The sequence below is a fragment of the Mesocricetus auratus genome, unplaced genomic scaffold (genome assembly GCF_017639785.1).
Source record: "Mesocricetus auratus isolate SY011 unplaced genomic scaffold, BCM_Maur_2.0 Super-Scaffold_100029, whole genome shotgun sequence".
Taxonomy (NCBI): Eukaryota; Metazoa; Chordata; class Mammalia; order Rodentia; family Cricetidae; genus Mesocricetus; species Mesocricetus auratus.
Window position 1 is genome coordinate 10,434,690 of NW_024429210.1, and position 62,214 is coordinate 10,496,903.

The following is a 62,214-nucleotide window of genomic DNA, read 5'->3' on the forward strand; positions in this document are numbered from 1 at the left end:
GGGAGAGTAGCCTGCCCCTTGCCTGGGCAGCTCCCTTGAGCTGCCCAAGTGGTGTGGGGCAGTAGAACCGCCCCGAGGGTGGGAGAGAGGACGAGCTGGCCCTTTCCTGGTCAGCCGCTCCACTTGGGTGACCTGGCCTCGCCCCTTTCTGAGGCAGCACAGGAGAGCTGGCCCTGGTGGTGTGGGTGAGGGAGAGCAGGCCTGGATGGCGTGAGCGCCAGTGAGCCAGCCCTGCCCCTTGCTGGCTGCCATAGGTGGGAAATCTGTCTCCACCTCTCACCTGGGTAAAGCGGACAAGCTGTCCTTAGTGGCGGTGCCTGAGCAAGAGAGCAGCGGGTTGACCAACCAGCATCCACCCAAGCCCAGATCCGGGGCTGTGAGTTGGCCCACCCCACCGTCTACCTCATCTATGAACCGCTGGAGCGCAGACCCAATGCTGCAGGGTCCCCATGACCCAGAGCAACAACGGGATATCCTAGAGGAGTCCCAGTGAGGATCCAGAATTGATAGTGTATCAGAAACCTGAGGCCTCTAACCAGACCAGTGACTCATTACAGTGAACATTTGCAAGGAAAGCTGTTTGCACACACACACACACACACACACACACACACACACACACACACGCGCGCGCGCGCACGCACGCACACGCACACACACGCGCACACACGCACGCGGCTGTAGGTACCAATCAGGGCAATGAGAGATAGGCCTGGCTTCAAAGAGCCTGCTGGAGGCTGGGAGGTGCAAGGGCAGCTCATGGAGGGTGACTGGATTGTGGAGTGCTACGGAAGTGCCTCCCCCACCCCACTGTACACAGCATCGCCCTGTTGAAGGAGCAATTGCTACAGGTGACAGAGTGTTTACACGCGGTGTTGGACCCTGCCAGCATTTCTCTTTAGTGTCTGCTCAGCGGGTCACTTCTGAGACCAAGTGACATTTCTTTGGTACAGTGGGTTGCGGGACTTCATAACCCTGCACACACTTTGTAAACTTGTTTCATTTCCTCGATAATAGGCAGCTAACCTCTGAGGTGGCTATTTATTTATTTATTTATTTATTTATTTATTTATTTATTTTTACAGAATTAGAAAAGAATCTGCAGGGCGTGTACAAGACCAGAAGGAGCAAGGCTAGGGAATCGGCTCATATGGTCGTTCAGGGCACCTGTGAGATTCTGGGGACTTTATAGTTTGGGAAGGCATGAAAGGCACACAACAAGAAGAATGAGAGATACCCTCTAACAGCTGACTCCTGCCAACATTAAAACTACAGCTGAAAGGTGTTAGCGGAAGCGCCTTGTGCACACTGAAAAAGATGCCACTGGAAACCTTAAGGTTACTACATGGAAATCCCAAAGCTGGGTTCGTGTAACTCTATAGGAGTCGTTGGCCAGGGAGGTCCCAGGGCCTCCTAACGATGCTGGCTGTTATCACTGCTGTTGCTTGTGAGCCATGGATCCCGTGTGCTGTATGTCAGTCATGGATCCCGTGTGCTGTATGTCAGCCATGGATCCCGTGTGCTGTATGTCAGTCATGGATCCCGTGTGCTCTATGTCAGTCATGGATCCCGTGTGCTCTATGTCAGTCATGGATCCCGTGTGCTTTATGTCAGCCATGGACCCCGTGTGCTCTATGTCAGCCATGGATCCCGTGTGCTGTATGTCAGTCATGGACCCCGTGTGCTGTATGTCAGTCATGGATCCCGTGTGCTGTATGTCAGTCATGGATCCCGTGTGCTCTATGTCAGTCATGGATCCCGTGTGCTGTATGTCAGCCATGGACCCCGTGTGCTCTATGTCAGTCATGGATCCCGTGTGCTCTATGTCAGTCATGGACCCCGTGTGCTGTATGTCAGTCATGGACCCCGTGTGCTGTATGTCAGTCATGGATCCCGTGTGCTGTATGTCAGTCATGGATCCCGTGTGCTCTATGTCAGTCATGGATCCCGTGTGCTGTATGTCAGTCATGGACCCCGTGTGCTGTATGTCAGCCATGGACCCCGTGTGCTCTATGTCAGTCATGGATCCCGTGTGCTCTATGTCAGTCATGGATCCCGTGTGCTGTATGTCAGTCATGGATCCCGTGTGCTGTATGTCAGTCATGGATCCCGTGTGCTATATGCTACCAGTTGACTGTTTCAGTAGTGACATGATTTTTATGTAGCCAGCTGTTTTCTGGTTAGACTTAAGGCCTACTCTACACTAGGGAAGTCACATCTGGATGGAGGTTATACGATCAAGTGGGGGAGCTATTGCTGCTGCTTTGCTTACTGAATATAACCATCAAATTGCCTTCTAATTAATATTTATGCTTCTGTCCATAGATGAGCGTTGCCATCATCTCTAGACGGAGAAGCTTCTTTTTATGAAGGGTAGCAGTTACTGTAGAGACTTGTAAGTCATCAGAGTCCTGAGAGTGGGCGGCTGTTGAGTGCTCAGCCTTAAATGGGACATCTGTATCATTTCCAAGGCTCGGGGAACACCAGGGAAGAGGGGGTAGCAGGAATGGGAACTGGACAAGGGTGGAACGCTGTGGAGCACCGCCTTCTAGGTATGGCATGACCATTGTGTCAGCAGCTGCTTGTCTAATGGGGACCTACTCAAGATTGAACCTATTAACTTCCCATCTCAAAGGGGCAGGGGGAGAGCTCATAAGGCCATGCTCCAAGATTTACAGGCAGTTAATAGTTGTGGGGAAGGGAGGTATTTCTATCTTCTTGGGTGGTGTAGCTGTCCATAAGTTACCCATGATTCTGTATGTAACCCTGACTAAACTCATTGTTGCCCAAGTTTGACTTGAGTGGGATCATCTCTTTGGTCTGTTGTTGGCACCCCATCTGGGTAACCAGATGTTTGTCTCCTTACTGCCCCCCCCCCCCCGGCAATTTACCAAACATGGGCCCAGCCGCAAAGGGCCACACGCTGGTGAGGAACATCTCTGGCCACTGTTTAGTGTGAGGCTCAGGCTGCACACAATGCATTCTGTGTACCAGGTACTTTCCTGATGATTTAGCAGCCATGAAGCTCATCTGCTCTCCACAGTGGCCTGTTGCTACTGCAGGTGTGAGCCACACTTCAGTCTGAGGAGGCTGAGGCATTGGGGGGGGGGGCGACTGTGCCCAGCACCGCAGAGAAGCTAACAGCAGAGTCAAGAACTGACAGTTTATGCTCCTCCTGGCCATGTGTTCTAGGCCATGCATGGTGAATTTCCTCTGGGCAGGTGAGTTCTAAGAGACCTCTGCTCAATGACCCAGACAAAGGTGGCTTGAGCCACTGGGACAGCTGCTCCTGCTCTGGTTACCTGGCAAAGCTGAGTCACCAGGTGCAATCTCAAACTCAGAACACCCCAAGGCTCCAGGAAGCAGTCTAAATCGTTGTCACAGATCCCATCAGGCTTTTGATCTAGGCAAACTCTTCCATCCTTTGTGGTTGGCCTGAAATTAAAGCCAGCTTCCATGCTATATGGAGAGCTGGCGATACCCAGGCCAGAACAGGTCTGTCTCTCTAGAGCCGTAGGGTCTGGAAACCACACCTTCTGGTGCCAGCTTGCAGAGTAACCCTCTCCAGAGCCTCTAGAGTTCCTTGTTATGCAGGAATGGGATGTCCCTGGAAACCAGACGATGCAGGATGCTGGGTGCCTGAAACCCCAGTGGTCAGGAAGCTCTAGGTTAGAGTCTCTCTCACCAGTTCAAGGCCAACCTAGGCTACACTGTAATGCCCTATCTCAGAAAACAAAAACAGCTTTTTCTTTTTCAAAATACAAGACAAGAATAAGACAGGTGTGGCGGTGAGCCTAGTGCAAGCATGGGCAACTTTCCTAACAGGGATGTGCCCAGTAACGGATGACCTGGGGCTTGTTCTTGCTCCCATGCTTGGCTTAGCATGAATGTTAGCTAACTCCTGTCAACCTAGTTGATCCACAACACTTTAGAGGTTTGTAGCAGACACACACACATTTCTGCCAGAGCCCTAACGGTGTGGAGCAGGAAACCAACACATGGCTTGATAGTCATGAGTTGCAGGCGGGTGGCCACAGAGGACTAGTGACACCAGTTCTCAGAGAGGCTTCAGCATCCCCTCGCCCCAGGGACTCATGCTGGCTGGAAAGGGAAGGGAAACTGTATTCAGCTGTCCCAGGTTGTTGCCCCAGAAGACGGACAGCTCCATCACACCCAGGACTGAGGGACAGGCAGGAGCCAGTGAGAACACGGTACTCACTTCTGATGGCTGTGCTATATTTTAAGGCAAGTGTCACACATACACAAAACATCAAGAGATGAACAATGTTAGAAAGACAGCAAGGAGACATTTCAGACGGCTGCAGTGGGATCTTCCTCGTTACCCAACTCCGTCAACTCCTCCCGGAGCCAGAGCTCAGGGAGGCATGGCACTGGCCCCTCTTGTCCTCCAAGAGGACGGTGCAAGTTGGTCACAAAGAAGAACCTCCTCCAGACCATGGCAGCACTACTTACTGAGGGTCCAGTTTGGGACCCGAGTGTCTAACCAGTTCGCCGTCCAGGTCCAATCCCTGCGTAATAAGGTTCTTTAGAAACAGGAATATCGGGATGTCAACAACATAATATGTAGTTTAGTTTTCTATTACCCAAACTCAAACTTGCTTGGAGTTAAAACACACACACACACACACACACACACACACACACACACACACACACACACACACCCCATACATAAAATATATGTAAATACTTGAGGAAAAGATTCACTGAAACTTAAAAAATACCAAATGCTCATTCGTAATCAGCCCGTGGGACTGATATCCCATTAAAAACAGTGTTGGCAACAAGGTCTGGCCACTCTCTCCCTGGTATGTGGTCACTGCTGGCCCCACAGCAGAGTGGAGTGGCTCTGCTGGTTTAAAGAGCTGAGCCTTCACACTTTGGGCTCTGTTCCTCCTGGAAACGTCCCCAGCCCCTCACGGCCTGTCCCGAGTACGTGGGGCAGTACACACACCAGGGAAAGCAAGAGGACGGGGACCAATGGCTCAGGGGCTCAGTCTCCTGTTATAGGTGGGACTGTCACAATGGGTAGAGGGTGGGTAGCACCCCAGGGACGAGGCTGCATGGAATGTCACCCGACTCTTCAGAACGCAAGCTCTGAAGTGTGATGAGAACACAGTCCTGTTCAGGACAGCCACTCCTACCAACCAGCAGGCAGCCTCCACGGAGAAAGCTGTCTCCTGGGTACACTGGGCGCTTACAGATATTTGACTTGACTTTTTTGTTTGTTTGTTTGTTTGTTTTTCGAGACAGGGTTTCTCTGTAGTTTTGGAGGCTGTCCTGGAACTCACTCTTGTAGACCAGGCTGGTCTCGAACTCACAAAGATCCTCCTGCCTCTGCCTCCCGAGTTCTGGGATTAAAGGCGTGCGCCACACAGCCTGGCTGAATTTGACTTTCAAGAAGCAAAATGGTAGTTTCCACAGATTTACAGCTTGCCTTACCAGATCGCAATGAAGTAGGTAAGAGGCAGGTAGCATCAGACTCGGGAGATTTACCACAGGCCAGACACTTTGGGAACCGAAGCCAGGGCCTGTGCACAGAGCCCCCCCCCTCAGTTAGTGCACGCGTTCATTGGGGGAGTATATTATTTCGTTGCTCTGCAGTGCTTTAGGGAGGACCTAGTCAAACTGTAGTAATACACTGACCAGTCAATATGGGTCAGCAATGCAATGACTGCCCCCGCCCCCCAAGAGAAAGACATCTTAGGGCCTGTTGCCAAATCAGAATGGAAACAGACAGGAAGTGCTGACAGAGGCTCCAGCCTCGGAAGGAGGCAGAAGAGTGCCTTGGGTCTCGGATGGGAACAATCCCGTCTTGTCCTAATTAGGATGCTCCCTCATCTCTCCCCAACCTCAGAACTGGAAGGGGCTTGCTCAAGCTGGGACCCCAGCTGTGCTTACCCCCACCTGGAGTAAATCTTACTTGACACCCGGGCAGCACCTCCGGTCCCTTGGAAGTCACCCAGACAGGTGGAGTACAATTCCTTAACATGAGTGCTGGCTCATCAGATTCCAGCCCAGTCTAAGAATCTGGGGGCTTCTTCAATGCCTACTGTTGATGAGACAGTGTGAGTGACAATTATAAACCGCTCTGGTTTGCCCAGAAAGCACCAGACGCAGCGTTAGCTGGGGACAACGAAGAATACATCCGCATTCCCCTGACCTTTACCCCCAGGCCTCCAAGACCCTGGAATCCCCCCAGGCCTGGCAGCTCAGGGGTGGGGGTGCTTCCAAATAGATTGAAGATGTATCTACAGCTCCACTTAGGTCAAGACAAATGTCAGAGTGTTTTGTCCTCAGTCATCAGTCCTGGCCCAGGAGCCCAGTGCCTGTTCTGAGGGATCACCTCAAATTGGTGACTGGGCCAGAGCATTGCTTGGGAGACGAAAAGTCTCTGAGGGCCACGCCCATGTCTAAATGATGCGGTAGGCTACCAGGGTGGGTTGCTGGTAACTAGGAGGCTGGCCCGACACCCAGCCCCATCACAGCACCGACTCCTTGGATTCCAGTTCTGGAGCGACGGCCACAGCGCCTGCCTGGTTCTGGTGTGTCACCAGGGGCGACGTCTCCTCCTCAGATTTGCAATTGGGAAGGGCTTCCACCTTCACTTCCTGCAGCTCCTGCGCGCCCTTCTTCAGGGCCTTCTGATTCAGGTGGTTGAGGATGCCGGCCCCCAGGGCATCCCCTTCCACGTTCACCACAGTGGTCGTCCGGTCCCTGGTGGAGACAGGAAAGGAAGATGGCTGGTGTTAGACCCAGAGTCCCCATCACAAGCAGGCCGGTGGCCACAGGGACACTCATTGTCTTGTAGGGAATGAACGAAGTCCTGAGTGAATGCGTGTTGTCTTACATGGGCATGGCTACATCAAGGACACCAGTGACTCAGACCATGGGAATGGGAAAGCCTTCCCCACGTGAGGCCTCAGAAAGGCTGGCAAAGTCTTCCCCTGGTCCATGTGAGGGTGTTGACAGTATGTACAGAAAATATACACTGTACCTATCTCTCTGTCTCTCTCTCTTTCTCTGTCTCTCTCTCTCTCTCTCTCTCACACACACACACACACACTGTAGTGTAATACCCCCAACACTCCCATATATACACACTCATGGCCTGGCGTCTGTTCTTGTAGACTGTTCCTACTGAGATTAGTTAAACTTGCCTCCTTTCCAGCTCTGAGCCATGAACTCTGCGGCCTGATTCAGCAGTCTGCAACAACCTTGCCTCCCCGGTCAGCTGAATCTAACTGACAGCGCTGACTTCCTGGGTGTGTGGCTTCTCCACCCCAGCCTTTGCTGTGCCTGTCTGTCTGTCCTTTCTCCGTTTCCTCAGTGCCCTCATCAGGACACTCCTGGAGCCCTGCTGGAGGCTCACACTAACAGATCTGCTCTACATCGCCTTTCTTTGGGCAGTATCTGGGAAAGTAACAGATTCTTGCTGTAGAAAAAAAAAAATCGGAAAAAGAGAAGCTGAGGGCAGCAGACAAGTCGCTTGTGCGTATTACTCCACAGCTCTGGGAGTCGATCTGAGCAACGCAATCTAGTTGCTCCCAGCCATCTTCCCACACGGTCGTTACAGGTCACCCGGACCCCGCTACCGAGAACTCTGCTTGCATTTGGGAGAAGAGAGCAGACACGACTCTGTGCTGAGTTCTTCCCCACAGTGTTACAGAACACTAGAATGTCAATCCCGCTGCAACCCTTGGTGCCAGCAGTGTGTGCATTCCACAGCTGTGGGCAAGCGGTTCGTAGAAAACAACCCCGGCTTTCCCGCAGCCTACTTTGCACGTGTTAGCTCGACATCTACTCCAGTCAGGCCATCCTGACAACGGTGATCCTCCCCAAGGCACTGGAGGGCTGGCCCCGACTGCGCGTGGCTTGTGAACCCACAGGCCTCTGCGGGGCATCCAGCAGGTGCTACTTCCCTCCTCAGGTGAGCAGCTCTGACATACATTCCCCAGGCGCGGGAGGCAGCTGGAAGGACACGACCCCTACCATCGCTCTGCTCTTGCCCAGCCCAGGGGTGTCGCTTCCTCTGATGAGGTGTGTGGAACACAGGAGTCTCTATGGGACATTTCGCCCCATTTCTGTGAAGAGCCCTCAGAACTCAGCAGTGCTATTTTGAGTTGGAAAGATTACCATTTCCAAGCACCATTGCAGACCGAGTGCCAGGTACCTGAAATTAGCTTCTCTCAGGCTGGCTGTGGCCAGCCCAGCAGGACTGTCCTCCTCACTGGCATTTTCTGAATGCTGTCCCACCGGCCCCACTGGACACACGCTTGCTGATTTTAGCCCTCACCATGACTGGTGTGTCTTCTATTGTAATTACAAGAGCAGGTACGCAGAAAGGCCTGGGCTCAAGGCCTCAGCTTACCCTTGATCCTGTCTTTCAGTAACACCACCTTAGTCAACCTTTCTATAGAACAGGAGGTTTATACCTGCCAAAGGTGTCACAAGGCTCAAGCCATCAATATCCAGACACTCTGTCTGTAAGGAGCCCCGGGGTCAGCAGATTGGCCTTCTGCTTACCTAGCATCTCCTGAGTGCAAGCACAACGTGCTTTTGCATGCTCTCCTGGCATAGAAACCATTCCTTGGATATCTGCAGGCCAGGGCCAACCACTCCTCCGATCACTATGACTCCACTCTGCTATCACCTGCACAGCCCATGGCACCTACAGAATACTGCAAGCAAGTTCTGAATGGTCACGTCAAATGCCACTCATGGATGTTTACGGGCTCTTAACTATTATACTGTTGACTTCTTCTTCTTCTTCCTCTTCCCCTTCCTCCTCCTCCTCCTCCTCTTCTTCGTCTTCTTCTTCTTTGTCTTACCCTTCTTCCTTCTCCTCCTCCTCCTCCTCCTCCTCCTTCTTTTGAGACAGGGTTTCTCTGTGTAGCTTTGGAGCCTGTCCTGGAACTCGCTCTGTAATCTAGGTTGGCCTCGAACTCACAGCGATTTGCCTGTTTGTGCCTCCCAAGTGCTGGGATTAAAGACGTGTGCCACCAGCTCCTAGCAACTGCTGACTTCTTATAGTTCTAAATCTGGTTTTGCCAGCTTAACTATAGACTCTGTCCAAAACAGGGATGGTGCCTAAAGTGGGTGTGGTTAGCGGTGTGGTAAACTGCCCTTTTATTACCTCATCTGTATGCGCCTCTAATAAGTCACATGTTTAATGGCGGCATCAGACTTCCTCCTACAGGATGGTTTTAAGCTTCTGCGTGCTATAGGCCCAGTGAAGCATCAAGTACCCAGAGGCCTCGATAGACTTTTTTTTTTTATTCCCGGATCCTTGGTATCAGCTACTTACACAATCCAGTCCACAGCCAGGATCAGAGAGAGGTAATCTGTGGACAATCCAATGGCCTCTAGGATAATGGCAATGGTGAGGACTCCCCCAGCTGGCACACCTGCCGCTCCAACACTGGATGCCGTGGCAGTCACTCTAGGGTACAGAAAAGCAAAGTCATGAACACAGAGCGTGGAGGGGGCCCAGAGAATGACACAGCATTGCAGCCAGGACTTGTAACTAACAACCACACACTCTAGGTCAGTGGTTCTCAACCTTCCTAACGCTGTGACCCTTTGACACAGTTTCTCATGCTGTGGTGACCTCCAACTATAAAATTATTTTCGTTATTACTTCATAACTGTAATTTTGTCAGTGCCATGAATCATAATGTAAGTATCTGACATGCAGAATACTGGATAAGTGACTCCTGAGAAAGGGTCATTTGCGACCCACAGGTTAAAAACCACTGCTCTAGGCCTTAAAGAGACGATACATTTTTTCAAGTACACTCAGACCTCACATCTCGTGTTCACAAATTAAACCAAGCACAGATCAAAAACAGTGAAAACAAACTGCTGCTATTCAACATCTATAGATCATTTTCATTTTCTTCTTCTTCTTTTTGGTTTTTTCTTCCAGACAGCAGTCCTCTGTATTGTTTTGGAGGCTGTCCTGGAACTCACTCTGTAGACCAGGCTGGCCTCGAACTCACAGAGATCCGCCTGCCTCTGCCTCCCGAGTGCTGGGATTAAAGGCGTGCACCACCAACACCCGGCTGATTATTTTCTTATTTTCTTAATGATACACTATTAACAACCACTCATATAGCGCTTACATCATATTGAATATGTAAGTCATCTAGAAATTATGTGAAGTATAGAGGAAAACATGTACAAATTATAGACAAGACACTAGTGATATGGTCTGAACCTGAGATGTCCCCTACACGCTCATGTTTTAACACTTGTTTCCCAGCTGGTGGCTGTACTTTGAAGGTTGTGGAATCTTTGGGAGGTGGGGCTTGGCTGGCCAAAGTAGTTAACTAGGAATCAGCCTCAAAGGTTATACCTGCCCCCTGTGCTGACCTATATCCTGCCTGTCTGTCCGTCACCATGTAAACAAGTCCACCTCTACCACAACGGACTAAAATCTCTCTAAACCACGCCTTTTAAGTTTTAAGTGTCTTAAGTTATTTTTGACAAATATTTTTGTATAGCAATGCAAAAACCAACCACCACCACTACCCATTCTCTGTGGGGAAAAGGAGGTCCTGTGGCCAACACTCCTATGAGAGATGGTTTGGATGGTCAGTTTGCTTGGGTTGGGAGATGCCTAGAGCCTTAGTGAGGCACACTTCTGGGGGTGTTTGTGGGGACATTTATAGAAAGGGTTAACTGGGATGGGAAGGCTCATCCTAAAGTCGGGGAGCACCATCCGTAGACTGCATAAAAAAGGAAAGATGAAAATGCCAGCTGAATGGCAGTGATGGGGGAAGTCCTTCTGTGTGTACGCTGATAAGTAAATCACTGCTGGCCAATAGGGAAGCAAGATAGGCGGGACTAGGAGTCGAGGAGGATTCTGGGAAATGTAGTCAAGGGTGGAGAGTCGCCCTGTGATCCCCAGAGAGAACACAAGTCTGGCATTCTCAGTAAGATAAGACCTTATAGAAATATACTTATCAGTAGTCATGGGTTAATACCTGAGACAGAACTAGCCAATGATAAGCCCTGGACATTGACGGATAGCGCTGTAACTAATAGACGCTCCGTGTCTAGGGGACCCAGGCGGGAATCCCGGAGCACGGCAGCACACATCTCTCCCCATGTCCCTATTCAACCAGATGCGAGCAAACAGCCCCGCGCTCAGGCTTCCGGAGCGTCCCACAACAACAGACTGTCTTCCTTCAAACCATAAGCTGAAATGCAGCTTCCCTCCCTGAGGGTGCTTCCTGCTGGGCACTCTGTCCCAGCAGCAAGAAAACTAGTAATGAGGGATGACGGTGATGGGATTTTCTGCTGTCTTACAAAAGACATAGTGAATAATGGTGAGGTTGGTTTTCCATAGGAAATCACAAAATAGTTTGTTTTTGTTTTTTACATCGGAGTTAGGAATAGCGCTCACAGAATGGTGAAAATCTGTCCTGCGTTCAGGTCCACATTGTTGAGCTGGGCGATGAACACTGCCGCCACGCACTGGAAGATGGCTGCCCCATCCATGTTCACGGTGGCCCCAATGGGAAGGATGAACCTGCTGATCCGCTTGTCCACGCCGTTGTTCTCTTCGATGCACTTCATCATAGACGGAAGGGTTGCCGAGCTGGAGATGAGATGTAAAACAACCAGGCGTGAAAAACGGTCCTTCCCAGCCAGGGCCTGCCGTGAGCAACACCCAGTGAAGCAGAAATATTAAAGCTACACAAGTTTAGGGATGTCCCATATTTACTGAGAGAGAAATCACTTACGTGAAAAGCCATGAAAGCTGGGAACCAACGCTGCTCTCCAGGTCAGAAACCGAAACCCAAAGAGAAAGAGTCCCCTTCCCCTAGCTCTATTTACCACCATTCGTTCTACATACCCGTGAACACACCCACACGGGAGTGGTCAGCGCTTACGGATACGTAAAATCGCTCCCTACATCCTAGCAAGTTTCTGGCTCTCTTCCCTTGAAATAAGGAGGATAGCGGGCTTCTTCCAAAGTTTCCCAGTGTAACACAAGGCTTTATGGAGCCGCAAAGGATTCAGACATGACTTCCAGGATCCACTTATTCCACGATTCATGTGGATTCAACCAAGAGCCGTATCTTGCCTCAGTACAAAATGTCCCAGGAGAGCCAAGCTCTCCTGGCTCTGTGCCCATATGGTTCTGAGTAGCCAAGGTATCCCAAGCCCACTCACCTGGAACACGTAGCAAAGGCCGTTGTGAATGGCGTGAGGAGGCCCAGGAGGAATTTGAATGGGTTTTTTCGTGTAAAAGCAAAATAGACAAGAGGCAGGACAATCCCTCCGTGAATGACATGGCCTAAGATAGATGCGAAGATGTATTTCCCAAGGCCGGTCACAAGCGTGACGATATCCTTCATTTCCACAATCTTGCTTCCAATCAGGAAGGTGATGCCTATGGGTACGTACCTAGGTCATAAGCACAGACATTCATCAGGGAGGGGCTGGGTTATTTTCATCTCTGCATAGAGTTACTTTAAGAACAGAAAAAACCTATGGGCTGACTTTTTTTTTTAATAAGTAGGTTGTATGACTGAATGAAATGGAGATGGTCACTCAGCGGGTGAGTGCACTCATCACGTAGACTGTTTTCCTCCACACACACACACTGTCTTTCAGTGTTACACACACACACACACACACACACACACACACACACACACACACACAGTCTTTCAGTTTTCCCCTTCCCCTTTCGGCCCTTTCAGACAAGGTCTCACTGCACTGTCTGGGCTAGCCTGGAGCTTGACACCCTCCCGCCCCCACGAGCTGAGTTCACAGGCATGTGCCATTACAGCCGGCTCTACATAGGTTCCTGACCAATGGATGGCTACCAGCTACAGGGCAAATTAAAGGCCTTGAGACCGCAGATGACTTTCGGCTCTGCGCAGACCTGCCCTGGGAACTCAGAAAGACAAGAATTTCACAGAACTGCTGTGATACAAAATGGAACATAGCCCAGGGCTTCTGTGAGGCTTCACATTCTTTTTGGTTTTGAAGACATGATTCCGTGGGAAAAAGTCATTAACAATGATGTTCTGGGAACACTGCCAGATTGCGATTTTTTTTTTTGTGAGAAAAGGAATAAATTCTCGAAACTATAAAGAACAAAAGTCAGTTCTATAAATTTAATATCAATTCAGTACTAATCCTACAACTGTTTTAATCTATAAATTTTAATTTGTACTTAATAATGCCTCCCAGATTTCGAGGGGCACAGAACGGTGAGAGGTGTGACGTCTCTCACATCAGCCCCTGGGCACCAGGGGAGGGTGGCAGTGACTGGCTGCTTGAGTTTTCTTTCTACAGACATTCTAACAGTGTTGGGGATTTTAGGTCTCATCTTCGAGAAGAATGCTTCCCCTCGTGAGGGACCAGAACCATCCTCAAGTCAGCTACCTCCTCAGACAAGCACTCCACCTTCCTGTGTCCCTAGATGGGCAGGAATGCATTTAAATGTGAATTTACTTATGTACACTCCACAGTATGTTAACAAGGTATTTTCCTATCAGTATTTAGAAAGCTCCCTTTTCTTGTGATGAAATACACACCCAAATTAGCATTTAAGCCACCTTTATGAGTAGAGTTGATCACCACAAAGTACATTGGAATTGTGGGGCAGCCATCACCACCATTCAGACCAAGACTGCTTCCATCATTCAAGAGTGAAGCTCGGTTCTCAAGGAACTGCGGCTCCCACGCCCTCCACCCCAACCAGCCTGTGGCACACAAAAGCAGAACACACATTTTGTTCTTCTGGGACCTGTTTCATTAGACTAATGCCTTTAAGGCTCCTCCATGTTGTAGTGTATGTCAGAATATCATTTATGTAACACTCCATTTTGTTTATCTACCTGCCTGCTACCGATAAACATTCGGGTTGTTTCTGACCTTCGCCACACTTTTTTCTTTTTCAAAGGAGGGTTTGAGACAGGGTTACACAGGCAGCCACGGCTGTCCTTCAACTCCCGATCCCCTTCCCTCTACCTGTCACAGGCTGGGATTTCAGGCATCAGAGCTCATGGCCTTGCTTTTAGGATTCCCTCAGAACGGAAGCGTCTTGTTTTCTTCCAAGGATTTCATCTTTGAAAACACACCCGTCGGTGCCCATGTGCCTGCGTTCTCTAAGTCAAGACATCTGGGGGGGGGGCTCTGCTGACGCGGAAGTGTGCACATTTTAAACATTAGTAAATGGTGCTGAATTGTTCTCTGAAGTGTCTGTGTCAAAGACGGTTTCATTGTCATGACTTTTGAAGGCAGGCCCTTGAGGTCAAAAGTGCCTATTCTCACTCTCATCAATTCCTGACAAAGCCAACTCGCTATTACTTGATTTGAGCAGGGGTAGGCTCCCCTTAGGATGTGTCGTGAGCACACCTTTCCCGTGTGTGAACTGCCTGTTTGCACGGCTGCCCCTTCTCTCACAGTTTAAACACACTGTTCTCAGTAGTGGGAAAGCAGGTCTGCCAGTACCTGGGAGATTCAGACATGGGGATCGGGAGTTCTAGATCATCCTTGGCTGCACGGCAAGTTTGAGGCCAGCCTGGGCTACATGAGACCCTACCTCAAAAAACCAAACCACAGTTCTCCCCGCAGAACGAGAGTCAAGCGAAGTGGCGTGTTTACTGTGAGACTGGACTATGTGATTTTTACACTGGGCAGGAGAAACACCACTGATCCTGTCTGGGTTTGTTTCAGCTTCAAATGTCTGTCAGTCTTAAATTTCTCCTAAAACCAGCTCAGTTGGGACCTTAGTCATCAGAGAGAGAGAAAGAGAGACAAAGAGAGAGAGAGAGAGAGAGAGAGAGAGAGAGAGAGAGAGAGAGAGAGAGAGAGAGAGAGAGAGAGAGAGAGAGAGAGAGAGAGAGAGAGAGAGAGAGAGAAGAGAAGAGAAAAGTGCCGGGGATTATACTGTCGACAATAAGAAATATTGTTTATGTGAAAGCATAAACTAGTTTTTAACAACTAATGGATAGAGGCTAAAATCCAGAGGTCTGCTTAGGCCTGTGTTACCAGTTTTTAATGTCAACCTGACACAGTCTAGCTAAATCACTTGGGAGGAGGGAACATCAATTCAGAGTATGCCCCCACCTGACTGGCCTGTGGTATAGTATAATTTTAGATGGAAGAGTGACAGGGGAGGTCCCAGCTGACTTTGGGCAGGGCCACCACCCCAGGACAGGTGGTCCTGGATTCTAAAGGAAAGTAGCCTAAGCAAGCCACGGGGACAAGCCAGTCAGCAGCGCTGTCCATGACCTCTGCCTTAGCTCCTGCCCCCAGGTTCCCGCACTGCTTGAGTTCCTGCTGGGCCTTCCTTTCACATTGGGCTGGGATGTGAAACTGTAAGCCAAACAAACCTCTTCCTCCCCAAGCCGTTTATTTACGGCCGTGGTGTTTGAGGCAGGTGAAGTGCAGAAGAGCTTTGAAGACACTGGGGCTGGCCTGATTTCAGGGAAGTTGCTTTGAAGGAGAGGCTCAGATTATTATCCTCGAGCCAGGAATCAAGTAGGTGATTTTTTACTGAGCACTCCTCCTTCCGTTAATATGACACAGAGAAGTGCTCAGAAGTTAGAAGTTTTCATAAATGATCAATGCTGAGTTTTACCTAAGCAGGGAGAGATGAGTCTGTCCTCTTTGCTATAAAAGGTCACACTAACAAGTGTCCTCCAATCTTCACGTCTATCATTTGAAGATAAAAGAACCTCCTTTCGTGAGGCAGACTACAAACTGGACATGGCAAACATATGGGCCAACACGGGAACCCATACGTGGATGGTGGTGGCAGACAAGGACATCACACAGAAACTATGTGCACACCACTCCTCCAGGAGAGCCAGACAAGAGGAGAGATGACCGCCCTAGCATTAGTTTCTAAAATATCTAAATCATCATCATCATGACGGTGTGTGTGTGTGTGTGTGTGTTGAGAGAGAGAGAAGAGAGAGAGAGAGAGAGAGAGAGAGAGAGAGAGAGAGAGAGAGAGAGAGAGAGAGAGAGAGAGATGTTTTGGTACAGATGAAGGTTGGGAGACAACTCTGAGGTATCTATTTTCTCCTCCCACTGCGGGTTCCAAAGATCAAGCTCAGATTTTCTTAGCCAGTGAGCCATCTCATCGGTCCACCCATCACATCTTGTACCATGAGTGGCCTATGTTTCATCAACTACACACCGTGCATGAGGCCAGGTGTCACACAGGATAACCCGGATTACTGAAATCTTTCCTAGACTCGGTGGGACAGAGGGAGAGAGACGGCAGAGTGACACTCACCACATAATCCACGACACCAGCACCATCGTCGCCTCATTGAAGGAATTGAAGAACCGGATGAGCTCTTCTCCCTCGGGGCCTAGCTTCTTTAGAGCTACTCCCAATACCAGGGCAAAAAGGACCAGTCCTAAAATGTTCATTCCCTCAATATTGATGACAATGGGGACCTGGAGACCAGAAGAGAGACTCACGTTCAGCTTTAGAGTGGATCTGCTTGGTGTCTGAAGCGCTATGTGTAGAATAATCAAACACTCATATTTCCTTTAACCTTTAGTGAGTCAGAAACAAAGGCGTGGAAAACGAGATATAGTTGGAGGATAAATGAAGTCAACCAGTAGAAATCTTACCTACTAGCCAGGAATGAAAGCACACGCCTGTAATCACAGTACTCAGGAGACAGGAGTTTTGAGGCTAGCCTGGGCTACAAAGTAAAATCTTGTCTCAAAAAACAAAATAAGCCAGGTGGTGGTGGCTCATGCCTTTAATCCCAGCACTAGGGAGGCAGAGGCAGGGAGATCTCTGTGAGTTGGAGGCCAGCCTGGTCTACAGAGCGAGTGCTAGGACAGCCTCCAAAGCTACACAGAGAAACCCTGCCTCGAGAAACCAAAAATCAAACCAAAATAAACCCACCCACCAACCAACCACCTAAACAAACAAAATTCCAGTAACAACAAACCCCCAAACAAATGGGGGAAAAAAAAGCAAAGCAAAACAAAACAAAAAACCAAAACCTGGCTGTTAGACAGTTCCTCCAGAGACCCAAGGTCTGTCAGTGTCGTCTCCTGGTTGTCAGTCTGCTGTGTGGCTCTCACACTGACATCCTAGCTAATGAGTCTCGTGAGATTTTCAGGGTTCACATGGGCTTTTCCCAAAGGATGTTTGCTTAATCACTCACTACAATGGAGATGTGTAGGCAAGACACAGTACAGACAAGGAATGCACAGTAAAGGAAGACTTTTTTTTTTACTTTGTGACACAGGGTCTCATTGTTTAGCCAGTGCAGGCCTGGAATCCACAATTTTATTACCTCTGCCTCTCAAGGGATGGGACCATCAGTCTTATTATTATTTTAATGGATATCGACTTATTGATCATCCTGGAGTACGTTCTTAGAATGTTATTGTGATCCCCATAGATTTCTGGGTACTGCTGTTCTATCCTGGACTTGGCCCATTAAAGAAGAAATAAGGCTGAGAGCTATAGGAAAAAATGTGAACAGCAGTGCCATCTCTGTGGCCAGCTTCGGTGGACTGTGGAGACGCCAACACTACCAGGACCTGGGGGCTGCCTGGCAAGCACCTGGTACTGACTGGAGAGTACCAGCTCACTCATTTGTCCATGCCCAGAGCCTTAGCCAGGACTGAGGCTCAAGAATCACTGGAACCAGGGACTTCGTCTGCTGTGAAATGTTGGTTTCAGAACTGTCTGTAAGTCCAAGGTGTGGTATTGGAGATCAGGTCATTCCAGATAAAGAACGGACTTTCTGGCTTGGAGCAACCGATGAGCTGAGCCTTTCCCGTGGAGGAGGCTTGTGGCGAGTGAATGTGAAGTGTGCAGCGATGTAAGTCACCTTAGTGAATCTGGCTTTGACAGGTTAGGAAAGCCCAGACACAGTCAGCCACAGCCAGGCTGCTCCCCAAGCAGCGTTATGGCTTTGCATACTCTGTTCCCGCCACCTGAACCACTCTCTCCAGTGTCTTCTGTCTACCCCTTTAGCTTACGGAAAGGACTCCCGCTCCCAAGGCTAAGCTGCCACCACCATCTAGCACATACATGTACTTCCTCTGCCTGTTTGCGTGTTCTGTTCCTTCCTTCCTTCCTTCCTTCCTTCCTTCCTTCCTTCCTTCCTTTTCCTAAGTGGTGGATGAATTTGTTCTATGTTCCCCTTCACGAGAATGAGTTCTGCAACGGTCGGGCTTTGTCTAGGGTGAGCACCGCCTCTGACACCCAGTGGCTGCCAAATGTCACCGTTCACTGAATTCATGATTTATGAAAAGGACAGGTTTGTACCCATGGCAAGTTATCACAGGAGATGAAAGGCAGAGAGCCACAGGAGAGGGCTGGGGCCTTCTGTGTGTCCTCAGGCTCCTGGGTTCCGGGTTAATTCTGCCAGCAGCGTCCCACCCTTGGGGAACAAGGATGACTCTATTCTAGTCTTTAAAAAAGAAGCCTGTAACTGGCAAGGCCACACTGCTTCCCTGTTAAAGAGCTGCCATTCTTGAATTTACCACGTGAACAGGGGGACATCAGCAGGGGATACTGTGGTCACTAGCACCTCCATGGCAGAAATCAGAGCAGCCAGGGAAGCATGTTTGACAAAACTTGAAGGTGATACGGAGAGAGGTGGTGTCCTATGTCACCTGTGTCACTCAAGGCTCACGCAGTCCCAACGGGTCTAAGGATAGCATTTCAAGCCCTTTATGTGGGGATCAGGCTGTCCCGAGGTTCAGCTACCACGTCAAGGGAGAATGTTGGCTCTGGTGTTTTGTGACAGGATCTCACTATGTAGCCCTGACTGCCCTAGAACTCAGCTGTAGGCCAGGTTGGCCTCAAACTCACAGAGATGTGCCTGCCTCTGTCTTGCAAATGTTGAATTAAAAGTGTGCAACCACTACACCTGACTTGACTGTTTTATGTACGCAAAGAACTTGAATCTTCCAAAGACACCAGGTAGACGTAAAGTCAAGAAAAACTACTTTGTTTGAACTTTACGAAGTGTCATTTACCATTTTAGAAAGGTGCTTGGCTGGCATCACACACCAACCTGCAGATGCAGCTGTAGCACTCTGGGCTACTATATACAGGACGGATATGAAAGTATTTACTTAGCACTTTTTTTTAAAGTGCGCAAAAAAGTACTACCGATATTAGGCTGATTTCTGCCTTACTGTTTTTATTTATTACTTTTGTTACTCTGAGACGGGCACCTGAACTACGCAGCCCAGGCTGACTGACACTCCCGTCCCAGCCCCTTAGTTAGTGAGGGCTGAGACCTTAGGACCTACAGCAGACAAACTTTATTGTATTTATAGCGATGGGGTTTCACTATGTTGCCCTAGCCGGCCTGCACCATGGGGCCACTCGATCCTCTTGCCCAGTTCCTCAGGTAGCTGCAACTGCCGGCACAAGCCACCATGTTTATTACTATTATCATTATTACTTACTTTTATTTTGAGACAGAATCTTCATGTATAGCTTAGGTATCCTGGAGCTGACACTGATTCTCATGTGCTGGGATTACAATAGAGCCCTATCAGTACCGGGCCTCACTGTTTTTTAAATCCAAGCTCATTAATTCCAAATAGATGAAAATATACAAAAACTTGGTTATATCTTCTATGATTGTCCATTTATATGGTAAAATATCGATTGGGTTATTATGTTATTTAAATTTTTTTATTATTTCATTCTATATTCCAACCACGGTCTTCCCTCCCACCCCTCCTCCTACCCCACCTTGTCTCTCCTCCAGCCTACCCCCCCAACTCCTCCCAAAGGGCAAGGCCTCCCATGGGAAGTCAACAAAGTCTGGCACATCAAGTTGAGGCAGGACCGAGCCCCTCCCCCCTGCATTAGGGCTGAGCATGGCATCCCACTGTAGGGAATGGGCTCCAACGAGCCAGCTCATGCTCCAGGGATAGATCCTGGTCCCACTGCCAGGGACCCCTCAGATATTATGTTATTTTTATTTCCCCCTTAATCATGTTAGTTAGTTTTGTTTTTCTCCTCCAAGTTCTGAGCGAATGCTGTCACCTTTCCATTGCATTAGGAGAGAAGGGTACTATGAAATAGCTTACAGATCCCTGAAGATTCCCGTGCTCCAGACTCTGGCATTTGGCCATGGTGGTAAGGAGCAAACCTCACCTGGAGGTTTTAAATTCCATTCAGAAGCCCCAGTTTCCAACCCCTGTAAGTAAAAGGCACATTGCGGACATCCTTCATTGAGGAAGCTGGTTTGTTTCCCACACACTTTTGTGATCATCTGGGGAGTCTTACCTTCTCGTAGGTCACGTTCCCCAAGCTGGTGTTATGGGCCACCACCGTGTAGTTGGTTGCAGACTGACAAAGAGGAAGAGAACCCACCATCAGTGAGCACGTCTAAGGAGCCACCCAGAGGCACTGAAGGCACGGTGAGGTCTCATTCTACTGCTGCTACTCAGTGAGCGTGCCGGGCAGGCTACACTTGGCTGGCCTGGTACTGACCTCTGACACCTGCATTAACACCAAGGCAGCAAGCCTTTCAAGAAGCTTTGGAGTTATTTATGGAACCCAAGGAAAGAGAATTTCCATCTGTTCATTGGGCAATAGGCTAAAGAGGATGTACACAATTTCCTGCTGCCAGTTTGGTGCTCCAATGGCTCCTGCTTCAGATTATTTGAAGAAGCTTGGCACAAATTCCAGAAAGCCAAAGTCCATCATGGTTTTCCCCTCATTCATTTATTTATGCGCCACTGTGTTCCAGAATGACTCGAGTCTGGCTGCTCTTTGGCACCTGTTTCTAACCTGGCTTGATCTGTCATCTCCAGAGGAAGGGATACAAGGCAAAGCAATGTCTGCTGGCCAAGTCTCCCGGGACTCGGTCCTACTGTTGGTTGACGAGACAAATCTTTGCACGGTGTGCACTGCGTCTCTGTCCCTGATACTGAGTGGGCTCTGCTGGAGCCCATTCTTCAGGGGAGCCACTGGGGCCATGTGGTCCCAGAACTGTCAAGATGTCCCCACGGTGCAGGCACGAGTGCCCGCCCGTGCCCATGCTTCACGAGCTTTGGCTTCTCTCAACGTTATCGAAGGCAGATGCATTCAGCTGTCCCATGATTGGGGTGGCAGGGAAGCCAACCCCATCCCACCCCTTTTGTGACATGCACCAAAAGCTCTGTGCTTTTATTTTTCTCCCTACCTCATATTATATATTTAAGTCATGCCTGTGCTTACATTCAGGTTAAAAGATGCAGAACGGGTAGTTTTCTTTGTGAAAAAAAAAAAGGCAAAACAAAAACTGCTGTAATAAAGTTTTTTTTTCTCATAAAAAGCAATCAGATCAAAATGCCTAGACCTACCCACTCATTTTCTGCTCGAAGAAGGGCTACAGGTGCTTCTTTCCCACATTGTTTAAAAAAAGGGGACATCTATAAACAACCTGAAAATCCATCAACAGGGCCAGTTGGAAGAAAAGTCTGTTACGTTCTTATGGCCACCAACTTCTAACTGAGAGGAAATCTACCCACACGGAAAAATGTTTGGAAAATGCTGCCACAGGAAAAGCAGGTCAGAATGCATATCCATATATGTATTCATGGGAGCAATGCATTTGCATAACTATGTTTAAAAACTGCATTCCCGGGGCCAGAGAAATATCTAGAGCTGCTCTTCCAGAGGAGCCAGATGGCAGCTTGCAATGTCTGTAACTCCAAGGGATCCAACGCCCTCTCCTGGCCCTCAGAGGGCACCAGGCATGCAGAACCCTCATGCACACAGCATAAAGTAAATAAATACTGTCTATACACTTAGAGGGAAAAAAAAACACACCTGAATGCCATTCTATGTAGTTACTGTGGGAAGATTTTCCCCCACTTCTTTTTTGTTTGTTTTGTTTTTGGAATATGTACATCAGTACAAAAATATTATTTCTAAAAATTCTACAATGTTTAGGACAGTCTCCAAACAACATTTTTAGGGCATTTTCTAAATGCTGTAGAAAGATTTGAGCCCCTTTCTATATTTTAGGGTTTTGTCATAGTTTTTTTTAAATTTTGTTCCAAGTATCCATCTATAAAAACTGGCCCTCATGTTTGCTTATAACAAGACCCCTCTGGATTGCCCTGGAATGTCTATGAAGAGGCTCCTCTGGCCTCCCTGCTTATCTTCACGGCACCCCCATCTCTCTTACTCCCACTGCTAATGAAGTCCTCTCCGGGTTTCCCAGGGAGGCCTCTCCTCCCTTCATGGCCACACTTTTGATGCTAACATATCATGTGCCTTTTTTTTTCTCTCTCTCTCTCTCTCCTCCCCACTTCTCCTAACCAACCTCACTCCCGAAGGGTTTGGGGATGGACTACACTAGGACCTGTCCTTACTCCACGTTACCAAACCGTGGGGGCATTCATTTATATAGTTCTCCAATCAAAGTTTCATGTATCTGACAAAGCATCAAACCTTACCGTAGAGAACGCTGCAACCACAAGATTGGAAGGAAACAGGTTTCTGTTGAAAAAGAAAGCATTTGTCAGAGTTGTACATTTGTTTTGGTTTGTTGTTTGTTTTTGTGTTTTGTTTAGTACTGAGGCTTGATAATCAGGGCCTCTGCGTATAATAGCTAAGTGTCCTACCATTGAGATACACCCCAACTCATTCTTTAAAAATGTATAGTGTCTCACATAGCCAGGACAGCCTTGAACTCACTGTGGAGCAGAGATGGTGTTGGACTTCTGTGCACCACAAGCTCTAGTTTTTGTTGTTTTAAGGTTTACTTTTACTCTGGGTGGTGGTGGTGGCAGAAGCCACAGCGGCACACGCCTTTAGTCCCAGCATTCAGGAGGCAGAGGCAGGTGGATCTCTGTGAGTCCAAGGCCAGCCCGAGTGACTTCCAAGGACAGCCAGGGGCTACACACAAAAAAAAGAAGACTTGCTTTATTATTTAATACTGTGTGTCTGTGTGTTTTTGAGAGTACCTTCAGGCATGCGTGTATATGGTTAGGGACTCATGGCTCAAACAAGGGCGCGGGTTCCTGTGAAGCTCTAGTTAGCAGCTGAGTCATCCGATGTGGGCCTGGGAACTGAACACTAGTCCTCAGCAAAAGCAGCCAACACTCCTAACTGCTGAGCCATCTCTCCAGCCACAGGGATTTTTTTTTAATCTAATTTTGAAACGAAGTTTACTGTGTGGTCCAGGCTGACTTTAAACCCTCCTTCCTTCCTCGCCTCCGAAGTGCTGGAGTTACAGGTGTGTATCACCACACTTGCTCAAACAACGGATTTTGTTGTTGTTGCACTAACTGAGTTCCACTTACGGAAGTAGGAGATTCTGGAAGGGAGGGTACAAAGGTCCAGAAATTTGTCCTAGCAAGTACAACAAAATCCTCTATAATTAACTTTCTCAAAATCCTTAGTGCCCAGTGCTCAGCATGACAATAGTCTTATTTATAATTACCTGAGTCTGAACTAACTCCAACCAAGAGACTGTTTTTTCTTTTCCCAATTAGAACACACACTCAAATTTCCAGGAATATAACTACTATGTAAATTATGGGATAATGATTTGCTTTGTTTTGAAAGTTTCCAAGAATTATTCATCTTGCTAAGAAATTGCAGCACCAATGGCAAATTACAGGATACAAGTCCTTTCCTTAATGCTGAAACCCAAGCATCAGTCTGCATGTCTAGTTAGCAGTGACTCTAAATCAAATAGAAGGAACCAATCTCTGTTTTAGAGAATTTACACATCTTTTAAAGATTTGTTTACTCATTTGTATCTGTACATGCTCACTCGCATGTTTGTATGAATGTACACTGTGGTCATGCATGTGCTCACTCGGCATGTATGAATGTACACTGTGGTCATGCATGTGCTCACTTGGCATGTATGAATGTACACTGTGGTCATGCATCTGCTCACTCGTCATGCTTGTATGAATGTACATTGTGGTCATGCATCTGCTCACTCGGCATGGATGAATGTACACTGTGGTCATGCATGTGCTCACTCGGCATGTATGAATGTACACTGTGGTCATGCATCTGCTCACTGGTCATGCTTGTATGAATGTACATTGTGGTCATGCATGTGCTCACTCAGCATGTTTGTACGAATGTACACTGTGGTCATGCATGTTAACACCAGAGGCTGAAGTCAGGTGTCCCCCTCAATCATTCACCACCTTATTTTTGTAAGATAAGGCTTCCTGCTGAATCTGGAGCAGGTGAATCCCAGCAATCCTCTCTCTCCTCCTTCTCAGAGCTGGGGTTAAAGGCATATGTGGGGTGCCTGGTTTGTTCCATGGGTGCTGAGAATTGCATTTCAGTCCTCAGGATATGCAGCAATCACTTTACACACTGACCATCTCTCCAGCCCTGCATTTATATGGTGAACACATTTCTAGGTGGCTGGAGAGATGGCTTAGTGGTTAAGAGCACTAACTTCTCTTGCAGAGGGCCAGACTCTAATTCTCAGTGCCCACAAGGCAGTTCACAACTTTCTGTAACTCACAGTATGTTGTGCACAGATACAATGCAGGCAAAACACCAATACACATAAAATAAATATTTTTATTGTAGTTAGTTTCCTTTTATCTTTTTTTTAAATCAGTAAAGTGATTTTGATGTCTTGAAATATGTGTATAGGAATGGTTTTTATGTTTGGATGAAGGTTATAAAGCATTTGTTATTTTTTTTAAAGGCAGTAGGGGTTGGGGAATGGCTCAGTTAGCAAAGTACTTGTGGCTCAAGCATGAGGACCTGAATCACATCCCAGAGACCTACACAGAAGCCGGGGTTAGGTGGGGGTCCTGAGACTGGAGGAGCCAGGCATTGTAGCGCATGCCTTTGATCCCAGCACTTGAGGAGACGCAGGCAGGCGGATCTCTGTGAGTCTGAGGCTAGCCTGGTCTACAGGGCAAGTTTCAGGACAGCCAGGGCTACACTGAAGGACCCTGTCTCAAAATAAACAAGTAATCAAAAAAGTGGATCATGGCTGAGAAGGATGCCTGGCTTCGACAGCTGGTGTCCATGCCCGCGCATGCGCACGAACAGAATAAAAGAGTGAGCTTTCAAAACAAGCGAGTCCAAAATCTATTCAAGCAAATAAACTTTATTGATGTCTTCTTCTTCTTCTTTTAAAAGACATCTCACTATATAGACTAAGCTGGCCTTCAACTCACAGAGATCTGCCTGCTTCTGCCTCTCAAAGAGTACTGGGAATATCCTTTGTATAGTCAGGCTCTGTGTAGGAAGCTGGTTTTGATTTACAAGACTCTACATCCTGGCCATGACCTCCAGAGGTCGTCTGAAGGGAGAAAGGTTCAGGGTTATCACACATATCCCGGTGCTGGATTTTTCTACCAACTCTTGCTCCTGTGATGGTGTGAGTAGCATGGTTCCCAGGGACTCGAGAACTTGAATGCTTTAGTCCACAGGGAGTGCAACTATTAGAAGGTGTGGTCTGGTTGGAGTGGGCGTGGCCTTCTTGGAATAAGGGTGCCACTGTGGAGGAGGGCTTTGAGGTCTTTTTAATTAAATTAATTTTACATTCCAACCACAGTTTCCCCTCCCTTTCCCCCAACCCCCATCTGTGCCCTCCCCCCACAACCCACTCCTCCTCTGGGTATCAGCAAAGCATGGCATATCAAGTCACAGTAAACTAAACACCTCTCCATGTATCAAGGCTGAGCAAAGCAATCCAGTAGGAGGAATAGGGTCCCAAAAGCCTGCCAAGGCTTTGAGATCTCACATGCTCAAGCTATGCCCAGTGAGGCACACAGTCTCCTTTTACTGTCTGCAGATCAAGAGACAGAACTCTCAGCTCCTTCTCTGGCTCCAAGTCTGATGGGAGATGCCATTCTGTAAATCTGTCTCTTATTGGTTGTTGAATAAAGCACTGTTGGCCAATAGGGAAGTAAGATAGGTGGGACTAGAAGTCGAGCAGGACTCTGGGAAAGAGCCACCATGTAGCCGCCATAGGGGTAAGAAGTCTGGACCCTATCTCGGGTAAGAGAAATACTTAGATTAACTATTATGGAGTAAATACTTAAGTCAGAGATAGGCAGTAAGAAACAAGCAAGGCCAACAGCTTCATAATTAATACAGCGTCCTGTGTGTTATTTGGGGACTGCAACTGTGGAAGAGTCTAGGCAGATGGCAGGGAAGACTGCTTGAATGCCAATTCTTCCTGCCATGATGATAATGGAGTAAACCTCTGAACTGTAAGCCAGTCCCAATTAAGTGTTTTCCTTTAGAAGATTTGCAGTGGCCATGGTGTCCCTTCACAGCAACAGAAGCCCTAAGATACTCCCCCGTAGTTGAGGTGAGAAGGTGAGTTAATTATCAACTTGGCAGAATCTAGGAGCTTGGGTGAGCTCCTTTGGTCATTCCTTTCAGGGATTATCTTAATTTGGCTAACTGGGGTGGGAAGAGACAGCCCAAAAGTGGGTAGAACCATTCCCTGGGCTTGGGTCCTGGATTAAAATAGAAAGAAAGCGAGCTTAACACACATGTTCACCATTCTGTTTCCTGATGTGGATGTAATGAGCCCCACCGCTTCAAGATCCTCCCATCTTGGGTGGACAGTCCCTTGAATTAATAGCCAAATAAACCCTGTCTCCTGTAAGTTGCTTTTGTTAGGGTATTTTATCACAGAAACAGGAAAAGAAACTAAGACAGGACGTTTAGCTAGCAAGAAAACACACAAACACACAAAATATACGGAGTTGGGTTGTGAGACAGGCAGGTATGGTGGCAATCCAGTGGTGGGCAACCTAAAGAGCCTGCTGATATTCAGTTTTGCGTAAATCCCCCTTCTTATGCGATGGGGCCGGTGACTTGCTTGCAATCGGTACAATGCTCCAAAAGTCGATGGGTCACTCCTGTCACAGTTTGGTTGCCCAGCACTGGAGCTTCTCATTTTGTTAGCCTGCTCTCCTGTCAGTCTGGGCTCACATACCTGGATAAAGAAAACAGCTATTCTGGAAAGGCCCACCTGATGAGGAACTGGGGGTGGCCTCCAGTCAATACCAAGTAGGAACCATGGCTCCAAGTCCAAACCTCAAAGAGCTAAATTCTGCCAAGAGCCTCCAAAGTAAGTCTCCCCTAGATGAGAGCCCAGCCCGGCTGATGCCTTGACTGCAGTCCTCTGACAGATGGACACTGAATGCCAGGACTCTTGCCTCCCAGATCTCCTTCAGTCTGGGGGCTGAAGCTGCTACCCTGCAACCATTTGTTACGTGGTACGAGACAGCTAACGCACAACCCAACGGTGTGAATGAGAGGAAAATCAAACCCGAAACGTCTTTAGAACTCTCACTGTGCTTCCAGAGGCCAGCCAGCATTTGCAGGCGCCGCACACCTGCTGGCCTACGAAACCCAAATTGCTTTCTGCGTCCTTAAGAGCAACCAGCAAGTACACACCTACATGGGAGCAGAAAAATGGCGACTCCAGGCTGAATTGTTGTTGAAAATTGTGATAAATTCTTATCACGGGCATGTTTTCTTTAAACAAGCAGATGTGGATTAGGGGCGTAGCTCAGCTGACAGCACGTATGAGCTGGATTTGGTCCCCAGCGCCATTTGAAACAGGCACGTACCTATAATCCAAGCCCTTGGAGGTGGAGGCAGGAGGATCAGAAGGCCAGAGTGAGTTTAAGACTGGCCTGGCTTACCTAAGACCCCATTTATTTATTTATTTATTTATTTATTTATTTATTTATTTATTTTGGGGGAAGAAACCAGCAACTTAAATTGGGTCGCCTTTGGTATATCTGTGAAGAGCAATGCATTTGCCTTCTTTCCACTACAAAACCATCCCATCCCATCTCCATCCTGTGACTGGGGCTGGCATCTGCTTCTGTTTGCTGGTCTCCTCAGGAGCAGTAAGAGAGCCTGTGCCAGCCTTCCCGTCTCTACCTACTATGTGCCAATTCTCAGTTCCCAGGCCCTGCTGGCCAGAGGTTCTTTGTGTGAGGGCAGGAAAGTTATGGAAACTGCCAGCATAGAAAAGCTAGTCCAGTGGTTCTCAACCTTTCACAGGGTCACCTAAGACCACTGGAAACCACAGGTATTTATGTTATGATTCATAACAGTGGCAAGATTACAGTTATGAAGCACCAGTAAAATATTTTTATGGTTGGGGGGTCATTACAACACGAGGAGCTGTATTAAAGGGTCTCAGCGTTAGGAGGGTTGAGAACCCCCGAGCTAGAGTCATCAAAAGGAGGAAATCTCAGTTGAGAAAACACTTTCCTAGGATCCTGCTATAGGGCATTTTCTTATTTAGTGGTTGATAGGGAAGGGCCTGGCCCATTGTGAGTGGTGCCAATCCTGGGCTGGTGGCCTAGGAAACTCTTCCATGGCCTCTGCCCCCAGGTTCCTGACTGTTTAGGCTCCTGCCCTGTTTGAGCTCCTGTCTCGATTTCCTTCAACGATGAACAGTGATTTGGACGTGTAAACCAAACAAACCCTTTTCTCCCCAAGTTGCTTTGGGCATGGTGTTTCCTAACTAGGAACATCTTTCCCACAGGGAGTAATTTGCCCTGCAAATGCTTCCTATCCGTCAGGGTTAGCAGCTTCCCTAGGGTGTGAGCAGCCTTTTACTCACAGCTTAGAAATACTCCCTTAGAAGGAGTGCAGCCCTTGGTTTAAATCCTCTTCCCTGCCTTCTCTCTTAATTTGAGCCCTAACCCTGTACCGCCTCATCCAGAATGGATCCTAACACAGAGTTCATTTTAAGACCACCGATGAGACTCAACAAAAACAAAGGGGTATAGACAATGCCACAGGCAAAGGGACAACTTCTGACTCCCCCTCCCCGCCAAGAAGAAAAAGGGTAAAGTTCAAAAGAACATAGTGTGTTTTGGCAGTCCATGACAATGTTTAAATACATTCCCCACGGCTCAGCACTTCTGTGCCTAGCTATCTGCCCGAGAGACGGAAGCATGTATCTGCAGGAGGGTGTGTGTGCATAACAGCATCACTCACAAAGGCTGCCGGTACCATGCCCATCACAGATGAATGAGCACCACAGCGGAGCACCAGCTGGCAGCAAAAGGAACCAACTGATAAACACAATGGCACCAAGCATCTCAACAGCACTGAGCAAAAGAAGCCAAAGCAAATGCATACTGACTAAATGCGCTGATAGGACACTCTGGAAAACAAAGCTAACGGTTATTAAAAAAAGAAAAAAGAGACAGCTGTCCAAGGCTCAGGTAAAGGATGGAAAACACTGGGAACACATGAGCTAGCGAGGACAACTTCATTCAGGGTGTTGATTTTGGTGGTGGCTACCCAAGTTAAGTTCACGAAACTGAACACTCGCCATGGGTTCCTTTCACTGCATATAAGCCACACCTTAAAAATGTTTAAACAGTCAGACAAAGAAATAAAGGCCCGTAATCCTAGTGCTCGGGAGGTGGTGGTAGGAGCGTCAGAAAGTCAAGGTCATTCTGGGTTACAGTTGACCCCAAACGTAGTCAAACAAAGACAGAAAGGCAGAGTGACAACTGCGGAGCAGATTCTACAGTAAAGGGATACACACACCCAAAGTCTTACTTATTATAGCACAGAGCTCAAGCCCTTGGGAGAAGACACAGCATCCTCGAAGCTGTGTCTACACTGCATGAGAGAACGACCTGAAGGGAGGAATTATTTACGGATTCCAAGGTTTCCCAAGGTTCAGTGTTTTCACGGCAGGGAAGGCATGGAGGGGCGCCTTGCACCACAGCAGACAAGAAAGAGTGGGCGAGGTCTCGGGCAGGGCATGCTAGGCTCCTGAGAACACTGACTGCTGTGGTTGACTTCCCCAGCCAGGCTCTTCCAGTCCCATCACCCGCTGCTAAGAGTCCATCCAGGACTCACCTAAAACCTGCTTCTTTCATTCAGTGCCCCGGCTGCTACACCGGGGGGGGGCTGGGGGGCTGGAGGGCCTCCCTCGGGCTGGCTCCCAGGAACCCAGCAGTTGGTTTCCAACAGACACCTCTCTTAGCCCAAGCACTCCTGTGCTCCGGCCACAGCTGCTCGCCAGGCAAGCAGTTCCGTCCCTTCTAAGCTTCATCTGTAGGCACTTTCCCAACTCCATGGGCTTTCAACATGATGGACACCGAGCAGGGGAAGGACTCTGAAGGTGGCTTTTCACCTCCCCAAGGCCCAGAGCCACGGTCTCCTTCCCTTTGTGCTCCACCTAGACCAGCTCTGTCCAGTAGAAGTATTTGTATGTGTGTTGCCCAATGGTGACTATGGCTACCGGACACTTCCAGAAGCAGGCAAGCATAGCTTTGCAACCTGGGATTCCATTCGATTTGGGCTATGCATGCTACGCGGGCGATGCATGCTACGCACTCAATCACCCAGGCCCTTTGCTTGCATATCCTACGTGCGCACACTCCCCTCAACAATGCACCCGGAAATCTGCTAGTAACCTGAGTCCTTCTCCACCTGCATCAAGCTACAATACATCGCATTCCACTACAAACACTGGACCCGGCTTCTCCTCCCCTCAACGAAAATCAAACACAAACAGGTCTATTCGGAAGTATTTTCAATACATCCTGTAAGAGGGTAAGAGGGCCAATCTCTCCAGAACTAGTTTGTGTACATACATGAGCATAAGGCAAACTGTCCTCAGCATGAATTTTTAGGGGAAAAACTACTTACTATCTTACACCTATGCTTAATTGGAATGCATATGATTAAAATTAAAATGGAAAAAGAATATGCACAGTGAACAAAAGATTTACACAGCATAATTCCTAATAGTCCCACGTGCCATTCATTAATGTCAATCAAAAGACTGTTAGTTAAAACAGAACCACCCATGCCAGGCACCTTAGCAACCAAACTCCTCTATTTTATTTATTAATATATTTATTAATATATACACTGTATATGTGCCTGCTGCCTGAAGAGGATCCCGTAAGGAGGCTACATATGGATGCTGGGGACCAAAACTGTACTCTTTAGGAGTTCAGTGTGTGCTCTGACCTGCTGAGCTATCTTTTCAGGCCCCTCTTCTTTCTCTTGAATCCCACCAAAGGAAGTCTTCAACAGTAACCGGAGCCCCTGAGTAACCTCACTCATGTGGTCCACTGTTTTCCTTCTGATTGGTACCATCACTTGGCTTTTGAATAGTTTCCTTGCTACTTTGTAGATCAGTATAACCCTTTATTTTAATTCCTCAAATAAGAGGAACCAAACACTAAGAGGAATTAAATAAGAGGAATCAGACAACAACCCAGACACGCCTAGACTAGACATTGCAATTGAGGAAATGAATTTTTACATTGAGATGGAATCTCTTGTATCCTATTGACTATGTAGCTAAGGATGGCCTAGAACTTTTGCTCCTTCCGAGTGCAAGAATCATCGCCAAGTGCTGCTATATCCCCTTTATGCAGTGCTGGGGTCAAACCCTGGGCTTTGTGCATTCTAGGCAAACCCTCTACCAACTGAGGATATCCCTGGCCCTCATTTCATTTAAATAACTACACATGACTAGTGCATATCCATACTGGACAGTACATACATGCAGTTCTGAGACCCAGAACCTGAAATAGCAAATAGTCCTTCTGGACAGACTAGGTCTCCCTGAGCACAGTAGTGTTGTGGGGGTTTTGTTTGCTGTTTGAGATACAGTTTCATGTAGCCAATCCTGTGTCTACTGCCTGGAGTTACAGGCATGCACCATCATGCCCAGCTGTGTTTCTAACCCTGAGACCCCGCATCTCATCCAGCTTTCCATCTCCTTCTTCTAACCCTGAGACCCCGCATCTCATCCAGCTTTCCATCTCCTTCTTCTAACCCTGAGACCCTGCATCTCATCCAGCTTTCCATCTCCTTCTTCTAACCCTGAGACCCCGCATCTCATCCAGCTTTCCATCTCCTTCTTCTAACCCTGAGACCCTGCATCTCATCCAGCTTTCCATCTCCTTCTTCTAACCCCGAGACCCCGCATTTCATCCAGCTTTCCATCTCCCTCTTCTAACCCTGAGACCCCGCATCTCATCCAGCTTTCCATCTCCTTCTTCTAACCCCGAGACCCCGCATTTCATCCAGCTTTCCATCTCCCTCTTCTAACCCTGAGACCCCGCATCTCATCCAGCTTTCCATCTCCCTCTTCTAACCCTGAGACCCCGCATCTCATCCAGCTTTCCATCTCCCTCTTCTAACCCTGAGACTCTGCATCTCATCCAGCTTTCCATCTCCCTCTTCTAACCCTGAGACCCCGCATTTCATCCAGCTTTCCATCTCCCTCTTCTAACCCTGAGACTCTGCATCTCATCCAGCTTCCCTCTTCTTGCTGTTGTTTAATCCCAATCTGCCTTGAGTTACAGAACAGTTTACACATAAGACCAAAGTGTCTCACGCATGAGTTGGCCACAAAGCCAATTTGTTGGCTTTACCAACACTCTAGAAGTGATCATGTACCACACTTAAATCAGTGTTTGTTGTAACTTGCTGCGATTGGTGTATGTGGGCCGGGGAGTGTTATGTAGGCAGATGCCATACTATAAAAAGTGTGTCTTGCCGGGAGGTGATGGCGCTCGCCTTTAGTCCCAGCACTTGGGAGGCAGAGGCAGGCGGATCTCTATTGAGTTCAAGACCAGCCTGGTCTATAAGAGCTAGTTCCAGGACAGTCTCCAAAGCCACAGAGAAACCCTGTCTCAAAAAACAACAAAAAACCCCCAACCAAACAAAAAACAAACAAACAAAAATTATGGCTTACTGTGGTACTATGAGCTAAAATGAAAACAGGAAAATTCAGAGTGTATTATTCAATCCAGAGACTCTGTCACTCAGTGACTGGACAATACAGTGCGAAGCTTGGACATCTCACTTAAACGGGAGAACAGGTCTGATGCACATCTGTACTGGCAATTGGAGAGCTCAGCTGGGGAGCTCCAGACCCAGAGCTCAGTGTGGAGAACTTCAAAACATTTCTTCTGTACACATCTGGCACTGTTTGTCCCTCTGATCTATTGTCAAGGGTGGTACCCATTTCCCCCATTCTATATAAGAATATAAAATAGTGAACTTTACCTCTTTTTTGTTGTTGTTGCTTTAGAAGTATTTCCTTTTATTTAAGTTCAAAACGTCTTTACTAAATCTGTAGGAACTTCAAAGAGCCCAGAACAGGATAAAACATGGTATGCATATCTGCTAAGGATTTTTTATCAGCCCTAGTGTTTATTGTCTCAGGCTAGTTACAAAGATTTCTCCTTTCAGATCTTGGCACCCTCTGTAAGGATGGAAGCTGAGGAAAGGCTGGATGGGGGACTTGAACTATTGGTGCTGTTGATAATAGTATGCATGTGTGTGCTTTCAGGTTTGAGGCCAGCCTGAGCTATGGAGTGAGTTCCAAGACTGCCAGGGCCAGAGTATGAACTCTTAAAAAAAAAAAAAAAGGAAGGGGGAAAAATGATCTGGAGACTCCCTAGGTCCAGGAAGCATTTCCAGGTGGCTTGGGCCTGTTTCCTGTCAAGCTGCCGGAATCAAACCAAACCTGAGCAGATACAGGCATATGTTCCTTCAAGTTCATGCTTCCTCCAAACGCCTGGTTGGAAAGAGTGGGCACAGACAGCCCTGGCTGGATGGTAGTTCCTCTTCTTAGTTCCTCTTTTGCTCACAGCCAACATTTCTGAGACAGTGGCATTACATAGCCACATAATGCCATTATTACACATGCTGCCTCGGGGGATGAGCAAGGCAAACAGCCATGAACCACGAGGAAGAAGACCCACTGTTCCCGATTCCACCCCATCCCTGGCGAGGAGGGTCAAACCCAGGGCCTTACGCATGCCAGGCAAGCACTGACCTACAAGCGCCATTGTTAAGATTTCACTAGCAGCCCAGGCTGGCTGGTCTCAAACTGGACTGCTCTGGCTTCTGCCTCCTGAGTGTCCTAACCCTTCTCATCCCCCAATCTGTGTCTCAGTTTCCTAGGCTGGAAGCAGAACTGCACCGACTGCTCTGTCTTTACCTGCGGGCTGCGGATCCGGTGAAGCTGGTTGGGAGAAACCTTAGAAAATACCACCCCAACCTAGCAGGCTCTTCCAGACAGATGCGACGGGCGTAGCCCTTGTCCCTGAGATGTTACACCTGCATTGGCCCTTCAGCCATGACACTGGGAAAGCAGGAGCTGAGGGCTGGGGTTAAGACCACAGCTGTAGGGCAGGAGTTAAGTCCTTTCTCTGGATGATGACAACGAAGTGTACTCCACTCCTGAAGCCCCCAGTTTCTGGTCAATTCCTTTTGCAGGGATGGAAGAACCCTATTAAGGCTCCCTGTGAGTTACCAAGAGATGTACAGATGAACACCCTGGGCAACAGATCGCTTCCAAAAGAAGCATCCTGGACGCCCAATTGCCTTCCCTCCCTGAGGGAGCTGACCCCATATAACAAGCCGAAGTTGCTCTGGGCTCCAATAGGTCTCTTCCTCTAAACCCATCTCCAGTTATTTCTCAAACCTTAAAACTGTCAGACTACCAAACTGCCCGGCAGGGACCACGGCTACAATCCCACTGAAGTCTCCGTAGGCTTTCTCCACTTGCTCTGTTTGCAAGAACTTTTTGGTCCTTCTCATCAGATTTTTTTTCCTGGGGTTTTTAATTTTGTTTTAGATGAGGAATCTTTCTTAAGTGGCAGACAGTTGTCACATTTTCCAAATGAAGACATGGAAACAGGAGAAAGGCAAGTCACTAGCCCAGAGTTTTCTGGTTTTTACCACCTCAGCCCTGAGGAGCTTTGCCCAGTGACTCAAGACAAAAAATGCCACTAAGGCACAGGAAGCTGGAAGGGGAGCCAGTTGGACTCCTCACTCAAACGGACCTGGGTAGATTAGCAAACGCCTGCGGGCTGCTGCTTCCCCATGGGTGAACTTTGGATTAGTGTAGAAACTAACTATATCATCTCAGAGCATGAAATACAACTTTCGAGTGAAAAAAAAAAAGCAAACCCAAGTGAAGACTCTCTCAACACCGTAGAACTCACACCTTCCTACAAAAAAACAATGCTAGGCAGTGGTCCTGACTGAGTCAGAACCTGTCCCAAGTGCAAGGGACAGTCATATATCGGGGCGACGTGCCCCATATAACTAACTCAAGGCTTCTTCTTATTGGACACCTCCACAACTCTGCAGAAGACTGCCAACTTTCTTCACAGCTCAAAAAGGAAGCCTCAGACCAAAAGCTGGATGGCTCTACAGGCAAAAAAGTCACTCAGGGTACTAGACAGACGCTTTGGGAATACAGTAGGGGGGAAAATGAAGATTTTCGAGTCATGATGGGAACAATGAAGTAAAAATAGTGAGAGCAGCCCACGTCTAATAGAGCACAGCGGGGAGGCAGACTAACACCCCCCCCCCCACCACCTAACGGAAAACTGGTTCCAGCAGAAAGCTGTGGCCTCCAGTCTTAAAAGGTGTGGCCAGCAGACAGCCCGGACTTAATTTTTCTCTTTTAACGTGAGAGGCCAACAGTAGCTGGATTAACTCTAGGTGAGATGAGTGCACGTGGCATCTCCCTCCGTGCCTCTGGCAGGGTGGAGTGCATTACCTTAGTAAGTCGAGGAAAGAGTCCACCGTCTCCTTGGAGACCGGAGGAGACCCCGAGTCCTCCAACCCCAGGCTGCTGGACTGGAGGGTCTGCGCGCCCGCCCCTGGCTTGATGATGAACGCCAAAGCGACGGCGAGCGCAGAGGCGCTCAGCGTGGTGAGGCCGAAGTAAGCCACCGCGATGCCTCCCAGACGCCCGAGGGAGCTGGCGTCCAGGGAGGCGGCGCCCGACACCAGGCTGCAAACCACCAGCGGCAGGATGATCATGCGCAGCATGCGGAGAAGCATCTCGCCGGGAAAGGCCAGGTAGGTGACCTGAGTGCGGGTGAGCTGCAGCCCGCGCAGCGCCGCGCCCATGCCGGCGCCCACGATCACCCCGGACACAGTGAGCAGCACCAGCGCCTGGCGCCGAAAAAAGTCCGCGCAGCGCCGCCCTCTGCCAGCCGCTATCTCGGGCCGGGCTTCGGGCTCCGCCTGGGTGCCGTCGAGGTAGCCGTTGGTCTCGCTGCAACCCTTCTCCATGTCGCTGCCCGCCGCCCTAAGCTGCAGCCAGCATGCAAGGGACACTGGACTCGGGAGGGAAGACCAGGCTTCCAATGAATGGATCGGGAGGACACGGCGGCGGCCGCGCCAGCTGCGGCTCGGGAGCTCCGCGGGTCCCCTCCGGGGACAGTTTCCAGCAAGCCGAGGAGAGACGTGGGGTCGTCGGCTTGAGGTGAGGCAGAGCAGGACCGCGCCGCACCGCGCCCAGCCTTCTTTTCAGAGACGCCGCGGGCTCGAGATGATGCAACGCTGGAGGCGCGCGGGAGGCTGCAGCCCAGGAAGGAGGGAGGGGCCGGAGCCCGACCCGCCCACGACGCCACGCCCCCGAGATTAAGACCAATCATAATCCGGACACTCGCTGCGTGCCCCCGAACTTTCCCAGGCCCCGCCCTCCCGGAGGCCCTGCGGAGGGAGCGAGACGGGCAGGCGGGGCTCTCTCCCGAGACCCGCGGGGCGTGCGGCCGGGCGGCCAATCGTGTCGTCCAGGTCGCTTCCTGTCCTGGCTAACGGAAGCGGCTCCCAGGGGGTGCAGGCGGAGGTGCGACTCGAAAGACAACCTCCGGGGGCTTCTCCGTCCGGGCCTGGGGCCGTGCGTGGAACGCCGTGGGTTGTTCTTCAACCCTGGGTCCCGCGGCCGGGAGGGGGTCCTCGAGAGTCGGTGCCTGCCGTCCGCTGCGTGCCGGGGGCGGCCCACCGTCCCTCCTGCGGACGATCCTGCCTCCCACGGGTCCCGTGGGTTTCCGTGAGCTGAAACTCGCCTCGGTGCGGAGACAAAGGAATGGGCGGATGAGGAAAAGTCTCACCGCGTGCACGCCCGGGGCTCCGGCAGAGCTGCGCTCTTAGGTGACCGGGGACTCCTCGGTGGGCTCCAGCGTCAAGGCTGCGTCCCTGCTCGCACCAGCGCACTCCCGGCGGTTGTCCCGTTCCTGTACCCCCCACCACACCCCCAGTCTCTGGGCAACAGCCTGTTGTGTGCTGCTGCAGACGCAAAAACTCTCCCGGAGAAGCAGAGCTCTGACGTGTCTGCCGCATAACCTCAGCGGTCACAGGGTTTTTAACCACCTCCTCCCAGGGCTCCAGACTTGGCACGACTTAGCACAGCCAGGTGTTTGACCAATCTGAAAGATGGCTTCACGTGGCTACATTCAATGGATTTCTTTTTTTTAAATAAATGTATTTGCTATCATTTATTTAGTATCTTCTTTGGCCACAGAAGGGAAACCTTTGCGGTCATTTAATGTGCATCTTACTTATTATTACATTTTTCTCATTCTGCTTTTGAAAGGAGCTACCCCACCCAGATGCCTGAGAAAGTCTTAGGTGTAGCTAAATGAAATAAGATGAAAATACTGTGCAGAAAAGTAATGTTAAAGCCACCACAGACACCTGTATGCAGATCAAGATGCCCCTCATGAGGAACTTCAAGACGTCCAGTTTTTTGTTTTTGTTTTTGTTTTCAGGACAGGGTTTCTCTGTATTGTTTTGGAGGCTGTCGGTCCAGCCTGGCCTCGAACTCACAGAGATCTGCCTGACTCGAGTGCTGGGATTAAAAGTGTGCATCACCACCGCCCAGCAAGACGTCCAGTTTTTGAGAAAGTGAAAAGTTCCTTACTTGAAGCCGGTTAGCGGTCGCGAAGAGCTTGTTGAAGTAGGAGCTTATTGGTGCTGAGTGCATTAGACGAGGACCTGTACATATCTTTATCTTGCTTCCCAGAACATGGTTTATCTCTCAGTATGCAAGGATGAGTGAATTTTACAGGCCCGTGCTCTTCATTTCCAAATATTTCTTCCTCCCTTTGCTTGGACTGTAACTTTTATGCAAAAGACTGAAGTCTTGCTCCATAAATGGACTTCCAATTGTCCGATTTACACCTGCACCCAGACACCCTGAAGCATCTCAGCTAGACCTACTCAGAACCGAATGTATGATGGCCTCCCTGTTTCCACCATCAGTATGATCTGCCTCTGTGAGCCTTGGTTTAAGGCTTCCTTCATTTGATCAGCTGTAATGTTTATGTAGCCCAGCAGGCCTTGAACTGACAGTCTCCCCGTTCTACTTTCTGATTACAGGTGTGTGTCACTGCACCTTGTTTATTCCTGTTCTTCTAAATCTGGGCATTAAATAACTACTATTTTTGTGTATTTGTTTTCTGGTGTGTCTATGTGTGCCTTTGTGGAGGCCAGAGGAGGGTGCCAGCTTTCCTGTTCTACCATTCCCTGCCTTATTCCTTTAAAACAGGGCCTCTCACGGAAGCTAGGGCTAGGCTGGTGACCAATAGGTCACAACAACCCTCTCGTTTCTGCACCACAGCCCTGGGGTTACAGGAGTGCTAGGATCTGAACTCTAACCCACAGAGCCTCTCTCCAACCCCCTTATCAAGGCTTTTGAAATTATTTTTGTTTTGTTTTAGGTTGGTCTTGAATTTTCTGTGTAGCTAAAGATGACCTTGAATTCCTAATTCTCCTGACTCCATCGCACAAATGCTGGAATTACAGGTATGTGCCACCTGACTTGGCTGAACCAGGACTTTGTGTATGCTTCTTCTGCTTCTCTCTGAGACAGGGTCTCTCCCTGAACCCGGGGCCAGCAATTGCTTGACTAGGCTAGAAGTCAGAAAGCTCCCAGTTATCCTCCTGCCTCTGTCACCTTCAGAGTTGAAGGTCTAGGAAAGCACAGGACTCTGATTTGTTGGACCTGGGCTAGGATCTGAACTCTTTTCCTCCTGGTTGTACAGTAAGCACTTTTAACTGCTGAACCATCTCTCCAGCCCCCTCATCCCTTTTAAAGAGAGAGTGCTGCTATGTAGCCTAGACTAACCTTGAAGTCCATACTAGACGAACTCTTGGGCCGGCAGTCTCCTGCATGCTGGAGTTCCAGGCATGGGCAGCCATGCTCAAGTGTTTCCTCCCTTGTCTGGACATCCAGCTGTTCTAAGCTGCCTGCACCTTCAGCTCACCCGTGTTTCACCTTTGCTCCAGGGTAGTGTTCCTGGAGACACCGAAGGCATGAATTCTTACTTTATCTTAAAAGAAAGGGAAGAAAGCCAGGCACGGTGGCACATTCTTCTAATCCCAGTCTGAGACAGGATGAATGCTGTAAATCGGAGGCCAACCTGGTCTGTTTAGGACATTATAGGCCAACCAGGGCTACACAGCGAGAGTTTGCTTAAAAAACAAACAAAAACAACAACAAAACCCACATTGTTTATATTCGTTAATGAGAATTTAGCCAAATGACTACACCCAGCTGCAAGAGATAGTCTTCATTTTGCTCTGTGGAAACTTGGGGCTGATGTCACTAAAGACTCGTGGGAAAGGCACTGGGGCTGTAGCTCGCTTGGTGGGGCACTGGCTTAGCATGCGCAAGGCCCGGGGTTCAGCTGAAGACATGGCAGTGATTGACTGTAATCCCAGAAGCTGAGAGATGGGGGGATGGGAGTGTGGAGGCAAGGATGTTAATGTCATCCTCAGCTACATAGGCAGTTTGAGGCCAGCCATGTGTATGTGGGACCCTGTCAATCAATCAATCAAACAAAAATCCACCTGAGAATGATGGAAGATAGACGCTCCTTTTGAACAGCTTGCACTGATTCCCACAGAATTAATGTGTTTCTCATCCTGGCGTCCCTGGCCGGCCAGTATCAGGCTTCACCTTACTCTCGGGCCTTCTGTACATGCATTGTTGGCAGCTCTTGTATCTCTTTGGACAACTCTATTAGAAAGTTTCTTTGGACGGTCTTCAATGGCAGTGCTCAGAAAACTAGATATCCATATTCAGCGAATAAAGTTAGACCCCACACACTACAGAAATCTATCAAGATGGACTAAGGCTTTTAAAAGAAAGACCTGAAATGGTAAACTGCCAGAAGAGAGAGTTGCAAAGGTCATTGATATATTTCTGGGATTTTTTAAAATATGACCCCCAAATTGCAGGCAACAATAGCAAAACTTGACCACTGAAATGCCTTCAACTAGAAAACTACACTGCAAAGGAGACTACCAAGAAAGCAAAAGAAACAACCTATAAATGGGAGAATGTGTTCTGCCTAGCTTTCTGTCAACTTGACACAAGAGTCCCTTTGAAAAGAAGGAGGAACCCTCAACAGAGCAAATGCTCCGCCTTACCGACCTGTGGGCAAGCTTGTGGCTCGTTTCCTTGATTACGGGTTGATGGGAAATGGCCCAGGCCGTGCCATTCTGGGCAGGTGGTCCCAGAGTCTGAAAGAAAGCAGGCTGAGCAAGCCATGAGGAGCAAGCCCGTAAGCAGCTCTCCTCCATGGCCCCAGCTTCGGCTCCTGCCTCCCTGTTCCTGCCCTGAGTTCCTGCCTTGATTTCACTCGATGGAGCATGACCTGAGAGTTCTGATCTGAAGTAAGCCCTTCCCTCCATGTTACCTTCGGTCAAGGTGTTTTATAACAGCAATAGGAAACAAAATAAGACTGATATATTTAAAAACTACATAGTAAGGGGTTAATTCTCCAAGATGTAAAAAATTCAAAGAACTCAATAATAAGAAAACCAGATAACCTAACTAGAAAATGGGGGAAGGAGTTAAAGACATGTTTCTCAAAGACACAGATGACCATCGCTAGTCACCAGGGGAAACAATGGCAAGAAGTGTCATGTCTGTAAGAAGAGCTGCTGTTGTTGGAAGTGTCACGTCTATAAGAAGAGCTGCTGTTGGACCAGGTATGGCAGGTCCATGCCTGGAGTCTCAGGCCCAGTACTCGGGAGGCTGAGGCAGGGAGCTGGAGAGTTGGAGGCCAGCTTAGGCTTCCTAGAAAGACCTTGAATAAGAGAGGAGACACACAGAGAGAGAGAGACAGAGAGAGAGAGAGAGACAGAGAGAGAGAGAGAATAAAATGGCTATTGCAAAGGAAAAAAAAAGGCTGAAAAGCCAGTGCTGATGAGGACATGTGGGGAGGGGGGGAGGGGAGCAGTGTAGCAGGTCCCTGAAACAGTTAAAAGCCATTTGATCCAGGAGTCCCAGGCATAGTTCACTTAGCTTTACATTCATTTCTTTTGTGCATTAGCACTTGTGCTATGACATTTCCAGTGGATATCAAACTACTCGTGGGAGTCTGTCCTCTCCTTCTCGTGTGGATTTGGGGGTGGAGCTCAGATCGTCAGTGGCAGGTAGGTGCCTTTACTCCCTGAGCCTTCTCACCAGCCCGACATCTGTGCTCCTACCCACAACACCCCAGGAACAGAATCAAATTAAGTATTTATTTGTGGATGAGTGGATAGAGATCACTTCACATGTGGAGTATAGTGGAACCTAAATCTGTACAAACCTGAAGGACATTGTGCTAAGTGAATTAAGAAAAACAGACAAATATTGCGTGACCTCACTTGTATATGGAGTTGTTTTTTAAATAAAAGTGTGATTCAGAGGCTGAGAATTTGGTCAGAATGGAGAAAGGCAGGATGAAGCAGAAACAGAACATCTTTCCCCTAGTGTTAGAAAACAGCTGAAACATGTTAGTGGATGCCGTCTTCTTAGAGAAGACTGGTGAAGCAGAAACATTGGAGAATCCTAGGATTTGTGGGGCAAATTTTTGAATGTAGGGATTTCATTCAGTTAACAACTAGATGCTTGTGGAGTTACTGAGAGCAAATGACTGCAAGGCCACAAAGTTGGGGGAGGGGAGTAAAAGCTGAGATGGTGGCTCATGCTTGAAATCCCAGCAGGCAGGAGTTAGAGGCAGGAGGATCACTGAATGTTCAACATCAGCCTGGACTAGATACTAAATTCAAGGCCAGCTGGACTTCCACAGTAAGTCCCAATCTTGACTGCTCTACAGAATGAGTCCTTGTCACCAAGCCAAAACCAACCACAACAGAGCCACTCCTATAAAAGGAGATAAGAGTTACTTGTATGCAGCCAGGCACAGTGACTTAGATCCATGAACCCAGGTCTTGGGAGCTATGACAAAGGACCAAGGGTTTGAGGGCAGCCTGAATATAGAGAATTCCAGGCTTGCCTGGCCTACTGAGGCAGACCTTGACTCAGTCTCCCCCCTTCAGGGGGTGGTGGCCCAGTGCTTGAGTGGTCGGCTAACATGCATATTCTAAGGCTAGAACAGAGTCGAGGAACCGAAATCTCAACAGGGAAGCCTTTCCTCCCTGCTCACTCCATTATTAAGGAGAGTTTATGAGGGTTCTGAGTTAACAGATTAGAATTAAAGAAAAGCCCCAAATAAGATTTAGGGCTAACTGCTCAGAGCCTGCTAATCATGTCCTTTCTAAGTGCAAGGCTATAAGGTGAGAGGCTAGGGCAGATAAAGTAGAAAAGATGTGAATTTCAATTAGAGCAGATCATAGATCTTATTAGAATTGGCACAGTAATTCACTGAAGCCTATTGGAAGAGATATACATGGATTCCTTTAACCAGTTCAAGAAGAAACCAGAGGTCCCCAGCTTGACTGCAGCAGAAAGAATCTAAAAAGGACAGACTACAGATGCTACTCACAAAGAAAGCCAGGCCTGGAGCGACACCCCTGCACTCCCAGCACTTGGGAGGTAGAGGCAGGAGAATCAGGAGTTCAAGGCCAGCCTTAGCTACACTTAGCAAGACTGAGGTCAACCTAGGATGTATGAAGTCCTGTTTTAAGAAACAAAACACAAATGTTGTCAATATTTGTATAATTCTGGGTTAGGCCCAACCACCCATCAATACTTTTTTTCCTAACTTTTTATTTCCTTCAGGCTGGAGAGATGACTCAGCTGTTGTGTCATTGGCTACTTACCTTGTCCTGCTTGGCTGAGACTCAGCCTGACTAGGGACATGGGAGAGATGACAGAACAAGCAAGAAAAGCTGGGCTCAGGTGGGCTGTGCCCATCGGGATGGAGCTGCACCAGCTGTGCAGCAACCTGGAACCTCAGCTGTAAATGTCATGGAGGGGGTAGCTGCAGTCACACTGGTCAATTGTTCATAAACAATCATACTTGCACACATTGTCAAGGTCCCGCACAGACATGCATATGCACAACACATCTGTAAACATAAAATCAACAAGTAAACTTAAATTTACTTTTTTCTTTATCTTTGAGAATTTCACACATGTCTGTAATGAAATATGATTATATATACTCCCTGTTTCCTTGAACTTCCCCCATATGTCCCCAACAAGTCTACAATGAACTTCATGTCTATATATGTGTGTGTGTGTGTAGACATACATTTACATACATACATATACATATATATATTCATTAAATCCAGTTAGTGCTGCCTATATATGCACAGATGTGAGGGCATCCACCGGAGCATGGGAATCCTATCATCAGCCTCACTTACTACAGAGAATGATTCTCTTTCCCCAGAGACTATCAGCTGCCAACAGCTGCCTGGTAGGGGTGGGGCCCAGAGAATGTCTACCTCGTTTATACTGGGATTTTGACTGGCTTGATCTTATGCTGTCGATTATGAAAGCACAGCACTGTAGCTGCTTGCATCTATATGCTTATATTGTTCCAGTTAATAAAGGAAAGACATGTAGTGACCAAATGCAGTGGAATCTAGACCACAGGGAACTAAGCGTAATCATGACCCAGCTGGGAAACTTTATGGACTAGACGTGGGATTCAAGGTGAGGTTTTTAATGTGGCATCGGTGATCTGGGTAGTGGAGCTGTGGCCTTGTTCCTGAGAGGGTGAAGCGGTCTTTGGGGGTGAAGCACATGGCATCCGCGTACCAGCCCTGGGTATTTAGTGGGAGGCGGCGTGGGTTGGAAAGGCAAGGCATTAAAATTCGTGAAACAGGCTGACAAGTGCGCCGGTGGCCACTGCTTTGTTCTGGAAGCTCACCTGTAGGTTAAAAGTTTTCAGACTTATGAAACGGTTGTTTATAAGGATCAACAAATGGAGTGGCAGCCGGCTTTAGTCTTGACCCTGTGGCACTACAGCAATGGGCAGCCTTCACAGAGAGACAAGTTACAATCCTAGAGGTCACTGTGGCCTCTGACTGTGCTTCTCTGCCTACTTCCCAGTAGGCTGGGTGTGAAAATGGAGGCTATAGAGAATCCTCACAGCCATAGGTGAGTGCAGACTGAGTAATTATTAGCTACCAACCTAGAACCTAGTAGATGCTCCCTCCACTTAATAAAGAAGTTGGCCTAAAAATAAGTGATGTTATCATGGGGGTTACTGAATCCATTTTGGATTCATTTAAAAATAAGAATGTTCTAAATTTTGTGTGAAATGGGTTTGAAGAAACGATTTTGATGTATCAATGAAGTATAGATTCTTTATTGTCTGTAACATATCTAATCTTTTGTCACAGGCAGCCAGGGTCCTGGGTCACTGTGCAGAGCTAAAGAAAATGTCTTTAAGTCGTGAGTGACCGTAATGGAAATCCTTCCTAGTTTAAATAGTGTGCGATTCAGAGACTTTTGGCAACTTCAGCTTCTATGAAGAAATGACAGTGATGATCTGATGTGAAAAGTTGTAAGTGGTTATCCAACTCCAGTTTTCAAACTGGTTCTCCAACCAATGAATAGAGCTCACCCGAGGGAGGCAGAAGCCTCTGAACAGGTCTACACGTGGCCTGTATACTGAGCCTTAACCGTTACCATCATACCAGGCTTACTACTCACACAGAACGCACACGAGTCCCCCAGGAATTGTAGTGCAGTCCTCCTAGGACAGATGTCCATCATCGGCCCACCCCAGATATGAGGGGCAAGCATGGCTGGGGTCAGCAAAGCTGTCTACCCCCACCGCCGCCCCACCCATGGCTGTGGAACATCTGAGGTGGCACCTGTCTGAGGGTACTATGGGCAGGCTTTTGGAGGCTTCTCCTGCCTTTCCCATTCCTTGTCTGCTGGGATGTGAACAGCCTCAGCCACTCTCTCCTGCCTCTAGGAACTGATCTGAGTGTCTTCACCATGCCTCTCCAAAGTGATGGAGTGAAAACTTCTGAAACTGTTAGTCAAGATACATCTTCCCCAGGGCTGGAGAGTCGGCTCTGCAGTTAAAGTCTGCTCTTTCAGAGAACCAGAGTTTGGTTCCCAGCACCCACACTGGGCAGCTCACACCTGCCTGCAACTCCAGCTCTGTGGGATCTGATGCCCTCTTCTGGCCTCTGGGGCCACTTGTACCCTCTAGACATGTGACCACGTGACTCATACACTAAGGTATGCACACACACACACACAGACAGACACCACACAATTTTAAAAAATCTTTTAAAAAATGAGTAACTCTCCTTCCTTACTCTGTTTACATCAGATATTTTGGTTACAGGGGAAGAAATATAACTTACCACAGAACATATATAAAAGTTCACTTGGGGAAATTCCTCTGTGACAAAAAATAATGACGAGGGTGCTGTAAGGAAACAGTTGTCAAAAGGCAGAACAAATCTGCCCCCAAGTGAAGGGAACCAGGAAGAAAAGCTGAAGAAACACACCCCAGTCTGTCATGCAGTGAGGGAGGGACAGCTGTTGGGAAGCCTCAAGCCAGTGTCAAAGAAGCCGCAGGAACAGGAGGACCTACCACCCTCATGCTGAGAGAAACTTGCAGGAAGCACGGACTTGGCACACACGCGGCCATGGATTTCAGCGACATTAACTGGTCATTTTGACCGGCTTTTCAGGGGGCTGCCATAGTTGGACAGAATTTCTGCAGTGAGGTTTTACTCTCATGGTGTCACTGTTCCTGGGAGGACATAAACAAATGTCTGCTCACCCCAGAGAGTGAACTGACAAAAGACCAAAGTAGGGATACAATCAGTGTCCACCTTGGGCAGCCAGTGAGTCTCCCTGGGGTTATTTATAGGAGCAGGAGTGACTCAAAGACAGCTGCATCACCAGAATCTACCCCCCTCACCCCCGGCATGGATGAAAACTCACAAAAGCTGGAAGCCTGAAGCTCCCCGTACAGCCTGCAGCCAGCTCAGCAGGCGGGAGAGCGTCCGCTCCTGGTGGCTCTGGGTTCCAGCCTCTTTGTCCCTCCGCAGTTCTCCCTGCTTCTGTGTGGTTACGGAGGGGAGCCTAGTGAATATGGTCCTGAAGCCATCGAATTATTTACTTCTTGAGCCAAATGAGCTTCTCTGAAGGATGGAATGCCTCCCCTCTCCTGTAACATTCTGTGTCTTAAACTTCCCTCCGGTGAGGAGGGTTTTAATCTCAGAAGACACTTGTCTGCTCACTGTACAACAATTGCTTTTTTTTTTTTCATATGGGCGGTTCTGCCTCCCAGGGGGCATTTTGGAAATGCCTGTGGTCAGAGACATTTCCAAGGCACATGGAGAGGACTTTAGAGATCTTTTCAGAACTTTGGATTTCACTGTGACTGACGGAGAGAGCCATTTGAGAGTTTGGAGTCTTCTTGACTGACTTTGAAGAAGCAGACTGCACGAGATATGAGAGTAGAAGCAGGGAGACCTGCCAGGCAGCTGCCGTGATTGTCAAAGGCAGAGGAGCTTGGGGTCACGGAGATAGGAGATGGTGGCACACCGTCACCTCTGGATGTGTTTGTAAGATAGAGCCAGCAGGACTTGCTAAAAGATTGGGTCTAGGATGTGAGAGCAGGACTTGCTAAAAGATTGGGTCTAGGATGTGGGAAGAAAGTCTTCCCTGGGATCTCACTTAACTATTTCACATAGTAGGGCTCCCTCTGTGATACAGAACTGTTGCTACAGCAAAGGAGAGAGGTGGAGTCTCACACTGGCCATGAAGCACATTTCTCAGCCAAAGACAGTCATGTGATGATGAATTTCAAGTGGTTGAGGAAGGGCTATTCTGTTAGGTGTTTGGGAAAGAAGAAACATTGGTAAATAACACTAGCACCTACTGGAAATAGAAATAAATGATAGAGAATCATGGGCACCTACTGGATACAGAGCTATATGATAGACAATCACTGGGCACCTACTGGATACAGAGCTATATGATAGAGAATCATGGGCACCTACTAGATACAGAGCTATATGATAGACAATCACTGGGCACCTACTGGATACAGAGCTATATGATAGAGAATCATGGGCACCTACTGGATACAGAGCTATATGATAGACAATCACTGGGCACCTACTGGATACAGAGCTATATGATAGAGAATCATGGGCACCTACTGGATACAGAGCTATATGATAGACAATCACTGGGCACCTACTGGATACAGAGCTATATGATAGAGAATCATGGGCACCTACTGGAAATGGAGCTATACGATAGAGAATCGTGGGCATACGAGATTTAAAGCTGTGGAACTGACAGAGGTGACCAGGAAATGTAGAGACAATAAGAACTTCAAGGACATAGCCCTAGGGAACTTCACAATCTAGAGTTCATCAATTCAGTTGACATGACAAGCTTAAAATAATCGTTCTGCTTCCTTTGGTTACACAAATGATCATAACTCTAGGATGAAGTAATAAGCCGACAACACTGATAAGCTATGTAAGTGTAACATTTCAATCTTTGTGTTACTCATGGATCTCTCTGTGTGTTATGTGGTGCATACACATGCATATGCAGAGGTAGGTGCTTCTGTGTGCATGTGCAGAAGCCAGAGAAGTGGTACGGGGCAGCCTCTATCACTCTCTACCGTGTTCCTTTGAGGCAGGATCTCTCTTTGAACCCAGAGCTCATGTTGTTTGGCGAAGCTGGCAGCTGGCCCTCCTGTCTTTGCTCCCCACAGGACTGTGAAAGACCATTACTCCTTTGTCACACAGGTATTGAGATCTGAACCCAGGTCCAAATAGTTTCTCAGCAAGCACTCTTAACCATTTTTTTTCCAGCCACTAATTTTTTGTTTTGTTTAAAATGAGACTTTAAATATGAAGATTACCTGGTTTACTTATGAATTTTGTAAATCAGCTTTCCTAGAGTCATAAGGTTTCGTTCATTAGATTTATAAGTCTGATTTTGATGTTTGAAGTTCTTACATATAATTCAGTTATGTTATATTTGTGCCTGTGGTTTGAGATCTCTAAAGGAATTTGATCAAGCTTACTAGGTCTATAAGTAAATAAACTCTTTAGGTTGAACTTAAAGGCTTTTACAAACGCTAATAGTATCAAATCCTCTTGGAGCACTCTACCCTAGTGAGAAGCTCATCCTGTGCCTGTCTCCCCACCATGACTGTGTCAGGAGAGCAGCTAGTCAACTTGTGGGGACGCAGGGTCCCTTGGGCACTTGTTACTATACCTCTAGGACTAGCTCTGAAGCGCTGTTGGACATCTCTTTGTTGTTGGTCCCTGTTCTGATGGGCCTGTCTTTCATCCTGATGGATGAGGTCTTTTTCTGATGAACTGAGATTGAATGAGTTAAGCATTTTTAACGTTACTGGCTATTTGAGATCATGGTCACGCTCCACGCAGTGTCCTTTAGCTGCAAATCACCATTCATCTGAGGCAAATATTATCCTTGTCAGCGAGACCTCCTGTTGACAGCTCTCCCAGTAACCTTGGGTCTGTTCATGTTCAAGGACTTCTGAGCCCCCCAAGTGAGTCAACAGTGAGTCCCTTTGCTGGGACCATCCATCTTCCAGTTCATAGCAACTGGCAAAACTGTTAGGAGCTTTCTTGACACTATTGTATGGTATGGGGTGATTGGGCAGGGTAGCAGAATTGTTCAATGGCTTCCTGTCCCACCCTCCATATGGATAGTGTGGTGACTTGTGTAGCTAGAGGGTGTGGCAGTTTATTGACCAGTGGTGCTGTGGCATGGCTGGTTTATGAACGGTGCAGCAGTGTGTGGAGTGAGGAGGGAGATGCGTCTGTGTCCTCTGTATCACACCTGTGCTCTGTGATCTTCAGCTCACGTAACCATTGGGTGCCTTGTTTTATCTACAAAATAATGGCTAACAGCTCCCTGGTATTGATGAGGATCAAATCAAATGAGGCAGGCACACAAACTAATTACAACACCTTTTTTTTCTTATGATCCAAGGCCTTGCTGTGGTCTGGCTGGGTAGCCGCATGGTCCAAGGTTACCTCAGACAATGGTCCTTTAACTTGGTAAAATGCTTAGTAAGTATTAAATAATTATATGCTTTTATTATTATTTTTTGTCACCTGTTTGAGTTACTTCAAATTAGCTAGTATGCCAGAATAAAGGGGGTGTGGGGGGCCCATATCCTTATTCTATTCAATGAAAAATAATTTGAATTCTGGCTCATAATTCATTTGAATAAGGCAAGGAAGAATCCAAGCATTACTGTGTAATGGGGGAAATTTTCAGATCCAATTCCTTGTTTTCTTTTCTTAATTCCCTGTGTTTTAGCTGAGTCTTCCTGAACTCTCATTGCCTTGATGAATTCTGGGGATGAGTCACCAGGCACAGGCAGGCACTTGCAGGAGACAGGTGCTCAAAACTCCCAGCTTCTCCATGGAAGGTCGTTGCTGTTCATCAGGAAGAGGTCTGGGCATTTAGCCCAGCTGGTATCTGACCTTGGTCCTTGGCAAGCATCTTCTGTGAGTTCTGTGAGTTTGGTATGTGGCAGAAGTAGGCAGGTTCTCTTCATTCCACCCTATCCTACTTCCTCCCACACCCACAGCCGGCATGAAGGCCACCAGTCTCTCTCTTAAATCACTTGCGTGTTTAGACTTCCCAAGTCATGCTGACTAAGACACTACTGTGAACCAAAGCCAGATCTTTGTTTCTATTCTTGCATGTAAGTATGCATGTACACAAGATAATGATGGATGGTATATTGGTTGGGCCTCAAATCCAGGGCCACACCCAGCCCCCAGATCCTTACCTGGACATGAAAAGCACAGGGAAATCATTTGACAGTATGTAAAGAGCAATCCGTCTGCACAGGAGGCAAAGTAAGCTTCAATAGTGTGGAGTCATGATGATGATGTGTATTTTTAATATGCTAAGAGTGGCCTTTAGTCCTGTAGTGCCCTCTTTAAACCCATGACTCCTGTCTCATCATGACTCAAACAGCAGACCTATCCAAAGGAGGGGATACAAAATGCAAGGGGGGGCGGGGCTAAGGAGATGCAGTGAGCAACTACATAGAATGGGGTCCCAAACTGGACCCTGGAGAGCACCGAGTGTAATCAAAGCATATGCAAATGAAGTACGGGATATAGCTGCTGCTGGCTGGTCAACCGTGAAAGGGAGGCCACCAGTGTGAGATGTTGATGACAGGGGAAGTGGGTGTGGGGACAGGGGGATTCTTTGCATTGTCTTTGGCAGATTTTAAATGAATCCAAAAGCACCCTAAGATTGAAATTATTGCTTTTAGAGCTCTGTGCAGGGGAAACTAACAGCGCAGCACCTTGGCCTGTCGGCTGTGGTTGTCCCTGGGAGCGGGAAGGAGGTGAGAGCTGGCCTATTGGGCCCCTGATGGGTGTGGGACGGAGTGGAGAAGGCAGTCAGGCCTTGTCCTGCGGGGAAGATGGGACACGCTTCTACTGTATCTGGCTTTCTTTCAATGCACGTGACCCACTTTCACATTCTGATTCTTCATGAATTAAAAATGATATACAAGATCTGGATGTAGTAATGGACCCCTGCAGTCCCAGCACTTGAAATGTGGAGGAAAGAGGATCAGAAATTCAAGGCTACCCTGGGCCAGGTGACACTGTGTCTTTAAACAAAGCAAACTAAAACTAACCCAAAAAGTAACTTCAAGGTTGTTGGTTTTTTTCCTTTAGAGTAAATATTTTAACTCAATTTTAGAGTAAAAGCATATATATATATATATATATATATACTGATATATATATATATGTATATATATGTATGTATATATCAGTTTTGAACCTATTGCTTCCTACTTAGGCTGCTAATTTTCACTTCCAAATTCCCAGTAATACATAGAAACACAGCACACACCTAGTGGATAACTCTTGCCAAATATGACCCAGGCTGTCTTCAAACTCATGACCCTCTTGCTCAAGCCACTGTGTGCGGCACTCTAAGCTAGCTGGGCCATCACACCAGGTTTCACAACATTTGTTATAGTTTTGTTTTGTTTTAAGCAACACACGATCTGACCTAGAAGGACTGATTGGAAAGGTTTTAGCACGCGCGCACGCGCGTGCGTGCGCGTGTGTGTGTGTGTGTGTGTGTGTGTGTGTGTGTGTGTGTGTCACTGAGACTGAACATAGGTACTCATACACGCTAGACAAATTGCTCTGCCCCTGAGTTTTCCCCAGCCTGGAAAGTCTTTCTCTCATTACAGACTGGGACTCCTTCCACAATTGAAGCCTTCACTCTTCTTATCAACGCTGTCCCACATCCTGAGTGAGATTAGTTCTCTTTGTCTGCATTCAGTTCTAAATGATTTGATTTCTTAACTAATTAACTTATTTTTACGTGTCTGTGTGTGTTTTACCTGCACGTATGTGCACGATGTGAGTGCAGTGACTGGAGAGGCCAGAAGAGGGCGTAAGATCCTGTGGAACTGGAATTGCAGATGGGTGTAAGTTCCGAGTGGGTGCTGGGAATTGAACCCAGTTCTTCTGCAGCCAGAACTCTTCACCTCTGAACCATCTCAGGCACTAAATTATTTCATTTTTTTAATGTAAAGATAGGGCCTGTTACTTACTGAATACTATGAGCTTGTTATAAAGACATAAAAAGCACTGCCAACCATAATCTTGTCTTCTTACATTTCATCGATTCATGTGTATATGTATAATAAATTTTTAAAAAGCACATAAAGATTATCCGCTGTGGGCGGAACAACCCCTTCCTCCCTGTCTCTCTTAAAATCCAGGCCTTTGTGAGTGTGTTCAACCACTGAGCCACAATCCCCGCTCTACCCAGAGTGCTTGAAAGCACACATTGCTAGGAAACTACTCTGTGTGTCCCACAGCTCGGCTTACAAAAAGGCAACTGAGGCAATTCTGGGCATAAGAGACTTCAAAATAAATCAGCTGGTAACTTCTGGGAGACTCTCCTCATCACACTAAGGAAGAAGTAGTTGCTGGTCCTCTACTAGATGCTGCTTTCTCTGAACTGAACCATGTTTATATGGAAGCCCTAGCTGGCGTGTTGACTACAGTCTTCTTGTAAGGATATGATTGGAGATGGTTTGTTCATGTCAATAAACCATGGTCTTCTCAGTTCTGCAGCTGAGAACATCTTGACATGTGTGCGTACATGTGTGTGTGTTGTTGTTTTTGAAAAGTTTAATCTCATTACCTAGGTCAATCGCTTTGTTGAATGGAGCTTTCCCGTTCTTAAAACTGAGTGCTCCTGGGTGGTTAATAGACTAGGTAATAGCCGCTCTAACAAGCTAGGGTTACGTACCTACACCAATCTGCCAGTTAAATTGGCAACTTGTAACACAAAAAATAAATGACCCAGAGAATGATATTGGGGTTCAAACTTCAAGCTGAAGATCAGAAAAGCAAAGCAGCTGGCCACTAGCTTCTTACCTGTACCTCAGGCTAAATGGGCTGATCCTGTCTCCACGAGCTCTCAGCAAGCCTCAGACTGTAACCTTTCCTCAGCGTGGCTGGAGAACAAATGCCTCTACTGACTACTGAAGATCCTGCTCTATTTTTTGTACCCCTCTAGTGCTGGGATTAAAGGCATGTGATCTTCGAGTCGAGACCCTTTTGTGGGGATGGACTGAATGACTCTTTTACAGGAGTTGCCTAAGACCATCAGAAAACACAGTTATATCACAATTCATAACAGTAGCACAATTACAGTTCAGTCCCTGGAACCCATCTGGTGGAAGGAGAGAACCAGCTCCCAGAACTTGTCCTCTGTCCCCACACGTGTCATGCACGTGTCCACACACAACAATAATATTAACTATTTAAAAGTTAAAGCCTTTGGAGAAACCACCTCATATTTTGGCTCGTTTCTGTCATCCCCACCCCATCTGAGACCTAGAATTTGATGTTATCCCACAAAAGGGACTCTGGTCACTCCACGTCACTCCAAATGATGTTTCTAGACTTTCAAAGCTGAAATGAATTTTCGGGAACTTAGGTTTTACCTAACTTTGAAGCTGCTGGTAGGAAGATGAAACAGTTTTCTGGGGAGTGATTAAGTCAAGAAATGTCATCCAGTGACAGAGTCTTCAGAATCGCCTCTGTGGAAACCAGGGGCTGGCAGCTCATACCTGTAATCTTAGCACCTGGGAGGCTGAAAAAGAAGATTGCTATTCATCTGGGGTTAGCGTGAGCTACATAATGAATCATGCCAGCCTGGACTACAGACTGACATCTCGTCTCAAAATAAAATAAAATAAAACAAATGAAACTGAACTCAGGAGCCAGGAATGAGTCAGCAGGATATAGGCTCAAGTCAGCCACAGCCTTCTCCTGACTTCCTTAACGAACGAAAAAAAAAGAAAGGAAAGCCATGACTGCTCCTAGGCATGGTGGAGGAGAGAGTTTATTGTAGACATGTCGGGGAGCATAGGCGGAGGCAGGGACATCGGGGAGACTCCAGAGTGGACTCGACCAGAATGAGCTGGGCCAGGGCAGGGGAGAGAGGGGAATGAGGCGCAGCAGCCAGGAGGCCAAAGGTACAAAAAGGTGGGCAGCCAAAATGTCTGCGTTATATTGGGAAGAGCCTCTGGGGAAGGGCAGCCCGGCCCTTGGACTGGCCTGATCAGGGAAGAGGGTGGGGTGTGCCAGCCACACCCTGTAGCAGGTAGGGACTGAGGGATGCCGGGAGAACCTGGAGGCCAAGTCCTCTTGGCCATGTCAAATAGGCACCTCAGCCGGGTTTGAAACTTAAACATCTACACATGGCCACTGGAAGGAAAGAGAACAAAAGCAGCGGGAGGAAAATACCAGTGTGTGTGGTGGGGATGGGCTGCTGCCTGGGCACCCAGTGGTGTCCACTGAGCACAGAGCAGCACCCAACGTCACCAGACTATACCTAGGGAAATGGGGCGTCTCTCAGTGGGTCTCGCCTAGACTGAATTTCAATTTGGGTTTAAATGCAATTACCTGGAGGATTTTTTTTTTGGGTATGGCCTGCTTATTGATTCTTAACAAAACTTTAATTAGCGACCTCTAGATCTCAGCTTGCTTGTCTTGTAAGCCTCCCTCTTTTCCCCCTCCCGGTTATCCCAGGGCAGGAGCAGATGCCCTCGGGGGCCGTGGAGGAGTGCTGTTTATTGGTTTGCTCTCAGTGGCTTGCTCAAACCAGCTTTCTTACACACCCCAGAACCACCTGCCGGAGGATGGCACCACCCAGGACAATTAGAAAGTGCCTACAGGCGGATGGTATGGAGACAGTTTCATTTGGGGGTCCCTCTTCCCGAGTGGCTCTAGCCTGTTCAAGCTGATGGGAAACTAAGGCAGGACAGAGGTGCTGCTTCTCCAGCTCCAGGGCTGCCTGCAGCTCCGGCTTCCTCCGTGCCCACGGATGGCACACTTCCCATCTTTGTGCTCTTCTCTTGGCTCCGCCTCACTGTGGACCCAGGGGAGGATGGCAAACAAAACAGCGGCAGGGCCCGGTGCTACCCTGTCTTGAGGACGCCCCAGCCAAATAAATTAGCCTGCTATTCATTTTTTAATTAAACCTCATGCATGTACCCAACATGAGCAGAATGAAGCCAGATGACTCGTTGCCAGAATGTACTGTAGAGGCCCATAGCCAAGTTCCTGGTAGAGCCTTTGCTCTCTGAAATCCCCTGAGCCAGCCTCCACCACTGTTCACGTTTCTCTAGGCGTTCCGGTCCTCCAAACCCCCACTGGAATGCTACATGAAACACCGCATGGAGCGTTCTGGGGTTTCTGTAGCCCAAATTCCCAAACTCATCCATACTCCTCTCATTTGCCTACCAACCAACCACATGGTCAGGTTTGTCATAGCAATGGTCCCTCTTCTTGCACTAATTTTTGGTATTAGCGACTTACATCATTGCTAAAATGTCAGACGAGGGCAACTAACAGATTTTCTGATAACCCCCTCCCCCACAGTAAGTGTCTTCAGAGACGCTGTAAGCCAGATCAAGCAAAACTGAAAAGGTATAACAACGGATGTATTGAGCAAAGCAGCCCCCAGACAGGTTCACTGGTGTCAGAGAACCAGGCCAGTGGAGTCAAGGGCACCTGAGCTGAGGCAGGGAGATTTTATAGATTGTAGGCATGGGGTGATGACGTGTCTGCCACCAGCTGGGTTTGTGCCCAAGTGTGTTCAAAAGCTGAGTGCCTAGGTGAGGACTTGGGTGGCGGGCTGCTGGCGGCATCGGGGAGGAAATGGCAATCGTTGTAGTAGTTGCCAAGAATGCTGTGGAAGGAGGCTTTTTTGGAGCCTTTCCATTGTTCAGAGACTCGGGGGTGGGGTGTGTGGGGCGGACACGGACAGAGAGACAGAGACAGAGAGACACACAGAGAAACACGGCAAGAGAGACAGAGAGATGAGGGAGAGGACAGAGGAAGAGGAGTAGGAGGAACAGGGCTTCCCAGACCGTGTAGGAGCCAGCCAGGGGCTCCGATTGAACAGTAACTGAAGGAAGAAATGTCTATTTTAGTTCACAGTTTGAGAGTAACAGGCCGTCGTGGGTAGGGGACACATGGTGGCAGGATGTGAGGTCTCTGGTTACTGCGTTTGCTGTCAGGAAGTACTGAGAGATGAAGACTGGTCCTCGCCTCGAATTCTCGTTTATCCAGTCCAGGACTCTAACCCCTGGGATTGTGCCGCTCACCTCCAGACTAGGTCTTTGTTGTCAGTTAAGCCTCTCTGAAACAACGTCAGAGTTAGTCTGAGAGGAGTCTAAATCTAGTCGCTAATGCCATCTAACCGTCCCACCAGGACGTCGTTAATGGTAACAGGCTGTTATCATCCTCTCCTAGAAGGGGTCAGCAGAGGTTCTAGTCCTGCTTTCTCCCGCCCCAGCACTGGCTGTTGGTGGGAGGCCCTAAGGCAGTGAAAGGCTGACTAGGAGGCGAGGACTCTAAGTGGTCCAGCTGGGGCACTGGGCACCTGTAAGCAACTCCAGGAAGCTCGCTGGTCCACGGAACCGTCTGCCCCCACCTTCCTATCTGGGCTTTATGCAGTGGAGATCTCACAGTGAGAGAAGGACAGATGACAGAGGACACATTGATGCCCGAGGCCCCGTGCTCAGGAAGGGACTTCTCAAACTGTCTAACAGCTAGCCGCATATTTTCTGCTTCATCTCACAGCTTTCTTTAAAGATTAAGGCCACCATAGGTTTTCCTTTCTACACTTTGGCCAAACTGTAAGTAAATCCACCTCCTTTTTTTTTTTTTTTAATGCCAATCTGTCTCCTCATTTCCTTCGAAGGGAAACAAAGGTTACAGGATGCGGTCCTGAGAGCCTGGTAACAAATGTGCTTCGTCACGTCACTCAGCGAAGCCAGGCAACTCTCTCACGAGGGTTCTTGGAAGATCGGGAGTGATACAGAATGGGCTGGGAACAGTTCCTGGCATTTAGTGAGCACAGTGTAAATATTTGTTATTCTAAGTTTTGATACAACTCCAAGATAAGTCATCTGGTTTCCTAACATTCCAGCGTCGAATTAGGTAAAAATATCAAGTTACAAAGTGTCCAAATGGAGGGCCAATGTCTGTGTTTCTTTAGAGTCGGTCCTGGAAGTTGGCAGGTGAACACACTTCATGGAACTCAAACCATTTCACAGACATCTAAAAGAACAGGGGCATCCAGAGTCGTATCCCTCCACTTTGGATCACTATACCTTATGCAGTCCAGCCTGGCCTAGGACGTGAAGTTCTCAGTCTCCTAAGTGCTATAGGCCTCTGATTTACTTTCTAAAATTTAGAAATTGGGGGTGGGGCAGAGCCTTGACGTCTAGCTCAGACCTTGAACTCTTGACTCTCTTGCCTCAGTTTCCTGAGTGCAGAAATTACAGATATATCTGGTTGTGTTTTAAAAATAAAAGAAGGCCAGGCAGTGGTGGTGCATGCTTTTAATCCCAGTGCTGGGAGGCAGAGGTAGGCGGATCTCTGTGAGTTCCAGGCCAGCCTGGTTTACAAAGCTACACAGAGAAACCCTGTCTTGAAAAACCCAAAATAAATAAATAAATAGAATAAAAAATTATTATCCCAAAGAAGTGTAACTATTGTGGGCAAAATAACTGTCCCTCAAATATGTTTGAGTCCTAATCCCTTCTATGACAAAGTAGATAGAGATTGGAGATGACCTCAGATTGCTACCATTAGTTAGTGTGCTATAACATGCAGCCAGTATGTAACCACCAGAGTGGAGTCTTCAGCCCGCCACCACATCCCCGTGACCCTGAGGCTCAAGTCACTCTCTGGTAACTTAAAGCCCACACTGGTTGCTTCTAACGTCATAGCTGGGAAATGTCCACACAGCAAGAAGTAACAGCACCGTTAGAAACTAGCACCTTTGGAAGGCACGGAAGGGAGGAAAACGTCTCTCCTAGGACCTCGGATAGGAATGCAGTTTTGCCCACACTTGGATTTCGAGCACTGAGGGTCGTTTTGGACGTTTGGCATCCAGAACTGTTGTTGTAAGCCACTAAGTCAGCAGTGAATTGCAGTAACAGCAACAGAATAGGAATAGAATGTGATTTCAACCCAGACAAAAATGACATTTAGGAGTCCCAGATGCCCTGCCACATCAAACCTTGCCAAACAGAAAGACAAATATCACAGTTCAAATGATTTGGCAGAGCTGCTATCGGGTGAAGCTGACCCCTGGAGACTGGTTCTGAGATGACGTCTGAAATGAAGAGTAATGAGCAGGCTGTCTGGTGTGTGGGGAGCTGGGATCTGTCTCTTGCTTCAGCTATGTTGAGAAAGAACAGACTCAGGGATTTCCCTCCCTTCTAACCTCCGTGGCCCTCTATTCCCTTTTCTAGCACCAAGTTCCAAGGCATCTTCTCCATTGCTTGCTTGCAGAGTCAGCCAGAAAGGTTTCTCGGTGATGAACTTCTTACTGCCCACCGCTGTGTACCACCAGTTCATAAGAACTATTCTCTCTAAGCTGGAAGCTGCGGTAGGCTGTCCAGTTTGCATCTGTGGGCTCCTGTTCCTCCATCTCTGGGGCTTTTATTCCCAAAGATGTGGCCCTGGAGGACACTGGCCATCCACTCTTCCTGTTGACCAGAGGGTGCCAAAGGTCTTAGAGACGCCACAGTTCTTCCAGAAAACTCTCTCCAGAGGAAGGAGAAGAAGCCACTGTGACCACAGAAGAGCCGGCAGGAGGCTCTCCTAGTTCTTCATGGCCTGGGTGTGACCCTCCCTGACCTCCTCCTGTGACTTCCTGTAGTGCCACTACACAAGGAAGAGGAATTCATCAAGGAGCTTCATGACCGGCTGATGAACCTCTTCAGTCTGATGTGCTTCCAAAGTGAACACGAATTCTCTCTAAGAGCTCACGCTGGCCCAGAGGGGGAGGAACGCACGGCTTGCGTGTGTGAGACCCTGGTTGTGGTCACTAGCACTATTTACAAAGGGGTAGTGGCTTAAAGGAGAGATGTTCCCTACAGGCTCACACATTTGAACACGTGGTCCCCAGGTGCTGGCACCGTTTGGGAAGGTTGTGGAATCTTAGGAGGTGCACCACTAGACATGGCTTTGAAGATTTACAGCCTTGCCTGATTTTTCTGTTCTCTCTCTGCTTCTTGTACGCTGGTAAAATGTGACCTGCCAACTTCCTGCTCCTGTCACAGAACCACACTGTCTCCACCATGATGGGCTCCATCCCTCTGGAACAACAAGACAAGACAGACCTTTCCCACCTCTTTGGGTTGCTTTTGGCCACAGTGTTTTCGTTTTTAATTTAAAAGTTTTGGGTTTTGATTTACTTTTATTTTCTGTGTGTGGTGTTTTACCTGCACGTACACATACGACATGCATGCAGTGCCTGCGGGCATGAGATGAGGGCACTAGATCTCTTGGAACTGGAGTTACAGACGCTGTGAGCCATCAAGTGGGTGCTGAGAGTTGAACCTCTGTCCTCTGGAAGAGTGGCCAGTGCCTTTAACCGCTAGGCCATCTTCCCAGCCCCCAGAGAGTTTTATCACAGAAACAGAAAAGTGACTAGTATCAGTAAAATAAGGTATTTCAGATGGTAAGAAAATAGTCAAAACACTTGCAAGTAATTCAAATTTCTGTTAAGTTTTACCGTTTTTTTTAATTAAAAGCACACCATTATTATTTCTTTGCTTTGAGACAGGATCATATTTATCCCAGGCTGGCCTTGAATTCACTATGGAGCTGGGACTGGTCTTGAACTCCTGATTCTCTTGTCTCTTCTTCCCAAGTACTAGGATTGCAGATGTGCCATACCTGGCTAGCTTTAGGGCTTTAAGAGGAACAAGTCTCGTTGCACAGTGTGTGTTTCGTCTGTTTTCCAAGTGAGAAGGAAATGAGGCACAGCAGTGTTGGGGATGTGTGGTTCTGGATATCAGAGGTTGCTGTGGGTGGTTTTAATGTCAGCATGCCACATGTTAGAATCACCTGCATAGAGAGCCTCCCTTGAAGAACGGTCCTTATGTTTGGGACAGTTTGTGTGGGGGGGGAAACTTCACACATCAAAGGGTATGGCAGAATGAAGATCATCTCCTCTCTGCTGCTGAATTGATTCGCCCTCTTCCTGCGGTTTCTGGTTCCTTCAATGATTGCAGAACCAGCCTTACCAAGTTTTCATCATGGACCAAGTTCTAGTGGTTCTTCAAGAACCTTACATGCCCCAGGCGCCAGATTGGGGCTACTGAAATATACTGCCTTGTAGACAGAGTAACCACAGACCGATGTCTGCTTATGAGAGACAGTTGTTGTGGGACAACCTTAAGGACCAAGTAACTACCAGGTTCTCAGCTCTTGGATGAAATTCTGCTGTTGTTGCTACTTTAAAGTGTGTGTATGTGTTTGTCTGTGTCTGAATGTGTGTGTATCTGTATGTGTCTGTGTGTGAGTCTGAATTGTGTGTACCTGTGTGTGTGTCTGTGTTTGTGTGTGTCTGTATGTGTGTCTATGTGTGAGTCTGTATGTGTGTGTATCTGTGTGTGTGTCTGTGTGTATATATGTGTGTATCTGTGTGTGTGTCTGTGTTTGTGTGTATCTGTGTCTGTGTGTGTCTGTGTGTGTATCTGTGTGTGCATCTGTGTGTGCATCTGTGTGTCTGTGTCTGTGTATCTGGTGTATCTGTGTGTGTGTCTGTGTGTATCTGTGTCTCTGTGTGTCTGTGTGTGTGTATCTGTGTGTGTGTCTGTGTGTGTGTCTGTATGTGTGTGTGTGTCTGTATGTGTGTGTATCCCTGTGTGTCTCTGTGTCTGTGTGTCTGTGTGTGTGTGTCTATGTCTGTGTGTCTCTGTGTGTCTGTGTGTCTGTGTGTGTGTGTATCTGTGTCTCTGTGTATCTGTGTGTCTGTGTATCTGTGTGTCTGTGTGTGTATGTATGTGTGTGTATATCTGTGTGTGTCTGTGTGTCTGTGTCTGTGTATGTATGTATGTGTGTGTATATCTGTGTGTGTCTGTCTGTGTGTGTGTATATGTCTGTATGTATCTGTGTCTGTGTGTGTGTCTGTGTGTCTGTGTCTGTGTGTGTCTGTATGTGTATATTTCTGTGTGTGTCTGTGTCTGTATGTATCTGTGTGTGTGTGTGTCTGTGTCTGTGTGTATCTCTGTGTGTGTCTGTGTGTGTGTATCTCTGTGTGTGTCTATGTCTGTATGTATCTGTGTGTGTGTGTGTATCTAGTGTATATGTGCATATTCATCCCTTGGTTCTGTCCCTCTAGAGAACCCTCACTGAAACGGACTCAGCCTGACTCAGAGCTGCAGGTCTGGCTGCCTCCTTGTTTTAGTCTCAGCACTCTGGGAAGTCTTCCAGACAGACAGAGACCCAAGTAGACAGAGGCCAGAGTGGACGTTTTGCAGGAATACAGAAAAAAATCATATTTTGTTGCTTTGATACAAAATTTAACATTAATATCAGTAATGCCAGCACTCAGGAGGCTAAGACATGAATATTTCAAGTTCAAAACCAGCCTGGGCCAGTAGTGAAATCCTGTCTCAACATAGTAATACCAATAGCACACTCCTTTGGTAATTGGATGTGATTCCTAACGTTAGGTTAAGTAGGCTTTGCCTTTTTATTTAGCAGTTCCAGCATGCCATTGGGTTTTTTTTTGCCAGTAAGTTTCCATATTTCATTGGTGTGCTTTTCGTTTTCAGCCCCTCTAAGGAGTCTCTACCAAATTGTCTCTAAAACTTTTTCTGCTGTTGTCCTTGACTGTGCATGGAATTAAGAGGATTTGGACAAAGGCCTGCTGGACCTAGTTTTCTCTGTTATTTACTTATTGACCACAGTCGTCATTTCCTGCTGACGCCTAAAAAAAGTCCTCTGGAACAGCAGAACCGTAACCGTTTTCTAGAAGGACTCATCTGTCAAAACTAATCATGACTAGCTTTTACTGGGGACTTTGCAGTGTGTGAGGTAATTTCTACCTGACTTACCTTCCTCAGCAATGTTATATGATATATACCTTTTAAGATACTGTTGTTGGGGCCAGGAGAGATGCCTCAGTGGTTTAAGGTACTGGGTGTTCTTCCAGAGGACCCAGGTTCAATTCCCAGCACCCGCATGGCTATCACAACTGCCTGTAACTCCAGTTCCAGGGGATTTAATGTCCTCTTCTGGCCTTTGCAGGTAAGGCTGCATGTGGTGTAGAGAGATATACACTCAGGCAAAATAGCCATACCCGTAGAGGAAAAATAATTGAAAATAAATCTAAAACAGTATTGAAAAGCAGATAGTTTTTCAGGGTCTGAGGATACGGCTCTGTAGATAAAGCACTTGCCATGCAAGCTAAGAACTGGGTTCAAATCCCCAGGACCCCCAAAAAAGCCAGGTGGACATGATTCCAGAGTTTGGGAGGCAGAGACAGAAGACCCCCAAGCTATCTGGAGAGACGAGCTGATTCAGTGAGCTCCAGTTTCAGTGAGGGACTCTGCCTTAGTGTATACAGCAGAAAGCGATCATGGGAAACACGGGTATCCAACTCTGGCCTTCACACATGTGTCCACACACGTGAACAAGGACATGCGTGCACGCACACATGAGCACACACACATACACACACACTGCGTACATACATAAAATTTAAGAAATTTAAGAAGCACAGCAGTTTGGTGAATGAGACAGCTTTGAAGGTTTGTTAAGTTGGTCACTTCAGACAGTGGAGCCATGTGACTGCAGATGCTAACATTTTTCGGCCAGCGTCAGAATCC

The 62,214-nt window shown here is 47.9% G+C and overlaps 1 protein-coding gene and 1 long non-coding RNA gene across 2 annotated transcripts; one reads left to right on the top strand and one right to left on the bottom strand.

Moving 5' to 3' along the window:
* Positions 1 to 4,215: 4,215 nt before the first annotated feature.
* Positions 4,216 to 36,325, bottom strand: Slc1a4 (solute carrier family 1 member 4). The gene is made up of 8 exons (XM_040733183.1): positions 35,544 to 36,325; positions 22,453 to 22,495; positions 20,291 to 20,353; positions 16,295 to 16,461; positions 12,205 to 12,438; positions 11,432 to 11,626; positions 9,329 to 9,463; positions 4,216 to 6,738 (listed from the first exon to the last, which is right to left on the bottom strand). Exons 1-8 carry the CDS (start codon positions 36,062 to 36,064, stop codon positions 6,504 to 6,506), a joined length of 1,593 nt encoding a protein of 530 aa, XP_040589117.1. The 5' UTR covers positions 36,065 to 36,325; the 3' UTR covers positions 4,216 to 6,503.
* Positions 36,326 to 37,579: 1,254 nt separating this feature from the next.
* LOC110340943 lies at positions 37,580 to 52,147 on the top strand. The gene is made up of 5 exons (XR_005871743.1): positions 37,580 to 38,155; positions 38,497 to 40,774; positions 41,119 to 41,221; positions 42,795 to 43,679; positions 44,372 to 52,147. It is a non-coding gene; the product is annotated as an uncharacterized LOC110340943 (long non-coding RNA).
* Positions 52,148 to 62,214: the final 10,067 nt, after the last annotated feature.

Excerpts from the sequence above, each read along its gene's own strand:
- Slc1a4 (XM_040733183.1), bottom strand. The coding sequence starts at position 36,064 with ATGGAGAAGGGTTGCAGCGAGACCAACGGCTACCTCGACGGCACCCAG. Across the intron at positions 20,354-22,452 it reads TGGTTGCAGCGTTCTCTACG|TCTGCAACCAACTACACGGT; the intron begins GTAAGGTTTGAT and ends CCTCTTTGTCAG. Across the intron at positions 9,464-11,431 it reads GGACAGATTTTCACCATTCT|AGTGACTGCCACGGCATCCA; the intron begins GTGAGCGCTATT and ends TCTGTACCCTAG.